The sequence below is a fragment of the Panthera leo genome, chromosome D1 (genome assembly GCF_018350215.1).
Source record: "Panthera leo isolate Ple1 chromosome D1, P.leo_Ple1_pat1.1, whole genome shotgun sequence".
NCBI lineage: Eukaryota > Metazoa > Chordata > Mammalia > Carnivora > Felidae > Panthera > Panthera leo.
In genome coordinates, this window is record NC_056688.1 from 62,635,037 (window position 1) to 62,707,125 (window position 72,089).

At 38.4% G+C, this 72,089-nt stretch overlaps 5 protein-coding genes across 5 annotated transcripts; 4 read left to right on the plus strand and 1 right to left on the minus strand.

The window, feature by feature from the left end:
* Positions 1-9,340: 9,340 nt before the first annotated feature.
* On the minus strand, positions 9,341-10,294 carry LOC122200126 (olfactory receptor 52E4-like). Its single transcript, XM_042905580.1, has one exon. It carries the CDS (start codon positions 10,292-10,294, stop codon positions 9,341-9,343), a length of 954 nt encoding a protein of 317 aa, XP_042761514.1.
* Positions 10,295-14,248: 3,954 nt separating this feature from the next.
* On the plus strand, positions 14,249-15,145 carry LOC122200372 (olfactory receptor 52E8-like). The gene has a single exon (XM_042905931.1). It carries the CDS (start codon positions 14,249-14,251, stop codon positions 15,143-15,145), a length of 897 nt encoding a protein of 298 aa, XP_042761865.1.
* An 11,172-nt stretch (positions 15,146-26,317) lies between these two features.
* On the plus strand, positions 26,318-27,271 carry LOC122200124 (olfactory receptor 52E4-like). The gene has a single exon (XM_042905579.1). The coding sequence runs from the start codon at positions 26,318-26,320 to the stop codon at positions 27,269-27,271; it is 954 nt and encodes a 317-aa protein (XP_042761513.1).
* Positions 27,272-42,892: 15,621 nt separating this feature from the next.
* Positions 42,893-43,834, plus strand: LOC122200359 (olfactory receptor 52E5). Its single transcript, XM_042905913.1, has one exon. It carries the CDS (start codon positions 42,893-42,895, stop codon positions 43,832-43,834), a length of 942 nt encoding a protein of 313 aa, XP_042761847.1.
* A 23,193-nt stretch (positions 43,835-67,027) lies between these two features.
* LOC122200342 (olfactory receptor 56A4-like) lies at positions 67,028-67,981 on the plus strand. The gene has a single exon (XM_042905896.1). It carries the CDS (start codon positions 67,040-67,042, stop codon positions 67,979-67,981), a length of 942 nt encoding a protein of 313 aa, XP_042761830.1. The 5' UTR covers positions 67,028-67,039.
* Positions 67,982-72,089: the final 4,108 nt, after the last annotated feature.

Consider the following 72,089-nt stretch of genomic DNA (forward strand, 5'->3'; position numbering starts at 1 on the left):
CTATGGTAATCTCCTCACAATGCACAGGTAGAAAAAATAGAACAGAATAAGGAGACCCAGTGTACATAAGAACTTGCTGTACATAAAAGGAGGTATCAGTAGTTAATGGGAAAAGAAATTAAAAACATTATTTTACAGGGTGCCTGGGTGCCTGAGTCAGTTAAGCGTCGACTTTGGCTCAGGTCATGATCTTACAGTTTGTGAGTTCGAGCCCCGTGTCAGGCTCTGTGCTAACAGCTCAGAGCCTGGAGCTTGCTTTGGATTCTGTCTCCTCTCTCTGCCCCTACCCACTTGTGCTCTCTCTGTCTCTCAAAAATAAATAAATGTAAAAAAAATTAATAAAAAAAATAAAACCATTGTTTTACTATTTGGAGAAAAATAAAACAATACAAATATATTCCTCCCACTATAGACTATATCTCTTCAAGATAAATGAGTTACATCTTTTGTAATGAACCAATAAAAAAAAGGAAAAAAAAGAAAAAAAGCAATGAGAATAGCAATCAAAATTCTGAATTAAAGATGATTTTCTAATTCATTCAAGGTATATTGCCTATTTTCCCTTGCTGATAAAATAACTTGAAAATGTTCTATAGCCATGCGAGATTTGAACTGAAATAAAGACCCCACAAATGGGGAGGTACTGTTACAAAAAGATATATGGTGAACAATGATTTTACTTAAGTACACATATCTAAATATTTAAATGTAACTATCTATGGCAATTATGGTAATTAAATCTAGTACATGTTAAAATTCATTTAAGGATATATATGGTATTACATATGTTTAAAATAATGCTCTTGGTCATTAAATTCTATTCCTAAAATCATTATTACACTATATGTTAAATAACTTGGATTTAAATTTTTTTAAAAAGTTACAAAAGGGGGAACTTTAGCAAAACTTCATTATTTTTCTCATTTAACATTTCTATGGTATCCATCAGTTTTGTCAGTTAAAATCTAAATGACTACATGGGAAAAATAATCCTATTTAATAAAAATATTGAGTAAAGTATTTAAAATTAAATAAATAAATAATAAATAATGTTCTTGGAAAAGTCCTACTAAACTCTGGAAGTGGCAGGAAATTATTGCTAACTTAATCATCTTATATATCTCAGTATTAAAAATGAATAAACTGAAAAATATAGGTTTTAATATGTTTTCAATTTAACTTTTGCAATTAAAAAGGGAAAGAAGGTTATACCTTGAAAGAACCGTTTTTATTAAGCTATCAACAATAGTTTAACAAAACATGCATAACAGCTAAATACCGAATACTAAGATTTTAGCTCCAGCTCATTTATCATTTAAAACTCTGACCTCAAATAAATCACTTTTTTTCTGTGAACCTCAATTTCCTCAAACTTGAAAAATACCTTTCAAATGTGTTTTTTTGAAAACATCTAAACCATATCCAAAAGAATACCATTATGATAATTCTTGTTTTGAATTCTTGTTCTTCCTTGAAAGACCTCCAAGAAGGGCTGTATCTATTTTGTCCTTAGTGTTTACCTCCTGAAAAATCAGAATATTCATGTTTACATCTGCTTTGTCCACATCTTCTTGCTCCATGTAAAAAAATACAACTGACACGAAGCCATGAACTAATTCCCCTCTGACTTTCTTTGCTTCTCCTGTAATCTTCCTTTCAGGAAGATTATGGCCATCTCAGTTGCTCTTTTCTGAACATTTTCCAGAAACAAGAGACATGGTATAATAGCACAATGAAAAATAATGAGTTAATCTTAGACCTTTAAATTAAATCCAAGACACCCATTTCAAGGACAACAGTAGCAGCGAAGAAGAGAAGAATGGGGCCAGCCTCATAGAGCTGCTGGAGTCTCTTAGGCAGTGCAGTGGCAGGAAACCTTGGAGCAGCTCCTTGAGAAACAAGAACTCAAAAGAAGGAGTGCCCAGGTTAAGCGAACGACTTCAGATCAAGTCATTATCTCACAGCTCATGAGTTTGAGCCCCACATCAAACTTTGTGCTGGAAGCTCAGAGCCTGGAGCCTGCTTCAGATTCTGTGTCTCCCTCTCTCACTGCACCTCCCCTGCTCATGCTCTGTCTCTCTCTGTCTCTCAAAAAATGATTAAACATTAAAAAATGGTTTTAGGAAACAGTTTGGAAGATAGCGGCACAGGAGGACGCTGGGCTCACCGCGCGTCCTGCTGATCACTTAGATTCCACCTACACAGCCTAAATAACCCAGAAAACCGCCAGAGGATTAGCAGAATGGAGTCTCCGGAGCCAAGCGCAGACGAGAGGCCCATGGAAGAGGGTAGGAAGGGTGGCGAGGTGGTGCGCGTTCCACGGACTGGCAGGAGGGAGCCGGGGCAGAGGGGCGGCCCGCCGGCCAAGCAGAGCCCCCGAGTCTGCCTTGCAAAAGCAGAGGGGCCGGATGGAGTGTGTTCCGACAGCAAGCGCGACTTAGCATCTGGGAGGTCATAAGTTAACAGCTCTGCTCGGAAAGCGGGAAGGCTGGAGGACAAAGGGAGGGAGAGTTGCTGAGCCCCGGGACGACAGAGCTCAGTTTGGTGGGGAACAAAGGCGCTCGCCAGCGCCATCTCCCTCGCCCATCCCCCAGCCAAAATCCCAAAGGGAACCAGTTCCTGCCAGGAATCTTGCTTGCACCCTGCAAACACCCAACGCTGTGCTTCTGCGGAGCCACCACTCAGGCAGGGGGGTCTGACTCCCTCCCACTGCCACAGGACCCCTCCTGAAGTGGATCACCTAAAGAGAAGCAAGCTAAGCCTGCCCATCCTGCCCCCGTGCACCTTGCCTACCCACCCCAGCTAATACGCCATATCCCCAGCACCACAAGCCTGGCAGTGTGCAAGTAGCCCAGATGGGCCACGCCACCCCACAGTGAATCCCGCCCCTAGGAGAGGGGAAGAGAAGGCACACACCAGTCTGACTGTGGCCCCAGCGGTGGGCTGGGGGCACACATCAGGTCTGACTGCGGCTCCGCCCACCAACTCCAGTTATACACCACAGCACAGGGGAAGTGCCCTGCAGGTCCCCACCACTCCAGGGACTATCCAAAATGACCAAACGGAAGAATTCCCCTCAGAAGAATATCCAGGAAATAACAACAGCGAATGAACTGATCAAAAAGGATTTAAATAATATAACAGAAAGTGAATTTAGAATAATAGTCATAAAATTAATTGCTGGGCTTGAAAACAGTATAAAGGACAGCAGAGAATCTCTTGCTACAGAGATCAAGGGACTAAGGAACAGTCACAAGGAGCTGAAAAACGCTTTAAACGACATGCAAAATAAAATGGAAACGACCACAGCTCGGATTGAAGAGGCAGAGGAGAGAATAGGTGAACTAGAAGATAAAATTATGGAAAAAGAGGAAGCTGAGAAAAAGAGAGATAAAAAAATCCAGGAGTATGAGGGGAAAATTAGAGAACTAAGTGATACACTAAAAAGAAATAATATACGCATAATTGGTATCCCAGAGGAGGAAGAGAGAGGGAAAGGTGCTGAAGGGGTACTTGAAAAAATAATAGCTGAGAACTTCCCTGAACTGGGGAAGGAAAAAGGCATTGAAATCCAAGAGGCACAGAGAACTCCCTTCAGACGTAACTTGAATCGATCTTCTGCACGACATATCATAGGGAAACTGGCAAAATACAAGGATAAAGAGAAAATTCTGAAAGCAACTAGAGATAAACGTGCTCTAACATATAAAGGGAAACCTATAAGACTTGTGACCGATCTCTCTACTGAAACTTGGCAGGCCAGAAAGGAATGGCAGGAGATCTTCAATGTGATGAACAAAAAAAAATATATGCACCCGAGAATCCTTTATCCAGCAAGTCTGTCATTTAGAATAGAAGGAGAGATAAAGGTCTTCCCAACAAACAAAAACTGAAGGAATTCGTCACCACTAAACCAGTCCTACAAGAGATCCTAAGGGGAATCCTGTGAGACAAAGTACCAGAGACATCGCTACAAGCATAAAACATACAGACATCACAATGACTCTAAACCCGTATCTTTCTATAATAACACTGAATGTCAATGGACTAAATGCGCCAACCAAAAGACATAGGGTATCAGAATGGATAAAAAAACAAGACCCATCTATTTGCTGTCTACAAGAGACACATTTTAGACCTGAGGACACCTTTAGATTGAGAGTGAGGGGATCGAGAACTATTTATCATGCTACTGGAAGCCAAAAGAAAGCTGGAGTAGCCATACTTGTATCAGACAAACTAGACTTTAAATTAAAGGCTGTAACAAGACATGAAGAAGGGCATTATATAATAATTACAGGGTCTATCCATCAGGAAGAGCTAACAGTTATAAATGTCTATGCGCCGAATATGGGAGCCCCCAAATATATAAAACAATTACTCACAAACATAAGCAACCTTATTGATAAGAATGTGGTCATTGCAGGGGACTTTAACACTCCACTGACAGAAATGGATAGATCATCTAGACACACGGTCAATAAAGAAACAAGGGCCCTGAATGATACATTGGGTCAGATGGACTTGACAGATATATTTAGAACTCTGCATCCCAAAGCAACAGAATATACTTTCTTCTCGAGTGCACATGGAACATTCTCCAAGATAGATCATATACTGGGTCACAAAACAGCCCTTCATAAGTTTACAAGAATTGAAATTATACCAGGCATACGTTCAGACCACAATGTTATGAAGCTTGAAATCAACCACAGGAAAAAGTCTGGAAAACCTCCAAAAGCATGGAGGTTAAAGAACACCCTACTAAAGAATGAATGGGTCAACCAGGTAATTAGAGAAGAAATTAAAAAATATATGGAAACAAACGAAAATAAAAATACAGAATCCAAATGCTTTGGAATACAGCGAAGGCAGTCCTGAGAGGAAAATACATCGCAATCCAGGCCTATCTCAAGAAACAAGAAAAATCCCAAATACAAAATCTAACAGCACACCTAAAGGAAATAGAAGCAGAACAGCAAAGGCAGCCAAAACCCAGCAGAAGAAGAGAAATAATAAAGATCAGAGCAGAAATAAACAATATAGAATCTAAAAAAACTGTAGAGCAGATCAACGAAACCAAGAGTTGGTTTTTTGAAAAAAATAAACAAAATTGACAAACCTCTAGCCAGGCTTCTCAAAAAGAAAAGGGAGATGACCCAAATAGATAAAATCATGAATGAAAATGGAATGATTACAACCAATCCCTCAGAGATACAAGCAATTATCAGGGAATACTATGAAAAATTGTATGCCAACAAATTGGACAACCTGGAAGAAATGGACAAATTCCTAAACACCCACACTCTTCCAAAACTCAATCAGGAGGAAATAGAAAGCTTGAACAGACCCATAACCAGTGAAGAAATTGAATCGGTTATCAAAAATCTCCCAACAAATAAGAGTCCAGGACCAGATGGCTTCCCAGGGGAGTTCTACCAGACGTTTAAAGCAGAGATAACACATATCCTTCTCAAGCTATTCCAAGAAATAGAAAGGAAAGGAAAACTTCCAGACTCATTCTATGAAGCCAGTATTACTTTGATTCCTAAACCAGACAGAGACCCAGTAAAAAAAAGAGAACTACAGGCCAATATCCCTGATGAATATGGATGCAAAAATTCTCAATAAGATACTAGCAAATCGAATTCAACAGCATATAAAAAGAATTATTCACCTTGATCAAGTGGGATTCATTCCTGGGATGCAGGGCTGGTTCAACATTCGCAAATCGATCAACATGATACATGACATTAATAAAAAAAAAAGAGAAGAACCATACGATCCTGTCAATCGATGCAGAAAAGGCCTTTGACAAAATCCAGCACCCTTTCTTAATAAAAACCCTTGAGAAAGTCGGGATAGAAGGAACATACTTAAAGATCATAAAATCCATTTATGAAAAAGCCCACAGCTAACATCATCCTCAATGGGGAAAAACTGAGAGCTTTTTCCCTGAGATCAGGAACACGACAGGGATGCCCACTGTCACCGCTGTTGTTTAACATAGTGCTGGAAGTTCTAGCATCAGCAATCAGACAACCAAAGGAAATCAAAGGCATCCAAATTGGCAAAGATGAAGTCAAGCTTTCGCTTTTTGCAGATGACATGATATTATACATGGAAAATCCGATAGACTCCACCAAAAGTCTGCTAGAACTGATACATGAATTCAGCAAAGTTGCAGGATACAAAATCAATGTACAGAAATCAGTTGCATTCTTATACACTAACAATGAAGCAACAGAAACACAAATAAAGAAACTGATCCCATTCACAATTGCACCAAGAAGCATAAAATACCTAGGAATAAATCTAACCAAAGATGTAAAAGATCTGTATGCTGAAAACTATAGAAAGCTTATGAAGGAAATTGAAGAAGATATAAAGAAATGGAAAGACATTCCCTGCTCATGGATTGGAAGAATAAATGTTGCCAAATGTCAATACTACCCAAAGCTATCTACACATTCAATGCAATCCCAATCAAAATTGCACCAGCATTCTTCTCAAAACTAGAACAAGCAATCCTAAAATTCATATGGAACCACAAAAGGCCCCGAATAGCCAAAGTAATTTTGAAGAAGAAGACCAAAGCAGGAGGCATCACAATCCCAGATTTTAGCCTCTACTACAAAGCTGTAATCATCAAGACAGCATGGTATTGGCACAAAAACAGACACATAGACCAATGGAATAGAATAGAAACCCCAGAACTAGAACCACAAACGTATGGCCAACTCATCTTTGACAAAGCAGGAAAGAACATCCAATGGAAAAAAGACAGTCTCTTTAACAAATGGTGCTGGGAGAACTGGACAGCAACATGCAGAAGGTTGAAACTAGACCACTTTCTCACACCATTCACAAAAATAAACTCAAAATGGATAAAGGACCTGAATGTGAGACAGGAAACCATCAAAACCCTAGAGGAGAAAGCAGGAAAAGACCTCTCTGACCTCAGCCATAGCAATCTCTTACTCGACACATCCCAAAGGCAAGGGAATTAAAAGCAAAAGTGAATTACTGGGACCTTATGAAGATAAAAAGCTTCTGCACAGCAAAGGAAACAACCAACAAAACTAAAAGGCAACCAATGGAATGGGAAAAGATATTTGCAAATGACATATCAGACAAAGGGCTAGTATCCAAAATCTATAAAGAGCTTACCAAACTCCACACCCGAAAAACAAATAACCCAGTGAAGAAATGGGCAGAAAACATGAATAGACACTTCTCTAAAGAAGACATCCGGATGGCCAACAGGCACATGAAAAGATGTTCAACGTCGCTCCTTATCAGGGAAATATAAATCAAAACCACACTCAGATATCACCTCACACCAGTCAGAGTGGCCAAAGTGAACAAATCAGGAGACTGTAAATGCTGGAGAGGATGTGGAGAAACGGGAACCCCCTTGCACTGTTGGTGGGAATGCAAATTGGTGCAGCCACTCTGGAAAACAGTGTGGAGGTTCCTCAGAAAATTAAAAATAGACCTACCCTATGACCCAGCAATAGCACTGCTAGGAATTTACGCAAGGGACACAGGAGTACTGATGCATAGGGGCACTTGTACCCCAATGTTTATAGCAGCACTCTCAACAATAGCCAAATTATGGAAAGAGCCTAAATGTCCATCAACTGATGAATGGATAAAGAAATTGTGGTTTATATACACAATGGAATACTACGTGGCAATGAGAAAGAATGAAATATGGCTTTTTGTAGCAACGTGGATGGAACTGGAGAGTGTGATGCTAAGTGAAATAAGCCATACAGAGAAAGACAGATACCATATGGTTTTACTGTTATGTGGATCCTGAGAAACTTAACAGAAACCCATGGGGGAGTGGAAGGGGAAAAAAAAAAGAGGTTAGAGTGGGAGAGAACCAAAGCATAAGAGACTGTTAAAAAACTGAGAACAAACTGAGGGTTGATGGGGGGTGGGAGGGAGGGGAGGGTGGGTGATGGGTATTGAGGAGGGCACCTTTTGGGATGAGCACTGGGTGTTGTATGGAAACCATTTGACAATAAATTTCATATATTAAAAAAAAAAAAGAAAAGGAGTAAACTATATATGTTTGTAAATGATATAATCTTATATAAAGAAAATTATAAAGAATATACAAAACATCCATTAGAACTAATAAATGAATTCAGCAAAGTCACACAATACAATGTCAACATACAGAAATTAGATATATTTAAATTCCACCAGTGAATAATCAAAAAGAGAGTTGAGAAAAATTCCATTTACAATAGCCTTGAAAAATAAGAACATACATATTTAGGAATAAATTTAACCAAGAAAGTGCAAGATTTATATATTAAAAGCTATAAAACCCTGATAAAGGAAAGTACAATATATTCTCTAGATATACCTGGAGTTTGAAAATGGGACTACATATTGGAAATCTACAGGATTAATAAATTATATTCAGATTATTCTGGACTTGATATCAAGATTGGCTTTGTGTTTAAACCATAGATTATTCTAATTTCCTTTTCAAAATTTTCTAAATTTTGAAGGGAAACAGTATATATAGCAAACAAGGGAAATTTTAGGTACAATTCAATTGGAACTAGAAACAGAACACATATAATTATTCACATCTAAAATGACTTTGCTGTAAGTGAGGAAATAATGTCATGTATACCTAATCCTAAACTGTAGTCTCTTACATTAATCAATTCTCAGAGACTGAATTTATTGGGTAAATAGTAAGAAGGAGAAAGAGAGAAACAGAGAGGTAGAGAAAGACAGAAAGAGAAAGAGAAAAATTGAAGGAATCGGGTTAAAAAGAAAAAAGGGAACAAAAATGACAGTAAGAACAAGACAGGGGAACCATTAAAATGAAAATGAGTAATGACTCTAGAGAAGGAAGGCAAAACATGAGGATTAATATACAGAATATATATCTGTGGAACAGATGCACTAATTTAGACACTGTCACCAAGCCATGGCTTATACCTTATTTTCCTCATCTACAAAGTGAGATTGTTGGATCAGTGTTCCTTCAGGGTCTGAACGTACCTAAAGAGAAGACACATGGAAAAATGGGGAGTGTTCTCATCTTTTCCCACCAGCCATTCTACTCCCAAACCACTGCTGCCTCCAGGACATCTTCCTTTTCCATCAGTGCTTTCCCTTCGTCCAGTTACATGGGGCGGGTGGGTAGAGCAGACAGCAAAGTTACCTGTCAACTCTAAATGAATTCCAATAAAAAATAAAAATCTGGCTACTGCTATCTACTCTAATAGGAAATTTGAAGCAGAGCTCAGATTATTAAAATGTAGGTGGTATGTGGATATATTTTCCAAATGTTGACACAGAACTATTATTTCTGTACAAATATCTTCACAACTCTCTCTCGGATGTGTTTGGTCCTGACTCCATAGATGACCGGATTAAGGGCCGGTGGGACAGCCACATAAAGATTAGCCAGAAGAATGTGGATATAGCGGGGAATGTTTCTGCCAAAACGGTGTGTCATAAAAGAAAAAAAAGCTGGTGTGTAAAAGCACAGCATGACACAGACATGAGAACCACAGGTATTGAGAGCCTTTAGCCGGGCATCGTGAGAAGGAAGGCGGAAAACAGCTCGAAGGATAAGCACATAGGAGGAGGCAATCAGGATCACATCCACAATGATATTAGAAATCACCATGAGCCCATAGATAATGTTGACCTTGATGGGTGCACAGGCCAACCGGGCAAGACCCATGTGCTCACAGTACGTATGAGGGATGATGTGATGCCCACAGAAGGGCAACCTCAGAATGAGAAACACGAATGGAGTCACAAGAATTAAATTTCTTCCAACAACAAGAGAAGCTAGGATGCTGATGGTTTTATTGGTGAGGATCATGGTGTACTGGAGAGGGTTGCAGATGGCAACAAAGCGGTCATAAGCCATGGCCACCAGGAGAACGGTCTCCATTCCTGTGAACATGTGGATAAAGAACATCTGGGCAAGGCAGCCCCCAAAGCTGATCTCTTGTTGGTTGAACCAGAAGATGCCCAGCATTTTGGGGATGGTGGACGTGGACAGACCCAGATCGATCATAGACAACATGGCCAGGAAGTAGAACATGGGCTGGTGGAGACTGTGTTCAGTCTTGATCACAAAGAGAATGGTGATGTTCCCCACAAGGGCAATCAGGTACACAATGCAGAATGGGAAAGCAATCCAGATATGTACAGTTTCCAGTCCTGGGATTCCTAGCAGGTGAAACAAGGGGGGATGGAAGTGGGTGTCATTGATGGAAGTCATTCTCCCAGCAAGTGTCATTGTATTCCTGTTGAGGTGTAGGTATCTCACTCTCGTATGACCTTTTCTTTATCAAGGTCCTGGAAAGATGTAAGAACTCTGTGTGTGTTAGAGTGCTATGGGTGGTGTGCTACAGGTCTTGGTATGAGTAGTTGGTTACAAACATTAGAGATTCTGCTCTTTGCAAAGGGTAATTGGGTAACTCTCTTTTTTTTAAAGAACTTTTATTTTTTAATATTTATTTATTTTGACAGAGAGAGATAGTGTGAGTGACTGGGGGGGGGGCGGGCAGAGAGAGAGTGATAGAGAGAATCCCATGCAAGCTCTGCACTGTCAGCACAGAGCTTGACACAGGGCTTGAACTCACAAACCATGAGATCATGACCTGAGCTGAAAGCAAGAGTCAGAGACTAAACCGACTGAGCCACCCAAGCACCCCCTTTTTAAAAAATGTTTATTTACATATTTTGAGAAAGAGAGAGAGCAAGAGAAAGAATGTGAGCCAGGGAGAGGCAGAGAGAGGAAGACAGAGGATCCCAAGTGGGCTCTGCGCTGACAGTGGAGAGCCCAATGAGGGACTCAAACTCAGAAACCCTGAGATCATGACCTGAGTTGAAGTCAGACACTTAACCCACTGAGCCACCCAGGCTCCATTCTGATTTCTTTTTAATCTCCCCTTTTTACTGATGCCCCAGGCCCTAGTAACCACCCTTCTACTTTATGTTACTGTCAGTTTGGCTTTTTTTTTTTCAAGATTCCATAATAACTGAGATTGTGTAATATTTGTCTTTATGTGACTGGCTTATTTCACTTTGGTATTTTGTCCACAGATTCATCCATGTTGTTGCAATACAGGATATCCTTCTTTTTAAAGAATGTATAATATTCCATTGCATATATAGACCACCTTTTAAAGTTTCTTTCCCCACGTAGAAATTTAAGATAAATTGGCAAAAGTGAATGTTAATCAGTGAAGTTTCTTTCCCATATGAAGTTTCTTTTTCAATAGCTGTTGACTTTTGTAACTGTTGAGAAAAATTTGAGATCAGATCTAATAATCTACTGCCTAGAGCTGGAAGAATGGGAAGTGATTGATTAATGGGCATAGGATTTCCTTTTGAATTGGTGAAATTTTATAGAACTAGATAGTGTTAACAGTTGTACAATGTTGTGAATGTACTAAGTGCCACTGAATTGTAAAGTTTAAAATGGTTAAAGTGGCACTTTCATTTATATTTTATAATTTAAAAAAATTTCTGGTTATATAGATACCCCAAAAAGCCCAAAGACTTAGTCCAAGTATTTCAAAGACTGAAAACAGAGAATAAGGAAAAAGAAGGAGAAAAATAAAGTAAAATACTACCTGTTGTATATTTTATGTGAAATAACAAGAACTGACAATCGACCAAATAGCAGACAGCAAGGTTCATGGGGATTTCCCTAGAGCTTCTCTTCAGCAAGTTTAATGACAAAAGGGAATTCCTATTCATTTTAATTTCAATGTCTGAGACTCTCTGGCACCTGGAGACTCCATTATAAATCCCCTCAACACACACACACACAAGGACAATTTATAAACATCTCTTAGGGCATATTGAGGGTGTATAAATACATAATTTCAGTAATTAAATTCACAGTTGCCAAATGACTTCCTAAGATGGAACATAGGGAATGTGGTAAGTGTTTGTGATCAATGCATCTGCAATGTGTGCTTAAGATTGGAATTTGGCTTCACAGAAATTGAGTTAAGACCTAGAGTATTGGGACTGGGAATGGTACAGAACACTGGTCTGGAGAAAGGTAGGAGGAAGACTAAGATTGGAGAGGAAATATCTACACCTGTAATATTTCAGGCATATATAACCTCATCTACTCAACCCAATAATAATCTGAGATAGATAGTACTATGTTTATTTCCGGATGAAACTGAAATACAGAATATGTGTGACTGACATAAGGTCAGAAGGCCAGCAAGAATAGAATCAGGACTCTATCCCATGCCACAATGCAAGTGATATTACACGGTGTCTACTTCTGCTTCTTTTCCCATACTGCTTTGATAGTGAGTGAGACACAAAGTTTAAAAAAATAGTCATAGTAGGCAAAAAAGGAGAGAGTAATGAGTTTGAACTCCTTTATAATTGAACTGATTCTACACATTCTATACCCTTGATATAAAAAAGGACACAATATGGTAATCAGTTGTTGGTCTCTCTCCATGCTTTATATTTCGAAAGGATTAAACTGAATTCAAACTTGATTATTGGGAGACCCAAATTCATGATTGATGCCGTGAGCCAAGATAAGCCAAGAGGTGAAACGCATAGCTTGTTACAATAACAAAAAATGTCTTTGGAACTAGATGAATAGATGTATAGTGAGGAATTTTGCCTTACCCAAAAAGAGGTCTGGCCTTTGTTTTTGGCTTCTAGGAAGTTATCTGTCATATCTGATAGGAGTTTAGGATGAGGGGTGGTCAAACTCTATCTCAGTGTAAGGGCTGACCACACTATAAATACCAACAATATAACTTCGGGTGAGAACTTTGGGTCATGTGGCACCAACCAATCTAGAGATTGAGTTCAACCATGTGTGCAATCAATCAATCACATATACATAAATTTGGACACCAAAGCTCAGGTGAGCCTCCGTGGTTGGCAATATAACTATGCATATTGTCACACATTAATTCCAGGAGGGTAACTCATTGTGACTCCATGAGGGAGGACAATGGATACTTCACATTTGCAAACCTCACATTCTACCATCAGCATCTCTTCCTTTGTCTGATTTATGATTTTAATCTTTCCCTATAGTAAACTGTAACCATGAGTATAATAGCTTTCAGTGAGTTCTGTGAGTCGTTCTAGTAGATTAGTGAACCTGGAGGTAGTATGGGAAACTTCCTGAACTTGCAGTTGATGTCAGAAGTGAGAACAGTGTCAAGAACTGTGCCCTCAAATTTGTGGTTTGGCCAGCTCCAGGAAGCAGATCAGATCTGATGTCACATTTCCCTCTCACCAGTTACAGAAGTCAACAGGTTCTTCAGAAAGATCTTTATATGGGGAAGAAACTTCACAGATTATCATTGCCCCTTGCCAACATATCTCAAAATTGCTACTTGGGCATACCCTAAGAATTATGTGGATCTCCTTCTAGATTCTCAGTTCTGTTCCATTGTCTCTTTTTCTTTCTTTTTTTTTTTTTAAATAGCAACACTGCCATAATCATCATAGTTTTATAGAAAATCTCAACATTTGGTAATGAAAATCTTTCAGATTTATTCTTCTTTGAGGTAGTCTGGTTATTCTAGGTCCTTTATTTCTCCACCCCTTATCTTTCTCTCTCTCTCCTTTCACTACTTTCACTAACAAGTTTACAAACACAGGTCCATATCAGTGTCACAAAGCTTAGTTTCTCTTAATTTCACATCTTGATTCTGCTGCTTATTAGCAATGGGAAGTTAATGAGCTTATCAAAACCTTTCTCTTCCATAAACGAGAACTTGTGTCACAGAATTGTGGGGGGAGAACTAAATGAGATAGTGTATGCAAATAATGACAACAACAATGTCTGAAAAATTGTAGGTACTCAATTAATGATAACCATGATTATTGTGCCGGCTATTATTATGATCAATTTTATTATCTCCTAATAGTATTTATTTCTTCAGGAAGAGGAAAATTAATGCATTTAATTCCTCTGAACCCATCATTTCAGGAAAGACACAATGTTAGCTTCTACATTCTTTACCACTTATGCTGCAGGTCAGGAGTGATACTGGGATTATTTATGGAGAGCTGAAAAGGGGTAAAGAATCAAAGGCCTTTAGAAAAATTTGTTCCCATTATGAATCCTTTGTTAAGGAATGTTTTTATCTTTAATTTTTGTAGATCTCAGTTAACTGTGGATGAATTGTCCAGTGGGAACCACCAACAACTTTTAAAAATCATACCATCGTCAGCCTGCTGGAGAATGTCTTCTCACAATGTCACTGAATCCCATCCTTCTTCATTCCTATTGCTGGGGATTCCAGGGTTGGAAGTTGCACAAATCTGGCTTGTATTTCCCTTCTGTGCTGTGTATCTGATTGCTCTTGTTGGAAATGTTATCATTCTGTTTGTTATCTGGGTTGATCATAGCCTTCACCAACCTATGTTCTACTTTCTGGCCATGCTGTCAGTGATTGGCCTAAGTCTCTCTACTACTACCATCTCCAAGATGCTGGGGATCTTCTGGTTCAGCCTTCAGGAGCTGTGCTTTGGGTGCTGTGTTGCTCAAGTGTTTTTTATCCACTTTTTTACAGTCATGGAGAGCATTGTACTTCTTGCCATGGGTTTTGATCATTATGTGGCTATTTGCAACCCCCTCAGGTACAGCATGATTCTTACCGACAGAGTGACTGGTGTGATTGCTGTGATAGTGGTACTAAGAAGCTTATGCATGATTGTTCCCATCATTTTTCTCCTCCTGAGGCTGCCTTACTGTGGACACAGAATCATCCCTCATACCTATTGTGAGCACATGGGAGTGGCACGTCTAGCTTGTGCCAGCATTAATGCCAATGTCTACTATGGTCTTGGAAATATTTCTATCTTGTTTCTGGATGTGCTTCTTATCATTGTCTCGTATATTAGGATCTTATATGCTGTCTTCCACCTCCCTTCCCAAGATGCCCGCCTGAAAGCTCTGAATACCTGTAGCTCCCCTATTTGTGTTATCTTGGTCTTCTTTGGTCCAGCTCTCTTCTCTTTTCTCACTCACCGCTTTGGTCATGACATCCCCGAGTATATCCATATCCTCCTGGCTAACCTCTATGTAGTCATACCCCCTGCCCTCAACCCAGTCATTTATGGCATCAGGACCAAGTAGATCCAGGAACGGGTAGAGAGTCTCTTTGTTAAAACAAGATTGATGAGAGGTAATTCATTCAAGTCATGAAATTATAGGGTCTGAAAGGACTAAAATTTATGATAAAATTAATAAATTTCTTTCACCAAAATTAATTTTCTCTGTATATAGATATCTATAGCTATAACTATAGATGATATATATAGATATAAGATGATATAGATATATAGATAGATATAGAGATAGAGATGATAGAGATAGAGATAGAGATAGAGATGATAGAGATAGAGATGATAGAGATATAGACATAGATATAGATATATGTGAGATATATATCAGAAAAAATACTGCCTGTAATTGTTGGAGGTATGTACACTTCTGTGTGTCTGAATGTGTACTTGCAATGACACTCTCTGTTGACCTCTGTCAGAGAATATTACACACAAGAATAAATTTAAAGGAGGAAAACTTTGATTCACTGAAATAACTTTGTGTTAAAACTGTTTGGTGTTCTAGATCTCTTTCAGGCAATAATAAGATTTCTTTGACAGAGGTGTTCAATTAGAGATCACATAACCAATTACAGGTATTAAGTAAACTGCAACAAGTTTCTATAATTAATAAAGTACTGCTCAAAAATAAATAGTACAGTTTTAACTAAAGCTTATGCAAGCAAAATATGGGAATTAGACTAGATTTTTTGGTGTTTTATTTTTTCCTTTTCTGTTCTCTCAAATTCCTGATCCTATGAAGTTCCTTATAAGCCTAACCTTCAATATAATACACCCTCATTCTTTTCTTTTAAGGTTGTTTTTTAATGTTTATTTTTTCAGAGAGAAACAGAGTGCAAGTGGGGGAGAGGCAGAGAGAGAGGGAGACACAGAATCTGAAGCAGGTTCCAGACTCTGAGCTGTCAGCACAGAGCCTGATGCAGGGCTCAAACTCATGAACTGTGAGGTCATGACCTGAGCAGAAGTGAGGCACTTAACTGACTGAGCCAGCCAGGTGCCCCGATACACCCTCATTGTTGAACTGACAAATTTAATACTATGTCATCTGGCTAGCCCATCCTGGAGTTAGTGTGGAACAAATGAAAATTGCAAGAGGGAATATTTTTCAACAGAGAAATTAGTTTAAAAAAAAGACAATAAGGGGCGCCTGGGTGGCGCAGTCGGTTAAGCGTCCGACTTCAGCCAGGTCACGATCTCGCGGTCCGTGAGTTCGAGCCCCGCGTCAGGCTCTGGGCTGATGGCTCGGAGCCTGGAGCCTGTTTCCGATTCTGTGTCTCCCTCTCTCTCTGCCCCTCCCCCGTTCATGCTCTGTCTCTCTCTGTCCCAAAAATAAATAAAAAATGTTGAGAAAAAAAAAAATTAAAAAAAAAAAAAAGACAATAAAAAGAAATAATGTTACTTAACAATTGAAGTAATAATTTAGAAAGATTAAAAGATGCGTTCAGTGGCCTGAAATTTATTGAATAGAAAATTGAGTAGTACTAAAGTATATGAAGTGGTGAGTAAAATGAGTGTGTGGATTTTTAGAAAGTATTATCTCACACTAGCATTTAGAAAGGATAGGAGATAGGGGTGTCCTGGTGGGTCAGTCAGTTAAGCACCCAACTTCGGCTCAGGTCATGATCTCATGGTTGGTGAGTTTGAATCCATTGGTAGCACAGAGCCTGCTTCAGATCCTCTGTCCCCCTCTCTGCCTTTCCCCTGCTTGCCCTCTCTCTCTCTCTCTCTGTCTCTCTATCAAAAAGAAATAAACACACAAAAAAATAGAAAGAATAGGAGGTAGAAGATTAGTGAAGCACAAAGTTAATCTTCAGGTATCTATGATTCGAGAAGAACTGGAATTTGGATAGAGGTAATGCAAATAAAGAGAGGGTATCTGCTCTGAAATAAAAAAGAGCCATAAGGTATGATTTAGCCACAAAGTGGCAAGAGACATCATGGATGACTACTTATTTATTTATCTGTTTTTAACTGGATGGCTTTGGGTAGGCATTCAAATATGTAAGAAGAAAAAAGAAAATTATTCATGAACATGAAAAATGCAAATATAAGAAAGGGGATGGGAAAAGAAATTGGACTGTAAAGAACCTTAGAAAATTTAGAATGTGAAAAAGTAAATGTAACAGGATTTTCTGAAGTGGATGAAGTCAGTACAAACAATGCACTATGGTTTTCAAAAACAACAACAGAAAAGAAAGAATGATAATTTAAAGGAAATTTTATGCGACACCTGTGTGGCTTAGTCCATTGAACATCCAACTTTGTCTCAGGTCATGATCTCCAGTTCGTGGATTCAAGCCCCGCATCAGGCTCTGTGCTGACAGTTCAGGGACTGGAGCCTGCTTCAGATTCTGTGTCTCCCTGTCTCTCTCTGCCCCTCCCATGCTTGTGTTCTCTCTAAGTCTCTCTCAAAAATAAATAAATAAATGTTAACAAAAAAGGAAAGTAAATTTTAAAGACATGACTGACCTAAGTAAAATATTTTTCAGCTTAAATAAAGTCAAATTTAACTTTGGATGTTACAATACTGATCACTTCATCTAATTCTATGATTTTCCTAGTCATTTGTATTCATTTATTATACAAAACAAATGTTTTTAAAGTATATTATTAATGATGATCATTCAATCTCAGTGAGAAGAGTTAATATTGAGGTAACGGTAGACAAGAAACAATAGAGCTAACATGTACACAAGTTTTTATAATCACCCATTTAATTTCACATATATTATTTACTTTCTATTATTTTTAAAATTTTTAAATTTATTTTGAGAGAAAGAGAGGGAGCAGGGGAGGAACAGAGAGAGAGGGAGAGAGAGAGAATCCCAAGCAGACTCTGTACCATCAGTGCAGAGCCCAAAGCAGGGCTCAAACTCATGAACTGTGAGATCATAACCTGAGCTGAAGTTGGACACTTAATGGGCTGAACCACCCAGGCTCCCCTAGCTTCATATTCTTTATCCCTTGAACTAATGAGGTACCAAATACTCCCTTGATTTAAACACTTTATTCTGGACTTGTGTTGTAAAAGTCTTCCTAAATTTCTATGTCAAGATATATTTTTTGAGTCCAAGTATTTACTTCTGATCTCCTTCAAAAGCACATTGAATTAATAATAAGCTAGAAATAATAAAAATGTAGAATTTTTGGTGATTACAATATAAGTCATCAACAGACTGGATATTTTTTTAAAACTTCAAGGAAAGAGAAGGAAAGTGAATGGATATATTGGATAATATAAACAACAACATAATAAAACAAATGAAATATAGTGCTTCCAAGATAATGAAGGTCACTTTTTTTTTTCCAAATAGCACAAATTGTTTCCAAATTCAGAGCCAAACAATACAGTAAGTAGAGCAGACCATGAAGCAATCACCAGGATACTAAACAGATGCCTATATTCATGGAATAAATGGGCCAATAATATTTCCTTATATTTTATACACAGAGATGTACAGTGAACTGATTGCTACTTCTATCCTCCAAAAAAAACATAATCTGATTGGTATCAAAATTCTCAAATGCAAAAGTCTACATGACTTGAGGAAAAAAAAGTCTACATGACTTGAGGAAAATTATTTTGTATTAGAATTCAGTGTTCATTCAGTCCATTATTCATGTCCAAGAGAAAAATGAAGACATTTTGAAAAATTGAAAGAATATTTAAAACATGTTTTAAAGCATTAGATCGATAACAAAGTAACAAAGATAAATGGGACAAGATGCCAGAAAATAATAGAAAGTAAACAAAAATGAATCCTGCCTTTGGTGGTGTTTTTCCTCAACATGTACTACGCATTTTCTGATTTAGAAGAGCTCTCAGAAAGTCTGGTAATATCAGGAGAGCTTTAACAGTATCACAGCATTGGGTAGGATTAAGCCTTGGAGTTCAGAGCTTGACAAGGATTAGGGGAAATAGATCACCAAAGGAGTGCCCAGAGAATGAGGGTAAATCAGAAATACAGCAGTCATCACAAAGTATGTAGCCTGTCAGCATTAGCTCAGTGCTACTTAGAATGGCATGATGTGCTTTTACCCTAACTGCTCATCAGAACTGAAGTGAAACCTTTTTTGGTGATGATAACAATACGGATGACATAAAAGTATTCTGACAAGTTGTCCTTCATAAACTCAGCATTTAATAATAAAAAAACATATAACAAACACAAAAATTAACAGAACCAAAAAGCAAACAAAAAAGGAGAAAAATATTCAAAAGGGAACCAGATACTTAGATTACCAAATAACTATGATTATTATACAAAGCAAATTGGATGGCAAGATGAAAAATTTCAGCCATGAACCAGAAACTAATAAAAATCAATTGAAGAGGAGTGACACAAGCAAGATGGTGGAATAATAGGTCTTCAGCTCATGTCTCCTTATAGAAACAAATATTTGACAGTCATCCATGAACCAAAATGCCTTTGTGGGAGCTTTGGGATCCAAGAAGAAGGTTGTAAGACCCAGGTAGAGCCCATGACTGAAAAAGGGTAGCTTTGAGAAGGCAAGCCCATACACTAATGGCACGCCTCCTGACCATAGTCCTGGCTGCATACTGGAGGCAGCCATGTCTTCTGTGAACTTGGCTCCAGTCCCACCTGTATGTAATCCTGATACTAGCCACTTTTGCCAAAGGACTCAGTAGAATCCATGCCCATCTCTGCCCTTTGTAACAGGTATGCCAACCTCAGACCTGATTGTGATCCCTGAAGCAGTCGCCATGGCTTGATTCCAGCCGCACTCTATCACAGACCAGGGGCAATTTTGCCTGAATAGAGACAAGCCTAGTGGCCCAATGGGAACCAGTGGGGGCTACACCCATCTGCAACCCTGCTAACAGATCTGCCAACCATGAAGCCGACTGTAGGCCAGATGATAACCACAGACCTGGTTCCAGCGCTACTCAACCATGATCTCAGAGGTAGTCCCATCAGTCCAGTGACCCAGCAGAAGGACTTTACCTGCCAAAATAAGTCTAATAAATGGAAGGGGTATCTGTTCTTTCAAACACACATACCAACTTAAGTTACATAGATCACAAAGAATCAAATAAACATGACACCAACAAACATAACTAATGAACTCCAATAGCTGGTCCTAAAGAAATGAAGATCTATAAACTACTTAACAAATAATTCAAAATAATCATCTTAAGGAAGCTCAGTGCACTACAGGAGAAGATAGACAACTAAATGCAATCAGGAAAACAATACATGAACAAAATGAGAAGTCTAACAAAGGAGTAGGTACTATAAAAATGAACCAAACAGAAATTATACAGTTTAAAATATAAATACTAAACTGAAAAAATTCAACAAAGATAAAATGCAGTCAATATATACATCAGAATATTATTTAACCTTTAAAAAGAAAAACATCCTGCCATTGAAGAAACATGGATGAAACTGAGGACATGACTCTAAAATGAAATAAGCCAGTCACATGAAGACAAATATTGCATTATCTCAGTTACATGGAAAAGAAAGAAAGGAGGAAAGAAAGAAAGGAGGGAGGGGGGAGGGAGAGAGGGAGGGAGGGAGGAAAGAAGGAAGGAAAGAAGGAAGAAAAAAGGGAAAGAAAGGAAGAAAAAGAAAGAAAGAAAGAAAGAAAGAAAGAAAGAAAGAAAAAAAGAAAAAAGAAAGAAAGAAGTCAAACCAACAGTGACAGAGAGTAGAATGGTGGTTACAAGAGGCTGGGGCATGGGGGAAAAGGGAAGATTAAAAAAAAAATTAGAAATAGAATGGTAGTTGCCAGAGGAAGGGGTGAAGAGTCTATGGGGAGTTATTGTTGAGTGGATAGAGTTTTCAGTTTTTGCAAAATGAAAAAGTTCTGGAGATAAATGGTGGTGATGGTTATAACAATAATATAAATGTATTTAACACTACTGAACTGTACATTTAAAAATGGTTGAGATAGGGGCGCCTGGGTGGCTCAGTTGGTTGAACGTCCATCTTCAACTCAGGTCATGATCTCGCGGTCTGTGAGTTCAAGTCCTGTGTCGGGCTCCGTGCTGACAGCTCAGAGCCTGGAGCCTACTTCGGGTTCTGTGTTTCCCTTTATCTCTGCCCCTCCCCCACTCATGCTCTGTCTCTCTCTGTCTCAGAAATAAACATTAAAAAATTTATTTAAATGGTTGAGATAGTAAATTTTATGTTATGTGTATGCTACTACAATAAAACTCAGGGGAAAAAATGGTAAAGGTAGGAAACACAAAACCCAAGGGGAAAAATGTGTATGTTATAATAGCAGTACACATTGATATAAAAATAAGAGACTTGGAGATTGTGTTTTTCATCTTGTCATCCAATTTACTTTGTATAATAATCATAGTTATTTAGGAGTCCATGTATCTGGTTCCTTTTTGAATGGTTTATACAGAAGACCATCATGGAGAACATGAGAATTGGTGGAAAGTTGAAGGAAAGTGAAAATGAGCAGTAGTTATTTTCTAAGTAGGACTCTTGATCACCTAAGACAGAGTAATGTTTTGGAGAGTCATGAAGTAGAATTAAAGTTTACAGTTTGGTTGGGCATTTGCTGAAGTACTTTGCCAACAGTGGTGTATATACTTTATCATATGAAGCCCAACGTATATAATGGAGAAGCAGAGGGAATAAAAAGAAATCTTAAGTAGAGATTAGATAGAGTCAGGCTTGATTTGTAAAGGTAAATGTTGAAACAATGGGGAAAATGGATACCATGAGGGAGTGACCAGAGAGAGGCAAGGTATGTAAGCTTTTCATTCATCAAAAAGAGAAGCAATAAAAAGGAGAACATATCAGATGTAACCAGAATCTCTTTTGGAACACAGATATTATCTTCTCTCTCTTAACCACTCAAAATTATCTGAACTTAGAAGCCAAAAAAAAAAAAAAAAAAAAAAAAAGATTTTCTAATGTATTCAACTGTCCTTCAGTCTTTTCCTGTCTGTACTCAGGAAAATCCTGACCTAAGGCATGCCCTGGTACTAGAAGGTCTACCTCATCATCATCAAGGGAGGGAGACAAAGAAAGCTAAACTTTGAGCTCTAGCTAGATTCTGTTTTCTCAGGAGAATGTGGAGTTTCCTTCACCTTCTGTCAAAAGAGTTAAAACACATGAAAGCCCCTCTCCAAAGACTTTATCTGTTTAAAATGAGTTATAGGTTGTAAGGAGAATCTTTCTGAGTTGGAAGAAAGTTGATACTATTATCTACAGGGATGAACACTGTCAAAAAATAGACTGTTGGTACAGGGTCTAATGTGTCTATTTTAGGGGTCTCATCTTTTGAAATCATGGTCATAACACCAGACTGCATCAGGATTCACACATTTCTATTAAACAAAGCAGAAGAGTCACTAATAGCTGTTTCCTAAGAAGTCACACTCCGAAGACTTAATGGCTTAAACTTAATTATTTTCATGACATCATCCCCCAGAAAGACTCCCCCCACCCCTTCAGGATATTTCGCTTCCTAACAGCTCATGAGACATAATCTCCCCTGACCTAGAAGTCACATCTGATATGGTGATTTGTTTCTGCAGATGGTAGGGAGGAACAAATAGTTAGATGGGCTTAATGACCCATCAGCCCAAGTTTATGTGCCCAGAGGACTCTGAAGGCTAAGCTCAGGGACCCTGGGACATGCTTAGACTTAGGGATGTTTTCACTCATTATAAAGATTTTCTCCATGTGACAGGATGGACTTGGGACCTGGAGGCTTGAAGGGGCTCCAATCACCATGTGTAAGCACCTAGGCTTATGCTGTGGTATTGCTCCAAGTGAGGGCTGACAGAGGAAATATTAGAAAGGTAAGGATACATAGACAGGGGAGATGAGACACCATAGTGAGGAGGAGAAGAGGTAAATGAGGATAGAAGGGGACAGTAGTCTCTTCTCTGCTCAGGAGTTATCCAAAGCCCCATTATCCATTCTCTTCACAAAAGAACACAACAGAGTACATGGGACTGGAACAGACATTCAGCAGGTGAGCACAGAGATATGCCAACAGGCAACATGAAGAAATTCTCTCTCCTCTCTGTCTCCCTCTCTCTCTCTTCCACACATACGCGCATGCGTGCACACACACACACACACACCTCACATAGTATACTCCTCACCGCTAGAAAGCCACAAATAGTTTTCAGTAGCATAACCACATGTATTGTCTCTAAAGAAGATTGCTTTGACTAGCAAATTGTTGGCAGGGAAACAGACCCAGCAACTAGGCTTGCTGTGATTCATCTGAGGCAGAAGAAGGCTACTGCAGGCCACTGTCATATGTTTGAGGCTAGATGTAGAAGTGTGACTGATGTCATATCCAAATAAAATGATGTAGGCATTATACATTTGGTCTGCCCTATAATCTTATTTGTTTTCTCCTGCATAATCCTGGTTTAGAGGTTCTCAATTCTACATTGCCCCCCTTCCCCCACCATGCACCTACTACTTTATGGAAATGTATCCAAGCCTTTTTAATGGAGCCCAGTACATCTGCTAGTTTAGTCATATCCAATGTCCCCCTCTAGTTTTCTGTGTCATAGCCTATTCATGACAGTGCCTGAAAGAAGTTACTCTCATAAATTTGTTAATCCCACCTAGCTTGAGAAATCTGTAGAATGAGAGAGAACACAGTTTACTTTCCAACTGAACTGTATTAGTTTATGTGTGAATCCATAGAATTCTAGAAATAAATCTAAATGTGAAGCTCTACACTTCTCATTCACTTTGCAATATTCTGGGTCGTCCCTCTTTCCCTGCCTCCTTCATCTTACCCTATAGTCACCATGAATTATTTGTAAGTAATAAACTCTTTATAATCAAGTAAGTTATTTGTGCTATTAGGTGACATTCTTAGCTATTTAGAATTAAAAGAAAAATAAAATTTGGGGAAGGACTAATAGTTTAAATAAGTACCACTTATTAAATATATCCTAAGAGCTAGTCCTTTACATGCATCGGTCATGTTTGTGCTTAAAACAAGTCACATGGATAGAACTTATTAACTCAATTTTACAGAAAAAAAACTGATGTAGAAAGTAAAGGAATTTGTTCAAGGATTCCCATTAGTATGGCATAGCAAGATTTCAAGGCATGTTTGAATGAATTCAAAGTCTGTATAAATCATCTATAATATTCTACTATAACAGTCAAAGGAAAAAGAGCCAGTGGGGTAAAAAAAAAAACACAACTTCAATAAATTGAGAGTTGGTGGGCACTAAAAGGGAAAGATCTCTAACTATTATCAATTAAGCTTTTATTTTTTTTTCAACGTTTTTAATTTATTTTTGGGACAGAGAGAGACAGAGCATGAATGGGGGAGGGGCAGAGAGAGAGGGAGACACAGAATCGGAAACAGGCTCCAGGCTCCGAGCCATCAGCCCAGAGCCTGACGCGGGGCTCGAACTCACGGACCGCGAGATCGTGACCTGGCTGAAGTCGGACGCTTAACCGACTGCGCCACCCAGGCGCCCCTCAATTAAGCTTTTAAAATGGACTCTGGGCTTTTTGTCCATGTGCACATCTAGAAAAAGATGAAATTACTACCTTGCCTTCCAGGAATAATCCTTGAGCTTATTGGCCCACACTATCTGCCACTATTTGTGGCACACAACTGCAGCAGAAATAAGGCAACTTTCTGACCAAAATTGTGAGAGGGTGGGTGTCCTACTGAATTTGAGGTATATTATCAAAAAGAGCTCCCTCTGCTTCTCCCCTGGAAAGCTCCCCCCCTCAGCCAGTAAAGTATCATTGAAAAACAGCAGCCCTGAAGATGGGGCTGACTCTGGACTGTGAATCTCATGATGTGTCATCCTACTTACTTCCTCAGACTCTCCTAAGTCCCACCAGCCATTGCCCTCTGATTTCTCAGCCTTGCATACTCCGATCAACAATGGCAAATATTGTTTTCTCCATATATATGAATAATTTTCTCTCTAGCTTCTTTGGGGACAAGAGACGTTCCTCTTTCTCAAGCAGAGCAGGTGACTACCAATTCCCTTGCCTGGGTATTACTACTCAGCAATAACTAGCTGGCAAAGTTACATGCAATCACATACATAATAAGAATCAGTTTAATAACTAACTCTCTTTTTCTCTATCTCTCACACATACACACACATAAGTGCACACTTACACAAATCCTGATTCTATTCAACAGCTAAATTCTGAAAAACTTGGAACCATACACTCCTGTGGCAGTGTTGGGAATATTAAAATGAATATCCCCCAGTTTTTGCCCCCAGGCAGCAGCATTTCTATTGGTAACAAATAGATAAATACATAAAAGAAGTCATGTTGTATTAGATGCAGCATAATTGTACAATATACTAGTGGCACAAAGTGTTAAAACAATTTCCTTTATTCATTTCAGGGATCAGGAAAGATTCATTAACAACACTTCAATTTTGATGTCACTGAAATTTGTTACTTGTTTTATCTATTCATACCTGAAGCCAGGAACAACTTAAGGACAAGGTGTAATTTTCTATGTTCATTATATGTTGTAAGAAAGATGAACGTAGTTTAATTGATAAGCAAAAGGTAATTTATTGTAAGAACATTAGGGAATGGCAGAATAAACAGTCTGGAGGTGTGGGATAGGAAACTAAGGCATTCCATAAGATCAGGAATCATCAAAAACAACAACGGTCTCATAGGAGAGATAGATTGAGGGAGATTTAAAGAAAGACCATCTGATTGACCACCCTTAAGTCATGTGCCTATATGAGATCCGTTAGGTAAATCCCTACATTTATATTATATCAAAAGACAGCCAATGGTATAATTCGGTCTTTCTCATTTGGACTTTGGATTCTCCAACACCATATCACACTTTGAGAAGTACCGGGTATAGCAGTTTCCCAAAAATAAAAAAGGAGCTATTTGAAAAAAAATGGAAAAAAATATCAAGCAGATAAGCATACACCACTAGGTGAAAGACTATAAGTTCCTTCAAAGAACTCACATTATTACAAAAGTTAAAGGCACACATATTACCCACAATTAATCTCAGAACAATAACATGTATTGAGAGTTACTCAATTACCCTCTGGAAAGAGCAGAATCTCTAAAGTTTGTAATCAACCACTCCTGCTACTACCTCCAGCACACCAGTTAAGGTTCTCTTCATTTTCTATGACCTTGATAAAGAAAAGATCATAACGAGAGTGAGATACCTACGCCTCAACAGGAATTCAATGACACTTGCTGGGAGAATGACTTCCATCAATGACACCCACTTCCATCCCCCCTTGTTTCACCTGCTAGGAATCCCAGGACTGGAAACTGTACATATCTGGATTGCTTTCCCATTCTGCATTGTGTACCTGATTGCCCTTGTGGGGAACATCACCATTCTCTTTGTGATCAAGACTGAACACAGTCTCCACCAGCCCATGTTCTACTTCCTGGCCATGTTGTCTATGATCGATCTGGGTCTGTCCACGTCCACCATCCCCAAAATGCTGGGCATCTTCTGGTTCAACCAACAAGAGATCAGCTTTGGGGGCTGCCTTGCCCAGATGTTCTTTATCCACATGTTCACAGGAATGGAGACCGTTCTCCTGGTGGCCATGGCTTATGACCGCTTTGTTGCCATCTGCAACCCTCTCCAGTACACCATGATCCTCACCAATAAAACCATCAGCATCCTAGCTTCTCTTGTTGTTGGAAGAAATTTAATTCTTGTGACTCCATTCGTGTTTCTCATTCTGAGGTTGCCCTTCTGTGGGCATCACATCATCCCTCATACGTACTGTGAGCACATGGGTCTTGCCCGGTTGGCCTGTGCACCCATCAAGGTCAACATTATCTATGGGCTCATGGTGATTTCTAATATCATTGTGGATGTGATCCTGATTGCCTCCTCCTATGTGCTTATCCTTCGAGCTGTTTTCCGCCTTCCTTCTCACGATGCCCGGCTAAAGGCTCTCAATACCTGTGGTTCTCATGTCTGTGTCATGCTGTGCTTTTACACACCAGCTTTTTTTTCTTTTATGACACACCGTTTTGGCAGAAACATTCCCCGCTATATCCACATTCTTCTGGCTAATCTTTATGTGGCTGTCCCACCGGCCCTTAATCCGGTCATCTATGGAGTCAGGACCAAACACATCCGAGAGAGAGTTGTGAAGATATTTGTACAGAAATAATAGTTCTGTGTCAACATTTGGAAAATATATCCACATACCACCTACATTTTAATAATCTGAGCTCTGCTTCAAATTTCCTATTAGAGTAGATAGCAGTAGCCAGATTTTTATTTTTTATTGGAATTCATTTAGAGTTGACAGGTAACTTTGCTGTCTGCTCTACCCACCCGCCCCATGTAACTGGACGAAGGGAAAGCACTGATGGAAAAGGAAGATGTCCTGGAGGCAGCAGTGGTTTGGGAGTAGAATGGCTGGTGGGAAAAGATGAGAACACTCCCCATTTTTCCATGTGTCTTCTCTTTAGGTACGTTCAGACCCTGAAGGAACACTGATCCAACAATCTCACTTTGTAGATGAGGAAAATAAGGTATAAGCCATGGCTTGGTGACAGTGTCTAAATTAGTGCATCTGTTCCACAGATTTATATTCTGTATATTAATCCTCAAGTTTTGCCTTCCTTCTCTAGAGTCATTACTCATTTTCATTTTAATGGTTCCCCTGTCTTTTTCTTACTGTCATTTTTGTTCCCTTTCTTCTTTCTAATCTAATTCTTCCCATTTCCCTCTCTTCCTCCTTCTCTCCCTCTTTTTCCTCCCCCCTCTCCCTCCTCCCTTCTCTTCTTCTCTTTTTATCTCTCTCTCTCTCTATCTCTTCTTCACTGTTCCTCCAATAAACCAAGTATCTGTGAATTGAAGAATATGGGAGAATACAGTTTAGATATTAAAGATATATGACATTATTTCCTCACTTACAGCAAAGTCATTTTAGATGTGAATAATTGTATGTGTTCTATGTCTAGTTCTAACTGAATTCTACCTAAAATTTTCCTTCTTTGTTACACCATTTACCTTCATATATACAAGATTCCAGAAGAAAATTTGGAAAAGGAAATCAGCATCCTCCTATGGTTTAAGCACAAAATCAGTCTTGATAGCGAATTCAGAATAATCTCAGCATAATTTATTAATAATGCAGATTTCCAGTACGTAGTACCATTTTCCAAACTCCAGTTATAGGTGGAGAATGTAGTTTGCTATAAACTAGATGAAAGGATCACTGAACTTTAATTTGTGACTGACTAGGGCTCTTTTTAAAAAAAATCAGAAATCTTCATCATATCTTCTGTTTCAGAACCACATTCTTGTTTTGCATGATGGTAAGCAAAATACTCAAAAGCACACCAGAGTGGAATATCAGAAAATGAGGATAGATATAGGTAAGAGTACAAGCAAAGCAACAATACCTGTTGCAATTTCTGTAAATCTGGGCAATTTAGGTGAATCTGAGCAGCTCTTGGTCTGAAGTTTGATGCTGGCAAAGCAAAATTCTTGGGTCCTATAGCACCTTGTGAAATACCCTTACTCCTGTGAGCATGAATAAGTTTGCTTGTTTGTTTTTTTCAGCCTCTGTCTCTTAGTCCTAAAATCTAATGGACAAAATATTTTGAAGTTGGGAAGACATTAAAATTCACCTGATCTTTCCCATTTATTTTATATTTCTCCTTTATTTACAAGTAAGAAAACCAAGGTCCAAATAAAGGCAGGAACTTGTGTGCATAAAATGTATGCATATTTAGCAGCATTTTGATTATAACAAGAGTAGATAACTCATATAAATCATATAGATCACTCATACAAATCATATAAATCCGCAAACTCTTAGCTCTTGTAAAACATTTAGGTTGAAATATTTTATGTATGTACATGAGGCTCAACCATTGGTCCCATATGGAGATATCTAGGAAAGTGGGAGAGAGAGCGAGTATCATAGGATTGGTGTTGGTGATGACAGAAAGGAGAGTACATAAAGCCTAAGTACAGGAACAAGCAGAAGAGTAACAGAGTGAAACTGGTACAGTCCTCACCAGTGTGGTCCATTAGTGGTGAGTGGTAAAGATTGGCCAACTCCCTGGTCATCCATATCTATACCACGTATAAACATACTAAAGACAGGGTTTATTCTGCAGTCAATGATATGAAGCAGTCTATGGCATGTATACAGACCGCTGGTTAAATCTATATATGATATTGGTAAAATTCAATGTAAAAGTAATAGTGTACATAATGTGGAATGGGATTCATTGTAATGCTGGTCCTGAGATGGACCATGAGCAAACTGCTTAGACCTGGTTCAGTCCCTGTCCTAGGCTCCCTTCCCAGGGTACCTCTGTGCTTTGGAATAGCTTCCTCAAAATTTTCTAAGTTTGTTTCTGTACATGGGACTGGTTGGGGATGGCACTGCTGTCTGACAGGGTGCCCTGAGCCTAGATCCGGCTGAGCACATCAGCCCAGTCCTCAATTCTCCTCTTTAGAGAACTCTGTGACTCTTTTTCCTGTACCCACCAGCTTGGAAAATCAGCCATTTGACTGAAGAAGCTTTGTGACTCGTATCTATGGGGTTGTCCTGAGATCTCATGGCTAGGACCTGGGTTCAGTAGAGCGGCTTGGTGAGCAGATAAGATTTTCTGGACAGCGAAGTTTCTCTTTCATGGAATTCCAGAAGATGGAGCCATCACAATAGTGCTGACATGCTGATTGGAGGTGACTCTCACTCATCACTTACTGCAGACACAGGAGGAGTTCAGGGCTCTGATTTAACCATTGGTCCTCTTCTGAACCTTGGGCTTGAGTTATGTGTTACAGCTGTTCACTGACTCCCACCCATCTATGTTCAAACTTAGTGCTGCCTCCTAGCTACAACACCCAAGGGTGGCAGTGGGAGCAGCATATATCCTCTATCTCACTGCCTCCTCTACCATAGCATTGGTACCCAGAATGATTATCCCAACCCTTCCATAGGCTCCACACTACCCACCAGGTGTTCCTCCAGAAATGGTTGCATTTACCACTCCAGAGTCTTTTGAGAACACTGTTCTGCAATGTCATTAGCTACTTTCAGTCTATGTCCTATTTTATCTCCAATTGATATGATAGCATGCTTTCTTGAGCCAATGTTAAGTAATGTCAGATGAGGTAGGGGCATTCCTTGTATGAATGGGAAGGTTCTCACTCTACCCACGTGCCTCACCTATACTCCAAGCTGGTGACACTGAGTAAAAGGGAGCAATGCAATCAGAACTGAAAAAGATCACTTTCTAGATATATAGTGATTAGGGACTAAATATTTCAGGTGGCTAAAAGATGTGTTTTTCTAAATTAATGTTATAAAATTCAAAAAAATAAATTTAACATGAACAGAAAAAAACCATCATGCACATTTTCCTGAATGATCTGGTTAAGCCTGACATTTATGGTCATCACCAATCAAGGACAAGACAAACCTTTGAGAGATCATTAGAAGCTGCTATTCATAAGTAGTACAGTGAGTGATGCAGCATCTTAAGTAATGGTGCAATTAGTATTAAATAATTAGAATTGGAAATGCCAGAAGCAAGACAATCTATATTGTTTTGAAGAGCCATGGCATTGTAAGTAATAACAGTGTTAGTACCTTACCTTTGTGGCAGGAGAAATTAAATGGTCAGAATTGGTCTGTTTGACAGTTTAAAAAACATGAATAGAAAGTTAATGTAATGGAATAGAAAGAAGAAATTATCTGGAAACTATAAAGGATCTCCATGTGCAGTGATTGAACAACCAAGAATATATATATTTTCTACCCATTATCCTAAATCTTCATCAATAAATTATTATATATCACATATGTACATGAATTTTATAATAAATTTATAGTCAAATTGTTAATATATTCAGGAGACTTACAAAAATATTTGTCCAGGCACTGCACACAGTGTAGGGCAAGTCCTGCACACATTTTTATATCTACTCTTGGTTTGCCCAATTTCTAACTTCCTTTTGCACTCTTGTGATGGGTGTCAAAATAATAATGCGCTGGACCTGGAGCATGATCCCAATGTCTTGGGAATAATCTGTATGCAGCTTGACTATTGGTTTGTGGATGAAACTATATGTATGTGTATGAATGTACACATGCTTATGTTTGTGTTAAATGTGGCATAAATTTACTAGTGTCTGTGATTATTAAATGCATTTCCACATAGGCTTAATATTAAATATGACATAAGAAGAGAAAAATATACAAAAAATAAAAATAATTGAGGAAATGATGAAAAAATACAATAACTTCCATGTTTAATGATATTTTATCAGATTAAATGTTTCAAGACAAAGCTGTTTTCTATAAACCTCCTCTGCCCTCCCAGTCACTCCTTCTTCTTGGGAATCCTTTATGCAACACCCAGTAGTTTACAGAATATAGAAGCCAGTCTAGCTCATTGAATATCAGTACTGTTTATCTTCAATACTGTTATCCACCAAGACCTTAGAAGCAGACATAACTCAATCTCACATAAAGAAGTAAACGTTCATGAAATTTAAACCAGATACAATATCTTCTCAAATCTGTTTCAAAATTGACCTACTAAGTGGTTTTTCGATCCATAGATCATGATAATTTAGTCAGAGCCTTGATATTATCCTGCTTCAAAACAAAACAAAACAAAACCAAAAACACAAAAAAACACAAAAAAGCTCAACCAATCAAACAAACAAAAAAACCTTGTAAAAATTCCAGATGCCTGCAGACCCTTCCATTTTCCACAAGCCAAGTTTTAAGAAAATTTCCAACAGTTTTCCCAAGTGGTTTCATGATTTTTACACCTGTACCAACAAATATGAGGGTTCCAAGCACTACATTCTCACCATTTGGTCTTTTTGGTCTTTTGAATTTTAGCTACTCCAGTGAGCGAAAATCAGTATATCATTATAGCTTCAATTTCCATTTTTCCCATGGCAAATAATGTTGTTCATATGTTAGCAGAAACCATTTTTTCAATCTTTTGTGAAATGTGTTAGTCTTTTCCAAGAACTACAAAATAAACTACTTTGAGAAATATTTCAGTGTAGTTCAAAAGTCTTTTAGAAATTGGTGTTCAAATGAAAAATTGCTTATGTTAAAAGTAAAATAAGACCAGTAAAATTATATTTAGCATATGTAATATGAAATATCATATATTACGTATGGTATATTATATAAAATAAAATTAAGTTTAAATAGAGAAATCTTCAGGAGAAGATAGGGCTGCCTGTTGGCTATATTAATCAGAGTTTTGGAAAAAGCGGTTGGCAAACACAAGCCGGGCCCCTTATATTACAACAAACTATTGGCACAAGGAATGATAAGGATAGTGCAGGTGAGGATATGTACAACTTCTTGGCCTGAAGACAAGAAGTTGTTCTTGGAACTCAGAGACTCAGAGAGCATTATGAAAAAGGCTGCCTGATAGGAGCTGAGATTTGTTTTGAAGGACTCACCCAACCCATGATGACCTTCATGTCACCTGCAAGGAGAGAGCAGGTTGAAACCAGAATATCCTGACTTTACTTCTGTCCTGTCCTCTGATGGCACTTTCTATTTTTTGAACCCAACCAGATGCCAAAGGACAAGGGAGGATATGGATGCGGTGCATACTTGTGAGTACTCTAGGATACAGAATATGGAGTGCTCCTGGAGCAGCAAAGAGAAGATATCCAGCACATTGGCCCACATAAATGAAAAGCTGGAGGAAAATTCTGAACAAAATCTTCAAAGCCTGCATTCATATATATTTCCCTTTCAATTACTACTCTATATTCGTTTTTCAGGATTATATGTGTGTTATCAGATATTGTCTCTTTCTACTTCTTTTCAAATTTTTATTTAAAATATAGTGCATATACAGTGCACTACTGGTTTCAGAAATAGAATTCAGTGATTCATCATTTACATACAACACCCGGTGTTCATCATAACAAGTGTCCTCCCAAATACCCGTCACATCACCCATCTAGACACCCCCACCCACCTCCCTCCATCAACCCTCAGTTTGTCCTCCATCATTAAGAGTCTCTCATGGTTTGTTTCCCCTCTCTTTTTCCCCCCTACCCTATGTTCATCTGTTTTGTTTCTTAAATTCCATATATGAGTGAAATCATAAGGTATTTTTCTTTTTCTGACTTATTTCACATAATACATCTAGCTCCATTCACATCGTTGCAAATAGCAAGATTTCATTCTTTTGATCACTGAGTAATATTCCATTGTGTGTGTATATACAGAATAGAATACTGTGATTGATGTGTGTGTGTGTATATACCACATCTTCTTTATCCATTTATCAGTTGATAGACATTTGGGCTCTTTCCATAATTTGGCTACTGTTGATAGTGGTGCTATAAACAACAGGGTGCATGTGCCCCTTCAAATCAGCACTTTTATATCTTTTGGATAAATACCTAATAGTGTAATTGCTGGGTCCTAGGGTAGTTCTATTTTTAACTTTCTGAGGAAACTTCATACTGTTTTACAGAGTGGCTGCCCCAGTTTGCATTCCCACCAACAGTGCAAAAGTGTTCCCCTTTCTCCATATCCTTGCCAACATCTTGTTTCCTGAGTTGTTACTGTTAGCCATTCTGACAGGTGTGAGGTGGTGTCTCATTGTGGTTTTGATTTGTATTTTCCTGATGATGAGTGATTTTGAGCATCTTTTCATATGTCTGTTAGCCATCTGAATGCCTTTTATTTCTTTTTGTTGTCTGATTGTTGAGGCTAAGACTTCTATGCTAAATAGGAATGGTGAGAGTGGACATCCCTGTCTTGTTCCTGGCCATATAGTAAAGGCTCTTAGTTTTTCCTCATTGAGGATGGCATTAGCTGTGAGTCTTTCATATATGGCCTTTACAATGTTGAGGTATGTTCCATCTACCCCTACTTTGTTGAGGGTTTTTATCAAGAATGGATGCTATATTTCATCAAATGCTTTTTTCGCATCTATTTACAAGACCATATGGTACTTATCCTTTCTTTTATTAATGTGGTGTATCACTTTGATTGGTTTGTGAATATTGACTCATCCCCGAAGCCCAGGAATAAATTCCACTTGATCATGGTGAATAATTCTTTTAATATACTGTTGAATTTGATTTGCTGATACTCTCTCTTATTGTTCTCAGGGTTCCCTTAGCAGAGATTTAAATTTCCTTTTATGCTTTTAACAAGACCAAGAGTTATGCAAAATAATGCTGATTTAAAAAAAAATCATGTGGCCTAATACACTTTGAAATCAAATATGGTATGTTTACCTTAAGGGTTAAAATTAAAAAAAAAAAAAAGAAGGAATGAAATAATCATGTAATTGCCACCCATGTTCTATGTTTGTGTTCCTAGGTATTCCCACATAATTTCAGTACCACAGTGAAATTTAAAATGTAGGTAGGAGGCATTAAGCCTCTGACTGGCTAGTGAGCCGGGACCTGTTTGAGAACAGTATTTGATGGAGGATGCAGATTGCTTATCATCTGTAACTAGAAGGTATTTCTGACCAGGAAACATAGAGCTCTACCTCAAGGATATGGAAATTTTCCATCCCATACTCCAGGCCCAGGGACATGGCCCATTGTGAGAGGCCCTTCTCAGGGGACTAGGCTCTTATATAACTCCTTGGCCCTGGCTATTGAGACTCAGTCACACGCAGCTTGCAGTCTGTGACATCCAGACTGCAATGACTTCTCAGATGCTGGGCAGAGGTAGGTGAGTCAGCTCCTGTATATGCTGGAAGAGGGTTCACAATGGCAGTAACAAAAGTGTTCGTGTGATGAGGGAGGTCTGCTGGCTCAGCCAGAGTCTTTGTAGCTGGGGCCATCTCCAAGTGGTGCAGCAAGAGAGAGAAGTTGTGGTGAGAACAACATGGATTCTTAGCTACACATCAGTCATTCCCACAGAATGACACTGCAAAACACTCACAGTGCTAAATAATAAACTGGTATCAACAAACCCAGGATCCCTATATGTATATACAAACATATAACAAAGAATGTCATATTCAAACATGAAGGAAAATATCAATGGTAACTCTCATTAGCTGTCCCAAATGAAATCTTTCCTTCCCTGCATCCTTCTATATTGTCATCTCGGAAGCGAATCTCTTACACTGGGCACAGCTATCCTAGTGAGAGAAGGCTACAGCATATCTAAGAAAGGGTAACAGATAGGTTGAAATATGGAAAGCCTGGGAACCTGCTACAGAGGTTATTCAATTCTGCTGCAAAGAATGGAAGCCAGTCTAGTAGAAGTCCAATAGTTTACCAGAAATTTGAATGTCTGAAAGGAAAGAGAGAGGTTCAGAAAAGGAGAAGAAGAGAGAGCCCCAGAGAGTTATGTGAATATAAACTTAGGAAATATACATGGAAGTGCTTATTACACAGAAAAAAATCAGTAAATGGGGAAGATGACTATGTAAGTAATCATAATGGTTACAATAGAGGCAATGATCTAAACAGACAATAATTTTTGCCAGTTATGAAAATCTTATTGACTGAGGACATTGCGAACCTATAGTATATTTAGAATACCAAAGCACCTTTTGGGAAGTTTCCCTATAAAGACTGGTAAATAATGGAAGGATAACTATGACAGTAGAAAGCAAAATACTGGAATTAGTCGAATTTAAGATCATTGAAATTGGAGACTTCAAATGCATCCCTGCTGCATGCCTACCTTTGGAATAATACTTGGCAAATAGTAAGCACTCTATAAATATTCATCAAATGAATTAAAAGATTCATAACTGAGAACTTCTATAATAGATTAAGGCAGAGGGTGGTAGTAGTGGTAAGTTTGCAGACGATAATAAGTACAGAAGGTGAAAAAGTTATTGGGAGAAATTATTAGAACATGTAACAATCTATAAGATTTTAGAGCCTTGATACATGAGCTTAATCTTTTATTGCAAGAATAATATAACAAACCCAACCAAGTGAAATAACCTCCACTCCCCTGCTCACCCTAAGTTCCACCATGAGAAGTGAGCAGAGGATATCTCAAACTGTTTATGAGCCCTCAATCCCTCTCCCCTGGTTCTGCACAGAGTCCCTTGCTCCTTTCTCTTAGGATGTGAATCACTGCTTCTCAATCACATTTTTTAACAGGATTATATCGATTAGATATATGTTTTTCAAAAGAAAAAAACATTGAGGGCCATTGGTGAAGAGGGATAAATTATAGAAAAAGTTAAGATAAAATATTATGGAAGTCTTAATTTACTCAATTATTGTAAACAGGAAGAAAAGTTAAATTTGACAGCTATTTCTGAAGACTAACCCTATTAAATTGTTATAAAGTTGGCCTACTGCAATCCTTCTCCATCACTAATAGCATGGTACAGGATAACATCATCTCCAACCTGGATGTTTGTGATAAGTTTCTAACTGATCTGATTACAAATGCACTTCTTGCCCTGAATACATTTTGACAGTGAACCAGAGTGATTTTTTTGAAATGTAAATTGCATCATGTTACACTGTACCTTATAATCTTACAGTGTCTTCTCATCGCTTCTAGTATGAAGAGAAAATTCCTTAAAATTAACCATAAGTACCTACACAATCCCATCCCTCAGTTTTTGCATTTCCTGTTCCCATTAACTAGAAGCATTCTTCTCCACTCATTCCTCTCTTCCACTTACTGTTACTGGACTCTTATCTTTCAGCTATCAATTTAGTTAACACTTCTTCAGGAAAGCATTCCCCATGAACTCTGGTCAGGTTAAATGAGCTTTAGTATACAGTGACTCTTCTTTGTAGCCCAGTTGTTACTTTACACTATTTAAATGTATTTGGTTAAGGTTGGTCTCTCTCACTAGACTAAATGATCCTGAGAAGAGGGCCTGGATTTGATTGAATTTGCCCACACAGTACTTTAAACACTAAGACCAGGCACCTAGTGGTTGCCAAATTACAGTTAACTGTGTTTAAATGGAGAATTTCCAGGATTTAATGCCTGTTTGGATGTGAAGCATGAAGGAATATAGAGAAGAGAAAAGTATAGATGATGTCTCCAAGGTTTCTTGCCTGGGATACTGTGTATATAACACCATCAACTAAAATTGAGGAAAATGGAGAAATGGTTTCAGAGTAAAGATGACCAACCTACTACAGAACTTGGTGGATAAGATGTGCCTTAGTTATAATCGAGGCAGACATTCTGTAAAAGTATTTGGAGATGTATAGTGAACTGTGAAAGAAATATTCTAGAAACGTATTTTGAGAAGCACCAGAGAAAAAATGTAGTGCTTACAGTTAGGAAAGTGAATGGAATCATTCTTAGGAGGCACCTGGGTGAGTAGAGACTGCAGACAAGGACAGAACACTACTTAAAAGAAAGATAAAGGAAGACAAGAGTAAGAACATTTCAAAAAGTATTCTGAGAGTTAGATGAAAAACACAAAGAAGTGTTTTAAAAGCCAAGAGAGATTTCTTGAAGAAGATTTCATGGAGATGAGGACATTAATAGATGACGAATTTACCGTTCCCTGGTTGTAGGCATGCCACAGCCAGTTATCTTTAGTTATTTCTAGTCTCCAGGTAACAGGAAAGCTGGAGTTATAATGACTGTGTGAGATTCAGTCTCAAGCCCAGAAAAAAAACAAAATCAGAGCATGTATTCTCAAGTGACAGTTACTTAGAGTGAACTGAGATCTATAAGCTTTTCTGTAGTACACTAAAGTGTGTGTGTGTGTGTGTGTGTGTGCGCGCACATGTGCCTGCATTGGAAGCGGGGATTATGTCTGATGCATCTCAGAAAGGTTGTTTTATTGAACTAGGAATAAACATGAATTTTATTCAAAGCCACAGAGCATAGCAAATTAATGTTTTGCCCCAACCATAGAGTTACAGAGAATATTTGCAAGTAGAGAAAGAAGACAGAGTGAGATGTGAGGTTTAAATGAAGAAAAATAAGTAAGGAAAGAATGTTTCCCAAGACTAAAGGATAAGATAAGGCCAAGGGAGAACAGAGACACAATGCCATATGTAGCATGTACTATGGTATCTCTCCCAAATCTGTTTTTTAGGACCTACCCATCTATCCCTCGGCTGCTGGGGATATCAGATTCTGAGAGCTCACATCTGCACTCCGCCCTGGAAGGAACTACCTCATCCAAAGTTGTGCCCCATCACACAGGGTGGCCCATGGTCAATGACTAGATACCACGGGAATACAAATAACTGGCTTCCTTGCCTCATTGTGGGATAATTTAGAAGGGCTATTCCAGCTCCAAAGCTTCCCATTTTATCATGGGAGGTGTCAGATGCAACCTCACAAAAGGTCGGTTTCTCCTTTGAACAGATCCTACCTTATTGACTTTTTCACCAGTATGTTTTCCCAGAAAACTCAAATTTCCTTCTGCACACCATTCTATATCCCAGTTCTGTTCCTATGGAATTTAATCTAAGACACTGTATATAACAGGAAAGATTGTTATTTCTACTCTCTTTTCATTTGTTAATTATTGCTTGCCACTAATTAATGACCACAGCCTGTCACTGTATAAAGTATCCTGATATCATGGAGATAAATCTGACACTGGCTTGGATGCCAAGGAAATTATACCCTAGTGTTAGATGTCTACCAGTTTCTCAAGCTGGAATGAGCATCAGAATCACCTGCTGGGTTTATTAGCAGATTATTGGACCTCACCCCCGAGTTACCGGTTTAGTGGATTTGGAATATTGTCTAAGAATTTTCATTTATAAAAAATTACCACATGATGCTGATACTCCTGGACTAGGGACACATTTTGAGGACCAGTGATAACTAACATAACAGAGAAATAGACTTCTGGAAAAAAAATAACAAAAAGCATAAGTAATCCTGAAATAAGTCAATTAGGGAAGGCACTGTGAATGGTATATCATTAAATCTGGGTCAAGAACTATTTTGTTGATTGGAGCTTGTAGAGAAGATTTCCTCATTGGAAGAAATAAGAAGACATGAAGAAGAAAGTATTCAGAAAGTATGAAGTTCAATTTAACCGAAGTGTAGAGGTAAGACTATATAGGTGGGTCATAATTAGTGTTTAAGAGTCTTTGGTGCCATTTTATAAAGTATTGACTTTTTTTCACATAAGGCACTATTGCTGGTTTTATTCCTGTATGCCAGAGTTGGCAAACTTTCTCCATAAAGGGAGAAAGAATACATATTTTTAGCTTTGCTGGCCAGTTCTTGAGCATAACTGCTCAACTCTGCCACTGTAAGGTGGAAACAGCCATAGAAAACATACAAATTAACAAGAATGTTTGTGTTCCAAAATATCTCTATTTACAAATGCAGATGGTGGGCCAGATTTGGCTCATAGCTCAGAGAATGGAGATTTCATTTGCTTATGATAATGAATCTGATAAAAATAAAATTTTTCTTTTATTGGCACATTCACTAAAAAGGAGAAGCTAACTTACACTTTGAGTCTGGAAATGATTTTTTTCACTCACAGGAGAATCTACACAATTTTTCAGTTGTTCAGCTTAATTATGACAAGAGCATTTAAGTCATTGTGAGACAATTGGTTAATTGTGACAATGTTAGTGAATACATACAAGAAGTTTAAAACTTCAAGTGAACAATATAACTCTTCAGAGCTAACATTTTAGAAAAAGTAATTCCTGTAACAAACACATGATCTTAAGGTTAGAAATAACAGCCATCAAGTTGGAAGCTGCATATCACAGAAGAACCTGTGTTTGTTTATAGTCACAGGAACTGGTGAATATATAAAATAAACTTGAACACAAACTTTGTTCCTTTTGCTAATTCTTTCCCATTGAATTCTTATTTCCACCAAATTTAGGTATTCCATATTCTGTCCTATTTCACTGACAGATTAAATCATTTAGCCCTGAAGTTTAAGTTTTGTGCCAATGAAATGTTGTCTATAGTTTCCTAGTTAATACTATTGTGATTTATTATAACCTCTATTTTTCTTTTATCTTTCAAAATGGCCATGGACGAATTAAGTATTTTAAATGTTTTTTTAATGTTTATTTATTTTTGAGAGACAGAGAGAGACAGAGCACAACTAGCGGAGTGGTAGAGAGATAGGGAGACACAGAATCCAAAGCAGGTTTCAGGCTCTGAACTGTCAGCACAGAGCCTGACGCAGTGCTCAAACTCTGAATGGCAAGATTATGACCTGAGCCGAAGTGAGACAGACGCCCAACCGACCAAGCCACCCAGGAGCCCCAGGAATTAAGTATTTTAAACTAGTAATAATTATATCCCACAAGTAGGGGTGTGATTATCATATCGGTATTTATCATCGGTCCCTCTAGAAGCAGTAGATGGGAGGAAACACAAAAGCTGAAAAACCAAGTAAGACAATTTGGTAATAGATCAGTTTCACAATGTTGGTCAGCCAAGGTATATTGGCGAAAATAAAAATAGAAAAATAGGAAAAAAATGAAGATAAAAACATAAATAGTATAAATTTCAAAAACAGAGCCAACAGTGCTTAATAATTAATTAGAAGAAATAATTAGGATGAATAAATTATTCATAGTTTTCAACTATTTGTTACTGAAAAGATACTACACATTAATAGAAATAAGTACATTGCATGAGAAATAATAGGGAATTCATGGCAGGAAGTGGCAAGTGGAATGGAAAGAGGTGGTCTCAGGAAATATTTCTCCTTCTTCTCCTCAGTGCTGACATTTACATAGAATCTCTATGCAGGGCAGAGTAGCAGCATCACGTGTCTACAACTTTGAATTCTCAGACCAGCCCACATGATCCGTGTTGTCACTCTCAATTTCCAATTTTTACAATTTGATGATTAATAGAAGCAATTATTAATTTGGATATACTTTTTAATCCTTTTGCCTGAGCTCCATTTACCCTCTTTTTAAATGGGGACAATAGTGGTACTGATCTCAGACCTGTTTTAACCTTTATGCATAATAATACTTGCAAAGTACTGAGCAAATACTTGGTGCATAATGTAGAGCTAGACTTTTTTCATCATAACGCAACCTGAGTTATTTTTCTTCTTATTAGAAAGGAAAATGAAAAGAATTCTCTGACATATTAAAGGGTGCATAGAAAGGTGAATCTAGTTAAATGTAATGGGGGGGTGGAAGGTGTGGATATTGATTTTCATGGGATCAGACCCAATTAGAAGGAAAAAACTGGGGGCACCTAGGTGGCTCAGTTGGTTAATCGTCCAACTTCGGCTCAGGTCATGATCTGGCAGTTCATGAGTTTGAGCCCTGTGTTGGGCTGTGTGCTGACAGCTGAGAGTCTGGAACCTACTTCAGATTCTGTCTCCCTCTCTCTCTGCCCCTCCCCGACTCATGTGTGTGTCTCTCTCTCTCCCTCTCTCAAAAATAAAATAAAAACATTTTTTAAAAAAGTAGGAAAAGACTGGACCAACACAATCCAGAGAGTGAACACCTCATAACGTATTTTCCCCCCTCCAGTAGGATTATAGCACATCTTTGAAAGCAACTCCACAGTACATTATTTTTAAAAATTAGACACAGTACGAACAAATCCCAATCTAAATGAGATATCATTGTACCTTCAAAGAAGTTTCTGAGGCCTCTGTTAAAGCCACGTCATGGGAATTTCTGTAAAATTGGTACCACCATATCAGAACTCATTGCACTCTCAAAGGAACATCAAGGCAAAACATATGGCACTGCCTTAGATGTAGCACTGCCCACACTCAACAAGCCCAGTCACTGTAGGTATTTCACCCATGCCCCAGAGCACCCCACAGAACACACCCTGTAACAGAACAGTTTCTAATGGTTGGGCACATCCAAGAATCCCACAGCTCCACCATGTTACAGGTTACATCCATGGCACAGGGCCAGTTACAACACAGACTCAACCACAAGGCACACCAGATAGAGTCCACTGTTAGAGTAAATAAGCCTGATGCCAGCTTCAATACATTAGCTTTGATCACTATATAAGGGAAACTAGCTAAAGCACTAATATAACTTAACCTGTTCCCAAATGCAGGCAAGTATCTGGCCTTGGTACTGCTCTAACTGTAAAAAAAGATAGACATATTGTCACTATCCAGGCAGCATGAAGGATTATCCATTAATACAATGCATCATGAAGAAGGCAGAAAAGAAGATCAAAAATCACAAAAGGCTCTTCAAAATATCTGGGAACAACCAGTGTTAAACTGTTTAGGAATGAGAATGTGATTTAACCTATTGAATGATAAGACTTTGTAGTTCTAGGAGGGGTACTACTTTGCTTGAATCACATAATAGTCTCCCAATGTGTCTAAATTTCTTAATCCATTCCTTAGCTCAGATCTAAGCACCAGCTATACAGTCCCTCTATTTTGCAAGTATCATTCCCCTGAACCATCCATCTCATTCCCAGTCCTGTGATACTACACATATACACACTCACACACACACACACACACACACACATACACACACACACACAACATCTTGTTTATGCTTTACATCCTTGTTTATGATTAACAGACAAAACTGATAATAAATATTTGCATATGCAGATTCTTCCTTACACATGGAAGGGAAGAAACATGCAGGACTGCTGTATTTGGAAATTTTTTACATGGTTTTCTATGTAGATGAGGCAAATACTTTGAAGTAAGAGTGCCTTTTTAACTGTGCCTCACATTGCCTCTTTAGGCCTCCTCTGCTGTATTATGGAATTAAAGAATGGATTTTCTGTTTCTCCAGAAAGTAGGCAACATGCTATGAAAGAGGTTAGGGTGTCTCCCTGGAAGCGAGAAAACTCCTGCAAGAAATGAGTCTATAACCAACTCCCACCAATATGCTGCATTCCAACAATACACATTTTCACCCCTCTTCCTTCCTTCTGGTGGGGATTCCAGGACTAGAAGATGTGCACATCTGGATTGGCTTCCCCTTCTTTGCAGTGTATCTGACAGCCCTCCTAGGGAACATTACTATCCTGTTTGTGATCCAGACTGAACACAGCCTCCACCAACCCATGTTTTACTTCCTGGCCATGTTGGCCTGCACTGATCTTGGCCTGTCTACAGCCACCATCCCCAAGATGCTAGGAATTTTCTGGTTCAATCTCAGGGAGATTGGGTTTGGTGCTTGCATCACACAGATGTATACTATCCATATATGTACTGGCCTGGAGTCTGTGGTGCTGACAGTCATGGCCATAGATAGATACATTGCCATCTGTAACCCCCTGAGATATAGTATGATCCTCACCAATAAGGTGATAGCTATCCTGAGCATAGTCATCATAGTCAGGACTTTGGTGTTTGTGACTCCATTCATATTTCTCATCCTAAGATTGCCTTTCCGTGGTGTCCGGGTTATTCTTCACACCTACTGTGAACACATGGGTTTGGCAAAGTTGGCTTGTGCCAATATTAGGATCAATGTTGTCTATGGCTTGATTGCTTTCTCAGTGGGATACATCGACCTTTCTGTGATTGGATTCTCCTACGTTCAAATCCTCCAAGCAGTCTTCCATCTACCTTCCTGGGATGCCAGGCTCAAGGCACTTGGCACATGTGGCTCCCATGTCTGTGTCATGGTAGCTTTCTACCTACCAGCCCTCTTCTCCTTCATGACACATCGCTTTGGCCACAACATCCCTCATTACATACACATTCTTCTGGCCAATCTGTACGTGGTTGTTCCCCCCGCTCTTAACCCTGTTATCTATGGGGTCAGGACAAAACAGATAAGAGAGCATGTACTAAGGATGCTTAACCCTAAAGGCTATTGACATTTAGCCCTATAAGGATTTTTTATGACGGGTTAGGGAAATAATAATAAGATCAAAGCAGAAGTAAACATTGGGAATATTTTTGTAAAACTCCAGCACTCCCACACAGGACAATCACAATATATTTCCCCCATTTCTCCCAATTTGCAAAGCCACTGGAAGGAATATCTCAGAGATTCTAAAACTATCTCTTTACTTTGCCACAAGAAAAATACAAACAAAACAAAACCACTCACATTTAAACCCCACAGATATTACAAAATTCCTAAAGAGAGAATAAGATTTGCAAAAGGGTATGGCCCCAGTAACTGCCTTGAGTAATTTCCTTCCACATTGAACTTCTCTTCATTCACATGTCAGAAGGTGAAGCTCATGTCTTAAAATGATGTGGGATTTCATCAATATCAAGTAGGATATAGTTGCAAAATAAATTAACTTAGAGTCATAAGAGCCAGGTTTAAATTCAGGCTCTGCCCTTGACTGAAAGATTTACCTGAGAATCTCACTTAAAGCTCTTTGAACTTCAGTATACATGCCAATAAAATGCTATAAAGCAATATTAATCTGGCACTGTGAACTCAAAAAAATGTTGAAAAAATCTTTGAAGTTTGTAAAACATGAAAAGATTTGGAAATAGTAAAAAAATGTATTTGTAGTGTGGTTGTTACTTCTAGCATATGTAGATTTAGCTTACTAAACCCAATTCTAGTATATAGTCACTGGTATGAGGTGAGGGGTCCATTCTGGGTTACCTCAGTGCTTGGGGCTCTTAATGACCCTCATCCCTTACCGTGGTCAGAGGGTCTGTCTGTCAGGAGACTAGAAAGCCCAAAGAATTATGAGGGCCCTATCTAGAACCCTCTTACCTTGTTGTTAAGAATGCAAACTGGTGCAGCCACTCTGGGAAACAGTATGGAGGTTCCTCAGAAAGTTAAAAATAACACTATCCTGCAACCCAGCCAATTGAACTACTAGGCATTTACTCGAAGGATACAAAAATACTGATTTAAAGGGGCACATGCACCCCGATGTTTATAGCAGCATTATCAACAATAACCAAATTATGGAAAGAGCCCAAATGTCCATCAACTGATGAGTGGATAAAGAAGAGATGGTATATATATACCATGGAATATTACTCAACCATCAAAATGAATGAAATTTTGCCATTTGCAACAACATGGATGGAGCTAGAGAGTATTATGCTAAGCAAAATAAGTCAGTCAGAGAAAGACAGATACCATATGATTTCACTCATATGTGATTTTAAGAAAAAAAAACAGATGAACATATGGGAAGGGAAGGAAAAATAAAATAAGATAAACACAGAGAGGGTGGCAAACCATAAGAGACTCTTAGCTATAGAGAACAAACTGAGGATTGATGGAGGAGAGGTGGATGGGGGATGGGTTAGATGAGTGATGGGCATTAAGCAGGGCATTTTGGTGTGATGAGCACTGGGTGTTATATGTAAGTGATGAATCACTAAATTCTACTCCTGAAACCAATGCTACACTATATGTTAACTACAGAATTTAAATAAAAATTTGAAAAAAATAAATAAAATAAAGCCATTTTGGTAAATTGGAAAAAAAAAGAAGAAGGCCCTATCTAGATTTGAGGCCTCAGGGAAACCCTGTTGCCCACAGTTCTTATTAGGGTAAGCTTTAGGACAAACTGTAATACAGTGGCTATTGACTTAATATAAAGTCATTCTTATTAGAGCATGTGAGCTAGGTAAGGCAATTGATTTCTTTGGGTATTCTGGGAGCTCCAAAAATATGAAGCTGGCTTCTGTTTGGAAATGAGACTCTGGCTGAAACTCAAGGTAGGGGAACAAGAAATATGCAGAGAACTGGGATAAGGTGATGATAATGTAACTTAGAGAGGAAAAGAATGGAAAAAATGATATTTTGTGTCAAATATACTCAAATACATAAATAAATGGAAAAAGCGATCAGGAGATCATTTTCTAAATAGAAAGCATGAAATTGACACAAATAAGATTTAGAAAATTGACAGATCAAAATGGTGGTGAAAATGACATAAAAGGCATCACAGATTTTCTCCCAAGTAAGATGCCAAAACACAATAGCTTTTCATATTTCTTATGTTATACTAACTGCTTTGCAATACTAAATAAATTTGCAAAGCTTTCAAGATCATTTTAGAAAGTTAACATTATCATGATGGTAAAGTCAGAAAATAGAGAAGAAAGAAAATATAGAAGAAAAAATTCAGAATAAAGAAAACTACAGATCAACCACACATACAAATGCAGGTAAAAAAAAGTGTAAATAAACTTGAAAAATAAACTTGGTTATATATTTTTAAAATGAAATAATGGATATTATTAGAAGAGTACATACATACTGAGTGTCAAGTGTTTTATTTTCATTACCTCATTCATTTTTAATAATCCTAAAAGACAGACACTAGTATTAATATCAGTTTGTGTAAGTGAAAATTAAGACTTCAAAATGATAAATTTTGTCAGTAATTTCATGTATCTACTAAGTGTAATCTCTCTAGGTTCTAAACCTGTATCATCAACTACCCATATGGGACAATTATAGACAAGAACAATTGTTCAATATTAGAAAATATACAAATTAAATCCACTATATCGATAAATTAATGCATAAATATTATATAGTAAACTCCATAAATTTTGAGGCTAGTCAAAAAGTTAAAAATATTAACTCTTTTTAAAAAGGGGAATAACAAAAGTAAAAAGGCAGTCTATTAATGTGGAAGAAAAATTCTTCCTCTTTAAGTATATAATTCCTATTAAAATCAGAAACTAGTATAGGTTTCTCTAATAAGCTTTTTGAAATTATTTACTAAAACATTGTTTATATATCAACTTGATACAATGAAACTCAACTAGGAAATTAAAGAAACATGTTTTGTGTTGTTTTAACAATTTATTAAGTTTATTTATTTATTTTGAGAGAGAGAGACAGAGAGACAGAGAGGGCAGGGGATGGGGCAGAGAGAGAGAGAGGGAGAGAAAGAATCCCAAGCAGATTCCACACTGTCAGCACAGAGCTGGATGCAAGGCTCCATCCCATGAACCATGAGATCATGACCTGAGCCAAAATCAAGAGTCAGACACTTGACCAACTGAGCCACCCAGGCTCCCCAAGAAACTTGTTTTTTGAGAAAATTAAAACTCATCATTTTTTGTAGGTAATACAGTTTCCATCAATTTTGACAGAATGATCTGAAAAAAAATTGTTAGTAACAAAGTCTTCAGTGTTACCAACTAAAAAGTATATAAAAACCCAGATATATCCAATGAAAAACAGTTACACATAATACCCAAGGTTCACATCAGGGTAACAACCACAAGCATAAATGTACATACTGTTGGAGGAAGTCATCAATAGGATGTGGCCACTAGTTGATCCATGAGCTAGACCTGGGCAATCAGAGGCTTCTCATCCCCTTCCTTGTCCATGGAATGTATCCTCCACTTATCTTCCCCACTCTCCTGCTCCAAGGACATAACCTTGAGATAGTAATGTATTGTTGAGACCATCTGGATGGAATATGTGACTGAGCCCAGTAAGGTCTCTGTATAAACTTTTAAGATTCTGGCAGGTGGGTACAGAGAGGTAATCTTACAGGCACTCAAGATAAGCCCTGAATGTAAGTTGCCTTGCTTATTAAATCTGCCACCTATTGATCTGGATTGGTCTGCCTCTTTATTCAGTCTCTCTTTGCTCTCTATGTGTGGGGACCAGTTTCAGATTTCACCTGGGGAACTCCCAAGGTTGCAAACCTAGACACACACACACATATACACACACACACGCACATACATACATATGTAGATATAGAAGTAGAGGTAGAGGTAGAGGTAGGTGTATATCTATGTTCTCATTGACCCTAGGAAAATGATGGCTGCTTTATTGTGACTCTTACCATACATACTCCCAAAAAAACATAACATCAGAAAGAGCATGAATAAAATCACAATGGCCCATTCCTTCAACATTAATAGAAGACATAGGATGGCATGATTTCAAATCAATTTAAGAAGAGAAAAAGAGTTATGGCTACAGATCCCACAGCTGCCACTGATGTTAGCTTCAGAGTACGGGTGGAGGGGAAATTAAAAGGCTATTTAGAAAGGAAGTGAGGGTGTGAAAGACATATACATGGCATAAATAAGAAATAAAGGGGAAAAAAAGCTCCACTAAATCCTAAAATATTAAACACAGGTCAGGGATGTTATTGAAAACAGCACTGGATACAGGAAAGTGGTTTAAAAGCAAGAAGGACCAGAAGTGGCAGCCTCAGAAATGTACTGTGAAGAAGGAGGATAACCGGAGGAAAGGGGGGTCCTCCTTAGAGATATGGTAATAAAAAAGAAAGGAGGAAATCAGAGGGGGAATCAAAATCCTAAACAAACCAAGGAAAACCACAAGACATGGCAACCTTTCCCTGCTCTCCTGGCAATGTTTTATTCCTCAAATAAACTGATCATGAAACTGACAACAGGGTGCTCTTTCAGCGAAATAATGAGAAATAGGAAAAATCAGTTCAAATCTATAAAATGCTACAGTAAGAAGTAAATAAAATTACACCACAAAAATTAAAGCTGTATCAAAAACCTAAATGTAGGAGCTAAAACTATAAAACTCCTAGGAGAAAACATAGGGATAAATCTTCATAACCTTGCATTATGCAATGTTTTCTTAGTTATAACACAAAAAGAACAAGTGATTAAAGAAAAAACAGATAAATGGGACTTCATTAAAATTTAAAACTTTATACCTCAAAGAAAAGCATCAAAAAAGTGAAAAGATAACCCACAGAATGAGACAAATATCTGCAAATCATATACATAATAAGGTTCTAAAACTAGAGCATACAAAGTCTCTTACAAGTCAACAATAAAAACCAATTAACACAATTAAAAATGGACAGACATATTGTGGTTTAACCTCACAAATGAAATATTATTCAGCCATAATGAAATACTGATACAGACACAAATAGGTGAACCTTGAAAACCACGTGAAAAGCATAATGGCCATATGTTGTATGATTCCAATTAATATTAGAAGTCCATAATATACAAATCTACAAAGATGGAATGTAAATTAGTGATTACCAGGGACTGGAGCAGAAGAATGAGGACCTTACACTTGGGTCATTAACTTAAAAGGTTGGTGGGAGGGGGGGTCTCAGATATTTGAGGACGGTGCTGCCTTGAACTGGTACTAGTGTCACAGTGATGTGGGAAACAAAGGCAGAAGGAAATGGCAGAAAAAATTAAATGTCCTTATAACCTGCAGCCCATTGACCAATACTTGAGGCAGGCAGAGTAAAACTTTTCTCCAGGAACTCCCTACTGTCTTAATTCTAATGATTTGCCAGAGGGAAAAACAACCTTCGCTTGAGGATAGCTAGGCCTCCCATATCCTATGAGTTTTCTTTAGCATATGAAAATCTCATTGGAAACTTCCCCTGGACTTGACCTCCCCCAACTCCATAGTATTTGACCAGTCTCTCCTCAAGGCCCAGTGGCAGCTATTCCTGCCCATGGGTCCTGTCCCTGTACTTTAATAAAATCACCTTTTTGCACCAAAGACATCTTCAAGAATTCTTTCATGGCTGTCGGCTCCAGACCCCACGAACTCAACTATCACCACAAAAATCTCAGCACAAACCAAACACAAACCCAAATCCCAATCAAACTCAAACCCAACACCCAACCAACACTGGAGCCTAGCATCAACTCCACTGCCAGGTGAAGAATCATTGCTCAGGGATACTGACAAGATAGAAACAGACAGGAAGAAGCAAGTATCCCTTGCCCTGCTTCAGCTTTCCAGTATTTTCCTGTTGTTCTCTGTGGGTGGAAACTAACAGGGAGCCAGCTGACAAAGAAGAGTGCCAGAGTCCAAGTCCCAGCATCCCAAAGCAGATCTGGGTGGATGGGTTTGGGGCTAAGAGACAAGAGTTAACAACAATGAGACTCCTATCAGTTCTGACGGCTTATGACCACACAGAATCAAGTCCTCCCATGCAGGTACATGCAGAGACATGACACTAATTACATAATGTTACAGGGGAAGCTTTCATAGCTGTGAAAGAATTTGGAGTTAGCTGTCACCAGGAATAGAGAGTGATTTCATCACATTGTGGGGATTCCACAGAGTAACTGCACCTCAGTGCTGCTGTGGGCTCCAGGGCAGACTCTTCTACACTCAGTAATGGCAGGAAAGGAAAATGACATCCATTTGCTTGCAAGAAGGGGCTTTTAATACCCTCAGGCTTGGCTCTCATTTCCTCAAGCCCCAGCCACAGGTGTGACTCAGCATTTGTCATTTTCCACAAGAGAATACTCTCCTAGGGCTCCCTCCATCTCATGGCTATTAGAAGAGTTTTGTCCACCACCACCTTCCTACTGTCCCTCAGAGGACAGAAGGGCCAACTTCAAACACAATGGCCTAAAATGATACTAATAATCTCAATGTTCTTATATACTGATAATAGTGATAGTCATGACAATAAAAATAAAAGCTGAAATGTTTTGAGCACTTGTAATTTGCCAGCATCTGTGCATAACATTAATTTTCAGAAAACACTTCTGTGGATGATTATAAAAACAAGCTTCTAAGAAAATCTAACAGAAAGGATACAATTCATAGGAACCTGATACATATTGTCAGGTGATATTGATGTGGAGAACAAGGGCAAAAGAAATGCAGATAAAATTAAATTTCCTTATAACCAGCAACCCACTGACAAATACTTGAGGCAGGCAGAGTGTGAAGTTTCCCTAGGAACTCCCAACTGTCTCAATGTTAATGCTTTGCTAGAGGAAAAACAACCTTAGCTTGACAATAGCAAGGTGTCCACGATCCTGTAAGTCTTCTTTAACATGTGAAAAAGCTCTCTCGGAAATTCCTTTGTCTTTACTTCTCCCAAATCCATAGTATATAATCAGTATATAATCAGTCACTCCTCACAATTCCAGTGCCCCCAAATCCTGTCCCCATGCTTTAACTTTAATAAAAACACTTTTTTGCACCAAAAATCTCTCAAGAATTCTTCCTTGGCTGTTGTCTGTGAACTCAAACAGTTCAAACCACATGAATATTGTCCAGCATTTGGTCCACTCTGTTGGTCTCTCTAGGAGTGCTTTCTCTACCTCTGCTATGCTTGTCCCAGGTGCAAACCCAGAAGGGACTCAAAGAGGAATCGCTGTTATTTGGTCATATTCAGATCTTAATTCCTGCATCAGGTTTCTCTAGATCAGTACAAATGGCCAACATAATTATAAGAAGTTTTACTCAAACTGGGTGTACACAGTTATAGAAACTACAACTTGTGTTAGGGGTTTGTGAGGGATGTAGGGGCCAGCACACCTGTTGTCATTTCTCACAATGATAAGCACAACCTAGGGCACATCAAGGGACTTAGTTTATGATATTGAAATGGCTAAGAGAAGAGTTAGCCAATAGTGTCTACAATTCATCTCTAGTTCCAAGTAGTAGATCCCTAAGTATAAGAACAGACAAGCCACATCCTCCATGTTGACTCTCCCTTCTAATCCTTGGGAGACAAGTTAAGAGGACCACAGTTTCTCACAGAATTCTCAAGCCCAGGGCAGGTGGCTTAAGCAAGTGGACACAATAGTCCTAAGACAGGTTTTGGGATGAGTCCTCGTACATATAAAGTAGATGAGAGAACAGCATTACCCAAAGAGCCAGATCTTAAGGGGCAGATACAACTTTGCCATGAAGTTCTTATAGCAAAAACAAACAAACAAAGAAAAACGTCCTCTTAGTACAGTCTTTGAACATGTCTTCTTGGTAGAATGAAGTAATATAAACTAAAGGCATTTTAAATTGGTAGAGTACAGATGTTTTGTCAGTTTAACTGAGGAAATCTGTGGAGCCGCTTGGCTAACACAGACTGACTATGGCCAAGTTGTACTGGAAGGGGGTGTATTAAAAACATGAGAAGAGGGAAGGGAGGGGCCAACCAATAGTCACTCACCTCACCTTCTAGTTTGAAGATTAGGCACTTTAGAATGAGGAATATACATAAGGAGCACAGCCTTTTGAGAGAGATCTGTATATTTTGAACAAAATTCTATAATTGAACACTGCCATTCAGGACCAGTGCAGACTTAAATCAAAACCCAGTAGCAAAAGGGAGCAAAAATTAAATGTCTCTAGGAAAAAGGGAGTATATGCTGGTGACCAGTGCCCAAAACAAAGACCTAAACATTGTTGAGAAAACTAAACTACATTTTCCACATATAGTAATTTTTTTATGTTTTATTTATCATTTTTGAGAAAGAGAGAGACAGAGTGCAAGCAAGAGAGGAGCAGAGAGAGAGGGAGATGCAGAATCCGAAGCAGGCTCCCAGCTATTAGCTGTCAGCACAGACAAAGCCCGATGCAGGGCTCGAACTCACCAACTGTGAGATCATGACCTGAGCCATAGTTGGACTCTTAACTGACTGAGCCAACCAGGAATCCCTCATTTTCCACATATAATAAAGCAGAGTTTGGGACCCTCTTAGTACATAGTCATCCTGATACACTATTGTTCTTCATTCTAAGCATTTGGGTGTTAATAATGAGATCTGTGACCTGAGAGCTCCAGTGTCAGACATCAACACTGCAACCATAAAGTCCACCCAGCCTGGAGTTACTGCCATGAGTAAATAAATGCTTCATAGCTGCAAGTCAACACTGCTCTCTTGTGGTTACAGACAGGAAAAGCAATACTAGGGTGAATTCAGTTCTCAGCCTCTGCTTGGTGTGTGAAAGGGGACTGACAATTCTGTTATGAAAATTCCTGGGATTTCGAACACATATAATGCAGTTAAACTGACAAAACATCTGTACTCTACCTATTTTATTTTATTTTTTTTAACGTTTATTTATTTTTGAGACAGAGAGAGATAGAGCATGAACGGGGGAGGGTCAGAGAGAGGGAGACACAGAATCTGAAACAGGCTCCAGGCTCTGAGCTGTCAGCACAGAGCCCGACGCGGGGCTCGAACTCACAGACTGAGAGATCATGACCTGAGCCGAAGTCGGACACTTAACCGACTGAGCCACCCAGGCGCCCCACCCTACCTATTTTAAGTGGCTTCAAGAAGAAGATACTGTACTTCTTGCTCATCAGGTATGTGGGGATTTGAATGATTAATTTAAAAATAAATTAATTGTCAATGATATCTAAGATCAATATCAAATCAATGATATGGGCCAGGTATTCATATTTACCTATATCTCTATATTTAATCAGATGTTACTTTAGCACTACTGGCTAAAGACTATTTGTAATAATAACATTTATTAATACCTTTATCTACTAAACCAAAATTAGTTATTGGGTCTTTATATGTGACCAGCACAGAACGGATTAGCGTAGATAATTACCAAAAGGTAACCTACTCTCAGAGTGATTATATTCAAAACAGCCCATGAATTATTATTATTCTCATTTTTGCAAATCAGACAACTGAGCAAAAGATAAATACTAATGGTCATTTAGCTACTAGGGACAAGAGACAGGAAAGAGAAATCAGGCATGTTTGCTAACTAAATCCATTTTGCCTATCACATTGTCTAGGGATTTAGCTATGTTTTTGGACTTCACCTGAACGGCTTTGTTGTTTTGTTTATTGTTTTATGAAGTTTTTTGTGCTCTAGATTATACATGGCAAAGCCAGTGCACATCAAAATCCATCATATATTGAATTAGTCAATGCAGGCAAGGTTGATTACTACAACAAAGATACCACAGTAACATAACACAATAAAACTTTACTACTCATTCATAACCCATTCCAGTGCATAGGGGTTTGACTTCATGTCAACATTTAGGGACCCAACCTTCTTCCATATACAGATCCTTCATGTATCAAGCCCCTAGGGATCTCCTAAGGTACTTATGAATCTGGCTGACATAGAAGCGAAGGGAGAAAATGTTCAGGATCTTGTAAGAGGTTTTAGGGGTTCAATCTGGGAAAGATTTACATCATTTTTTCTATCATCCCATTGGCCACATTCCTCACATACATCCAGCTGCCTACAGACAAGGCTGGGTCACTGAATATTCATTTCTTGAGAGAAATGATACAAGAGAGACTCTTGAATGTAAAATATACTTACCCTCAAGGAAGACCATCCAAGATCTCCTGCAGTCACTGTATGCAGCCCAAAGTCCAAGGTCTCCATCAATGAGTGCCTTCTGCATCAGGTCCTGATGTGATTCCTTGTGGACTCGTCATTTCCCTCCTCACACCACATATGTAATGGTGGAGCAGACACTGGTACCAGTCATTAAAATTCCCATTTGGAAGTGAGGTATGGGCTTCATTTAGCAGGAGCTTGTCCACAGTAATGCTGGAATACATTGGGGGCAGGCACTGTAACATTTTTATCCACTGAAGTGGTGGAAGTACTCTGACTAGACACTGGTTATGTTCTCTGAGATGAACTTGCCACTGTTTCTATGACCCCTTGCTCTGCCTTTGGAGGGCTGTGTCTTCTTCATTGCCCTTCATGGCATTATGTCATGCTGTCATGCAGGCATTGGAACACGTGACTTCTTTTGTGTTACTACATTTGGAGCCTGTTTCCAGCTCATAAAATATTAAGATCAATAAATGTTTTAATTCTTGATCAAAAACTTTCTTTAAAAGCCAGGATCAGATGTCTTTGGCAATAACCACCAGCTACACACATAATCTGTTCTCAAGGCTGGTTTCTATAAATCCTCATTTTTCAAAGACAATTTAAAACTTTCTCTTAACCTGTGCTCTCCCAAGGACAATTCTTCAAGACTCTATATTTGTGGGCTTTCTCTGTTATCATTAATTTCTGCCTGAAGACCAGCCAACTTTCTACTAAGTTCATTTGCTTATCATAATAACTTGTCAATGGAAACAATTGTAAACACACACAATTATTTTCAATTGTACCTACCATTTCCCTAAGACTTACTATTTAGCACACATGTCAGCTTTCCTAATTGTGTGATCTTTCTAGCATTGTCTGTCAATTTTCTCAGTGTCTGCAGCATTATCAGGATAGCTTGTTGGCTGTTGAAACAAACAATTCCAATATGTCAGTGGTTAAACACAACTTTCTTTCTTTCTTTCTTTCTTTCTTTCTTTCTTTCTTTCTTTCTTTCTTTCTTTCTCTTCTTCTTTCTTTCTTTCTTTCTTTTATTATTTTTTTATGACATCCACCTAATGCACATGGAAGCGGAAGCTCTCCTCCATGCTGTCTTTCAGGGACCTAGTTTCCTTTATCATTTCTAGGGCTTCATGTCTTCAGTGGATTAAGTGAAACTGGCCAGAGGTTGGGAGGAAAGAGTATAGGAGACATCAAGGAGGCTATAAAGGTTGTACCTGGAAGAAGTGCCTGCCACCTCCTTGGCCAGATTCAGTCTTACAGCCCCATCTAACTAAAGGGGGGTCCTGGAAAATGTAAGTTTATTTGTGTGTCTAGAAGGAGAAAGAACTTTGTTTGGTAAACTTAGCCTTGTCTCTGTCATTTATACACATTGATTGTCAGCTAAACTCCAAGCTGTGCAGTGGGAAGGGTGAGAAGTGGTAGGAGACCTCCAGAGATTTTGTGGTTCTCCTGGTCTCTCTGAGACACTGTCAGCCCTAGAGCCTGGTCTGCTGTTTGTTTGCCTCCTCCAGAAGCCTCATTAAGTGGATCATCAAGTTTTCTTTTAGATTCATAAGAGAGAAGCAAAGGGACCTTTCAGGCCCCTTCCATTTTTTCCAGTCACTCCCATATCAGTGGTTAGAATGAAGAGAGGGACGTTGATACGCTGCATCTCAGGACTAGAAGCTCAGTTGGACAGGTGCAGAAATTTGAACCCAGACCTGGTTCCTAGTCCAGGACTGTCCAAACATATTCCTGGAACCTCCTTGAGATTTCTTAGGATAATATCAGGGGCCTGACATGGGATTCAAATGAGCAGTACACTTTCTGCTCAGTCCTTAAGTTTATGCAGAGTTCTTGTGGTCTATTAAGAGAGACTGCTGTTAGGACACAGGGGGAAGCGGTTTGATGAGTTAATATTCCAGGAAAGGGCAGACCTTGGTGTATTTCCTCCATGAAGTCACTGAATTTATTGCATTTACTTGTACGTTTATAATAGAATTGAGAACTGTGTCCTGTTTGAAAAAGAGGCTGTGAGTTTCCTTAGACGTATGCTTTCTCCTAAAAAAAGTAAATATTGATTTGTCTGTAGATGGAGCCAAAGAAGTCTGTTTATGGGTCCATGTGCTGTGCTTCCACAGAGCTACGTGAGAGCAGTCTCCTTGACTTCCAGAGTATGCTGCTGCCTTTGGAGGAGTCTGAGGAAGTCTGTACACTATGTTTATCCTGCCAACTACTACCAGCTAGAACATATTTCTGAGACTGTAAGATTACACTTCTCTGTATGTTTTTTTTCCCTGTTGTGGAGCATATACTGCCTTGGTTAGTATCATCACCTTCACTTTCCTTTTGCTCCATGTTGAAATGACCACCGTGCTTCATTCTTCCTGGTCCGTGGTCCCCAGAGAGTGAGGAAATGATCCATGTCCCTAAATGCTCATGAAAAAAAAAAAAAAAAACAAACCTCTGACACTCACTTTTATCATACAGCATCCCAGAGTTCAAATGTGAAAGTCAGGTTTAGTGTCCTGGCTAGACTACTGCTAGCTGTTTGCACTGGTTGTATAATTTTCCATTTCATTCTCCACAAAGATAAGGCAATTATTTCACAGTAAGTTTTTACTCAATTATATACATAAAAACATTAACTATAGTCACTCAATACCTTTGTTCTTTTTTCTCTGTCCTATGTCCTCCTTTATTCTCTCCTTTCTTCTATTCTTTTTACAAGAAACTCAGGTAAGTTATTCTGCTCTAGACTGTGACACCAGGGCTTTTACCTGTCTTTTCATAATCTTTTCCTCCAAAGTGGGTCACCAGTATAACATAATTCAGGATCAGTGGTTGCTGTGGATAATCTCAGTACATGTTTTCAACACAGGTAGATAAAGTACAAGTAATTAGCTTAATTACCTGTCCAGCCAGATCCAGAAGGAGAGAAGATAATTACATAAACAGAACTAACAAGCATATAAACACTTGTTATTTATGAAATTTTCTCATGTTCCACACGAGGGTTTACTCCATATACAACATGTGTAAGTGAGTCGTGTTCTCCCTATAAAGAACATTTCTGACTTCCATTTCATGGCAGACCATGTAGCCTAGAAAATCCTCATGTTGCTATATAACATAGTAAAATATAATGAACCTTCTCTCAAATGCATATGTTTAAAAGAAAGTAAAGAAATTTGCAAGTGGACAAAAAGCAATGGGAGATGTAAAAAGACTGCTCAGTACATTTGAATCTATGGCTGTCATGGGAACATTTATCAGTTTTTACAACAAAGGGGTTCGAATTTTAAATGATCATACAAATAAAGAACACAAAATTTGGATATTCATAAGGGTATGAACAGAATTGAGACATACAGGTCCCCAGAGTACGAGGGATCTTGAGGGGCTATAACTTTAGTGAAGGAGCAGACAAGAAACACACACACACTTTGTCTTGAACTAGGCTTTAGGGAGAATAAAACAAGTTTCCCTCACATAGGTTTGATTTAGAATTTACAATATGTGCCAAGGGGAATCCCAAGTAGAGAAATTCACATATTGTTAGGATGCTCTTAAGTAATCCCATAAAAATAGCTTCATTGATCATGAGCTCACAATCCAAAATGATAAAACATGAGCAAGAATCACCATAATTACACTAAGTAGTTAAGGAGGAAAAGTCAAAATCTAAGAGAAGGTAAAAACTGAGAGATAAATCCAGGATTTAAAGCTACTTCTGCTCTGAGGACTTTGCCTATCCTGAAAAAAAAATCAGTATAAAATCAGTATAAAATAGAGCACAAACAAAATTTGGCACTTTCCTGGCATGAGGAGATAAAAATTAAAGCCTGAGGCTAACAGAAAATAAACTCTGATAATCTTCCTCCCATAGACACATTTTATTTTTTCTAATAATTTCTAATGTTTTTTTGTTTTGTTTTCTTTTTGTTTTTGTTTGGTTTCAGGAGTAGAATATAGTGATTCATCATTTACCCATAATACCCAGCGCTCACAAGAAGGGCCCTCCTCTATACCCATCCCCCATTTAGCCCATTCTTCCACCTACCTTATTCCATCAACCTTCAGTTTGTTCTCTATGGTTAAAAGTCTCTTATGGCTTGCTTCCTTCCCTCTCTTTTTTTTTTTTTCTTCCCTTGTGTTCATTTATTTTGTTTCTTAAATTCCACATATGAGTAAAATCACATGGTATTTGTCAGTCTCTGAATGACTTATTTCACATAGCACACTACATTCTGGTTCCACCCACATCTTTGCAAATGACAGGATTTCATTCTTTTTGATGGCTGAGTAATATTCCATTATATATACATATATATCCTCTTCTTTATCCATTCTTCATCCTATGGACCTTTGGGCTCTCTTCAGAATTTTGCTATGTTGATAATACTGCTACAAACATTGGGGTGCATGTGTCCCTTCAAATCAGTATTTTTGTATCCTTTGGGTAAATACCTAGTAGTACAATTGCTGGATTATAAGATAGTCTTATATTTAACTTTTTGAGGAACCTCCATACTGTTTTCCAGAGTGGCTGCATCAGTTTGCATTCCTACCAGCAGTGCCAGAGGGTTCCCCTTTCTCTGCATCCTCACCAACATCTGTTGTTTCTTGTGTTGTTAATATTAGACATTCTGACAGGTGTGAGATGGCATCTCATTGTGGGTTTGATTTGTATTTCCCTGCTGACGAGTGATGTTGAGCATCTTTTCATGTGCCTGTTAGCCGTCTGGACATCTTTTATGGAAAAATGTCTATTCATGTCTTCTGCCCATTTCCTAATTGGATTATTTGATTCTTAGGTGTTGAGTTTGATAAGTTATTTATAGATTTTGGATACTAACACTTTATCAGATATGTCATTTGCAAATATTTTTCTCCCATTCCATAGGCTGCTTTTTAGTTTTATTGATAGTTTCCTTCACTGCCATACACACATTTTGAAGTGAAACCTTGGGATACACTCTCAAGGCATGGTTGAAATGAAGTTTATCTGTTTTTGTTAACTGGTAACTTTTTTTTATTTTTTTTTAATGTTTATTTATTTTTGACAGAGAGAGAGACAGAGCATGAACTGGGGAGTTATTGACAGAGCAGAGAGAGAGGGAGACACAGAATCCGAAGCAGGCTCCAGGCTCTGAGCTGTCAGCACAGAGCCTGACGTGGGGCTCAAACTCACTGACCACGAGATCATGACCTGAGCCAAAGTCGGACGCTCAACTGACTGAGCCACCCAGGTGCCCCTGGTAACTCTTAATTATATCTGCAAAGACCATATTTCTAAATAAGGTCACATTCACAGGTACATGAAAGTGGAGTTAGAACTTCAACATATCTTTGTGGACACATTTCAACACATAATGTGTAATTTTTTTTAATCAGGAATTGTCAACTATGGTTGTTGCCTATAATAATTAGGCATCATTGGGGTATTATAAGAGTTGAAGGAAATGTCAGATAATCAGAATAATGTGACACATTTTGAGCTCTGGATATTTATTATTACTATTACTAGTGTTATTCTTGGTGTAACTTTATGTAAAGTTTGAGTCTCCCTGTCTATCGTGGCAGTAACCATTCTTTGATTATGTATTTTGAATATGTGGTGTTTTCTACAAAGTAGGGTCAAAATGTTTTTTCAATGAAAAAGTAAAAGTAATTTTATCCTTGCAAAACCCTCTGTCAGAAAGTTTATTATCCCCATATTACAAATGAGAAAATTGTGGACTTACGAAAACTATACAGGAAGAAGCGATCAGGCTGTCGTAGAACAAGAGTTCAAACTTAAGCTTCCAATTATCTCTTCCCAGCATCATTATGACCTGACAGTGAAAAGAGATTAATCATTTATAAGAAATTCTTGAGAACAAGGATATTTTGCTTAGAGTAAACTGCATGCTTTAGCAACATTCTTTCATGGAACAATAATTCACTCATGAACTCATTTTCTTCATTTGGTATGTCTATCAACCCTATTTTATGCTGAAAAGATCTTTAGTGCTTTACCTAGACCTGCTAGGTAGCAAGGCAGAGGTGGGGCAAGGAGAGTAGTTAGTGCATGTAGGGAACAAGATTATTTTCCAGGTACATTCCTGCCCTGATGTCTTCTTCAGCAGTTGTGGGTAAGAAGTGTGAGACCTAGAACCAGACTCCACTTGCTCTCCTCTCTCCAAGATTCTTGTGCCCCAAACCCCAAAGATCCTACATTTAGCTGGAAAGTCCCTATCCTAAGACGCATCTGGGAAGGTCCACAGGAAAGGCTATTTTCTAAGTCCTACTGTGCATCAATGCAAAGAGGTGGCTGCACTGGTGGAAGTTCCACTTGTTCCCCAAGGAAGCAATGCCAAGTGTTGCCCTGTGGAAGGTGAAGATTGTTAACAGTTGAACTTTCCCATACTTATGTGACAGAGTTTAAACCAAGCACAGCCATGAAGGTAAAATCTTGGCCATGAGACCACGTGTGTGTAAACAGGACCCCTCCCAGGGATGTGCTTGTGTCAAGACCACTGGTGCTCCCACTGCAGGAGAGGGGCTCACAGAGAAAGTGCTCCTTGGCCCCTGGTTGCCCATGGTCCATGCTCCTCTGAGGCCCATGCTCCTTTGATTTCTGGGGATGTTCCTCTGTCACCTCCTCCATGGAGTTATAAGGCTGAGGAGAGTTTACTCACTTCTTCCCCTCAGGTGCATCCGTATAAATTTTCCCTGAGAAGATTCTCATCATGCAGTTTCCTTACCCTTCTTTTCCCAGAGCTTCTTTATTTAGACTCCCCAAGAGCCCCCTGCCCTTACTTTATTGAAAATGCCGAATTAAGCCTTTTACAATACGTTCTCTTGGGAAATAGACCATAGGGCCTGAGGGCCCAAGTGTTTAACAAGGGCACCACCTCTGGTGAGCAATGGAAAGAGAGGGGGCACAGTGGAGCCAGAGTTCATAAAACCAGCCTCCAGAACTCATGGAGGGGTCAGTTTAGTGCTTTCTCTGGCAGCCAGAAACAGCAGCAGTGCAGCTTTCTGAAACTGGTGAGTCTCAAGCTGGACCAAGCAGGAAAACTGTGAGGAAGGAGATCATGAGAGGAGAGAGAAATCCAGGAACCTAGTACATAAAGGAAAAGGAACTCTTTCAATAGGGCCTGGTGTACATGCTGACCCTGCTAAGATGCTTAGATCTGGTGTAAGGCTGAGTGGCAGGGAGTGACCTCATGCTGTTATTTCATTCAGGGATGAGGCTGATTCATTTTGTGTTCATAAAGGTTTGCAAACTTCCATAGACTCCAAGGCCCCCTCCCATACCATGGCTGGGTGACCAAGGTCCTGTGCCTGGCTGGGTGAGAATCTTCCTTTCTGTCCTTGTCTAAATTCATCTATGAGTCAAGGTGGTCACTCCATTTTCCAGTCTTGGCTTGAGTCTTCTCTTGTAATTTTGTTTATTCAAGACTTGCCTGACCTTTGTAGACTGTCAGTGTATCATCATCACAGACCATGTTTGGTCAATAGTACTTAGCACAAGGATCACCCCTTTGTAAATGTCAGTCCATCAGTACTGGAACTGGATACTGAATATCAGAACAATGTCCCAGATGCCCAACAAGTCCTCATTGCTCACATTAGGAGGCCTCAGTTTCACTGAGGAGAATACAGAAAGAGAGGAAAAATGGTCCCAGCTCTTATGGAATTTACTAAAACAGAGCCAAAAGTATATTGCTACCTGGGAGAAAATACCAGTGTTATAGGAGGTCTGAAAAGGACATTTTTCCCTGTATCACTAAAAGGTGCTTGGCGACATTCTGGACTCCAGTCTCTCTGCCTGCTCATCCTTTCTTACACTAAATCCTGTAGTTCTCCCCACACCTCGAATACATCCTTCTTCTCCACCTACATGGCCTGCATTCAGATCTTCATCACTTTTCCTTTGTACTGTTCAGGACTCTCTGAAAGCCTCCCTCCCTGCTGTGTGATTCCCTGTGTCCCATCTACAGCACATCACTTCCCTGTTTCAAGTTCTCTGGGCCTCCTTACAGTGTATGTGATAATGCCTGCCCTCAGGTGGACCTCACAGAGCTGCCCCTGCACACCTTAACCATGTCTCCTGACCCTCTGCTCTCCTGCTTGCTTCCCCCAAAGAACTTAGGATCTATCACCCCCTAGCACCTCACCACCAATCATACTGATCATCCACATTGATGTTTCTTCTCTTACCATTCCCTACACAGAGAGTCCTTCTTCTCCCCCAGGTGGATTTGCCTCATTTTTGTATCCTTCTCTGATGCTCTCAACTCCTTGTGTCTCTGGGCCTAACATGACTTCAGGAGATCATAGCCCCATTTTCTCTCCACAACACCTGAAGTTAAATATCATTTTTCCATTTCATAAATGAAGAATGTATGTATCATAGAGTTTAAATAGCTCATACAATGAGCATAAGAGCCAGACTTGGAATTCACTTGTCAGAGGCCAACTTTTCAACCATATCACTTGGTTCATTCTTCTCTTCCCACTGTTTGTACGATCAACTTTTTTAAAAAGTTTACTTATTTATTTAGAGAGAGAGCAAAAAAGAGCACAAGCAGGGGAGGGACAGAGAGAGATGGAGAGAATCCCAAGCAGGCTCTGCACTGTCAGCACGGAGCCTAATATGGGGCTTGAACTGACAAACCACAAGATCATGACCTGAGCCAAAACCAAGAGTTGGACACTCAACCAACTGAGCCACCCAGGCACCCCAGATCAACTTTATTAGAGCCACAACTATACTGTTTTATAAGTGCTCTTAAGTCAATTTTCCTCTATTACTTAAGCTCTCAGAAAATACCTGTATTGCTTAATCTATGTGGTACATTTGTATGCCTAACATTATAATCAGGTACCAACAAAGCACTGACTGATTTCTTGCTTATTAAATAGATCAAGTCACTGAGGATCCAGAACTTGAGGTTATTGGAAACCAGAAGTCCTTCCAAAAAAGTGGGTATGTTTTCTGTCTTATTATTTCTCTAATTCATAATGAAGGTCATCTTCCTGGTTACATATGTAAGTATATGAAAGAGCTAACCCCACCCCAGTTAGAACTCCTGAATCCTTGATTCGTCTTGCAGATCTACAATGGGTAGAAAGGTGTGTGTGTGCATGCGTGCATGCGTGCGTGTGTGTGTGTGTGTGTGTTTGTGTGTGAGAATAATCTGTATTTGGAAAATCTGGGATATTCAAAGTGAAAGTCCTTAGATCAAATCAATACCTTCATTATCTTCTCTAGCAATAGAGAAGATACTTCACTCTCATAGAAATGGGATAGGTAAGCAGGATCAGTAATCCCAACTATGCTAATTATTTGCTTCCTGAGCTCCCTCTCTCATCCTGCCATGACTCCCCAACTCTTTCCTACTTGTTTGGCTATGACAGCCCTTACTGTCACCTTTCTTAGTACTTGGCCACTTAGCTCTTTGTTTAGTAGTGAGGGAAAAAAGACAGTTGCCAACAAAAACAACAAACAACAACAACAAACAACAAGAATCAAAGCAGATGAGTTTATAGAACATAGATCCCACATGCTAGGATAATTGGATCTGAGCCAATTATCACAGATAATTCTGCTTACCATGTAAAAAATTCCTACATAGGTTTATATGCCTAAAACTGACTTATTGGCTAGCTTCTATTTTCTACCTTTGGTGAACTTCAACTATTTTGAATACTTTTCCTAAAGACACGTAGCTCTGTTTCTCAAAGATGTCTTTTATATGACAGTTATGGTCTCATTAGCATCTTTTTTTAAAATTAATTTTTTATTTGAGTATAGTTGACATAGAATGTTACATTAACTTTAAGTGTACAACATAGTGATTCCACAAATTTAAAATCATGCAGTACTTACCACAAGTATAGTTACCATATCACTGGAAGCCTGTTATCTCCCACTCCCTTTCAGCCATTTTTGCCCATCTCCCACCCTTTTCCCCATGCAGCAACCATTAGTTGTACTCTGTGTTTACAAAAAATATATTATTATATGTATTGTATGCATGTATATTGCATTTTACTTACAATGTGCATATTACATATTATGTATTTACATATGTATGTACAATATATGTTGTTCATTTGGGGCCATTGTTAAAACGGAACAGAAAGAACTCATTTTCAGGATGCCAACCCAAGAATATTGGCTGCCATATTTTTAATAGCAAGACTGATGATGCCTGTTAAGACACAAAGCAAGTGAAGAAAATGTTTGGCTTTCTAAAGACTAGGATACCTGGAAAGTAACACCATTTTGTACAAAACAGAACAAAAAGAACTTTCCACTGACCTCCAAAAGTATCCATGAACACAGATAATTTCCTCCTACTTTAGTGGGAAAAGCATTTCTCCTCTAGGCAACAGGATACTTTCTCTCACCCTGTAATAGAAAACAATGATGGGTATGACTGTTTTTTTTGTTTTGTTTTGAGTATTCTGTAAGAGATCCAACATCATTTTTTTTATTCTGCTTTGTTTCATTACCAAACTACTTAACCCAAGGCATACAGATTTTTTTTTTAATTTTTTCAATGTTTATTAATTTTTAAAAGAGAGAGAGAGAGTGGGGGAAGGGCAAAGAGAGAGGGAGACACAGAATCTGAAGCAAGCACCAGGCTCTGAGCTATCAGCACAGAACCCTTTTCAGGGCTCAAACTCACAAGCTGTGAGATCATGACCTGAGCCAAAGTCACTGACTGAGCCAACTAGGCAGCCCAAGGCCTACAGTTTTGCCATGTGGATAATACTTATCCTTTTTATTTTCCAGTATAGACATTTTCTTCTGTGAATAGAGGAGTGGAAGAAGCTAGAATAAAAGTCCTTGTTTATGCTATTGAATTAACTCCCCCCATTCTCTCTAGAAACTTACTCTATCAAATATTTCCATTTTCTCTTAAATCTACAAAATCTACTTGAAAATTCTTATCAGTCTAAGTTTTAGATTTTAAGTAATTATTAGGTTTTCTTCAATTATTTTATATGCTAATACCTCTTTAACCTTATTTTTTAATGCAAATACATCTTCATTTGCATACTTGAATTTCCTACTGAATTCCAGGAATATTGTATTTTCAATGATAGCTTAAAATCTCTACCTGTATATTTTGCAAATATCTCCTGCATAACAATTCAAATATAAATTCATATTCTTATTCTGAAAACTCTATCCTTTTTTCCCATTCCTTTTTCTAATTTTGTAATAAAGATTTTATTTTTTCTGTCACTCAAGTTCAAAAACATAAAGTCATTGTGACTCAAGATTCAAGACCTTGTTTCATTCATCTTTCTTCAGTTTGTTACATATCAACTTGCCCAATAGTGATCAGTAAGTACACATTTGGGCAATTTTTGAATAATGAATACTCTAATGTCTTTCTTTACTCATCCCCTACATGTAATTCTTACTGATTCTGATTTTGAAATGTTTGTCCAATCCATTGTTTCTTGTCCATCCTGAAACAAGGAATGGCTCTTTGTATAAAGGAAAGATCACTATCCAAGGAGCAGGTAGGTGGTTAGTGCAATTTCAGCAATACAGGACAACTCAGAGGACTCTATTGACTCAAAGAATAGAGCAGAAAGTGGCCTCCAAAATGATCCATGATGCTCTTGGCCTAGTCTTTGTCAGAGTGAATCCTCCAAACCTGGACTCTCTCAGAGTGGGAAAAGAGTTAACAGTGCATCAGTCAAGGCCCCATGATTAGAGTATCTCATCTTTGGATAGAATTCCTATGACAGGTTAGTTTATAGCCTGACTATATATCGAGGGATCCCAGAGTCCTTCTAGAATAGTGCAAGTCAAGGAACCCTCATGAGTGAGCTGAAAATAACACCACACTATTCAATGCTCCAGGCATAAAATGGCAGCTACTCTTAGTCCCAAACTCTGGATGTTGCTGCAGTCTCCAGGCCTCTCTCAACTACCTGCCCAGGCTAACAAGATACTTCTCCTACTTTCTAAGTTTCAAAATGTGTTCCTCTTTTGGACTCCTTCAAAGACTTGTTTTCTCTTTTATTTAAAAAACTGTCATAGCACTTATAATTTTTTAAACTTTTTGTTCACATTCCAATACACTTAACATATAGTGTTATATTAGTTTCAGATGTACAATATGGTGATTCAATAATTTCATACATCACCTGGTGCTCATCACCACATGTGCACTCTTTAATCTCCATCACCTATTTAACCCAGAACTTACAATTTTTATATCCTCCTGGTGTACCCCTAATTACTGACTGTCTCTGTCACCAGAACATAAAATGCAGTCTCATCTAAAGGATCCAAACCAAAGAAAGCACTCAAAACTTCCAAAGACAAACAATAGCAAATAATCCAGTGAGACAGTGATATATACTATGCCTTAGAATAAAATCTCCTTTGGGGCAGTAAGAAATTATTGCTGTTGGGTGCAGTCAAGAATGCTTTACCTCTAATTCAATTATTTCCTGAATAAAAGTAAGGAACCCTGACAAGCCCTGTCCATGTCTATAGAGGCTTCTCTAGGACCTCCACATAGTCAGTGAAATATAGTTATTCCTTGTAAACTCTGAGGGAAGGTAGGACTTAGTTAATTGTGCTTGTTGAAGCTACATAATGTGTGGAGGCTGGAAGCAGAAACTCCAGTCAGACTCTTGTCACCGTCCTGATCTCACCACTTAAACTATTTGCCAGTTTTGATTAAACTACTCTGCTCCTCTTTGCCTGTATCCTTTCATTATCTGTGAAATTAAGATAACAGTATTAATTACTCTCAAGATTTTTTGTAAAGGATGAAATAAGATAATAATTATAAAGCATTTGGCTTAGAGTTGGCACATAGCAAGTGTTCAGTTAAATGTCAGCAATGATTGATGATGATGATGATGATTTGAAAAGTTCATTGAGACAGGTTAAGTGTCCCAATGGAAACCTGAGTTTTACAACATCTAGAACACATAATTTTTGTTAATATATTTTGTCCTACATTTGTAGGAACTCTGGATTTCCAGAGTGATCAGGACACTTTACATGGCCTCACCCAGCAACTACTCCACTGCTCCAGTCTCCGAATTCCTCCTCATCTGCTTCCCTAACTACCAGAGTTGGCAGCATTGGTTGTCTCTGCCCCTCAGCCTCCTTTTCCTCCTGGCCATGGGGGCCAATGCCACCCTCCTGCTCACTATCCAGCTGGAGGCCTCTCTGCACGAGCCCATGTACTACCTGCTCAGCCTCCTCTCCCTGCTGGACATCGTGCTCTGCCTGACTGTCATCCCCAAGGTCCTGGCCATCTTCTGGTTTGACCTCAGGTCCATCAGCTTCTCTGCCTGCTTCCTCCAGATGTTCATCATGAACAGTTTCTTGACCATGGAGTCTTGTACATTCATGGTCATGGCCTATGACCGCTATGTGGCCATTTGCCACCCACTACGATACCCATCCATGATCACCGACCATTTTGTGGTTAGAGCTACCATATTTGTTGTGGCCCGGAATGGCCTCTTTTCTCTTCCTGTTCCTGTCTTGTCTTCTCGACTCACATACTGTGCAGAGAACACCATCAAGAACTGCATCTGCACTAACCTGTCTGTGTCCAAACTCTCCTGTGATGACATCACCTTCAACCGGCTCTACCAGTTTGTGGCAGGCTGGACCCTCCTGGGCTCTGACCTCATCCTTATTGTTCTCTCCTACTCCTTCATCCTGAAAGCTGTGCTAAGGATCAAGGCTGAGGGTGCTGCGGCCAAGGCCCTGAGCACATGCGGTTCCCACTTCATCCTCATCCTCTTCTTCAGCACCGTCCTGCTGGTTCTGGTCATCACTAACCTGGCCAGGAAGAGAATTCCCCCAGATGTCCCCATCCTGCTCAACATCCTGCACCACCTCATCCCCCCAGCTCTGAACCCCATTGTTTATGGTGTGAGGACCAAAGAGATCAAGCAGGGAATCCAGAAGTTACTGAGGAGGTTGTAAGAGGTAAAAAGGATCAGATCCACCTTTGGAATTGCTAATAAAAGTCAGCAATTATTTTCATGTTGGAAGGGAAATTTCATTTTTCAATCCTGGAATGAGTTCTGATTCTCTTTTTTCTTGGTATATCAGACAGCAATGAAAACTTTCTTCTGTGAATCCTTTTTCCTGTTGCTTCAAAGGAAGTCTTCCTTGCCTGGATTCTGTGGTAACTTGGGAATTTTCCCTGACTACTCCTTATCTGAGGGTCTTGCCAAGCCTTAGCCAAGTGGAAATGGATTACAGTGGGAGTGTTTGGCAATTAAAGAAACAAACTTTATACTTAAAGAGATCTGCATATCCCCTAGATGCCTCTCCTGCCTTCTGTTTCAGACATGGCTTTTGTGTTGTGGGGGTTGATTGGGTGGAAGTACATGTTACCCCAGAACTTTGGCTCTTGAGGTTGAAAGCTTTACTCTGGACATTCTTTTTCTAAAAAGGTGTTTATTTGTTTGTTTACATTTATTTTATTTTTGAGAGGCAGAGAGAGACAGAGCACAAGTGGGGAAGGGGCAGAGAGAGAGGGAGACACAGAATCCGAAACAGGCTCCAGGCTCTGAGCTGTCATCACAGAGCCTGATGTAGGGCTCAAACTCACAAACCATGAGATCGTGACCTGAGCCGAAGTTGGACACTCAACCGACTGAACCACCCAGGCACCCCATTACTCTGGACATTCTTGACACTATTATTTGGCACCTATGGAAGATATGCCATCTTCTGGCTTCTCAGATCTTCCCAGAACCTGTTAAGATTTCCCATCTGTGCAGCCTCTCTGGGTGGCTTTCCTTTTTCATTCTCTCTCTCTCTCTCTCTCTCTCTCTCTTTCTTTTCTTTCTTTCTCTTCCTTCTTTCCTTCCTTCCTACTAAGATTCTTTTTTAAGTTTTTTGTTTGTTTGTTTCTTTGCTTACGATGGAGACTGAGAATTTTTAGGGCTTTTGCAGTGGACGGGGAGGGTTGTACTGTTTGAAGTGTTATGTGTTCTTTTCTTCATTATCTTCATCTTCGTGACACTGTAATCCTCACATTATCCCATATACCTCCTATAAGGAACCTAGAAATTTCCATCACATTTCTGGCACAATCCCTTCCCAACTCTGTTCTGCCTATTAGGCCTCTACTCTGAGCTGTGGCTGGCATAACTGTCAACAGTTTTCTAGGCATAGAAGCCTTAGGGTTTGACTTTCACAGATAAGTGCATTGAACTATTTTGGGATCCCCTCTTTAATGATGTCATGCATTAGTCCAATGTTTCCAAGGAATATTTTATAGTAGCAACCTGAGACTTCTCTTTTGAGACTTTGAAGTCCATAATTTTTCCAAACATCATTTGAATAACATTCTCAATTGGACTATCCTACTATCTTTTGTGTTGAAATGTATCTTTGGTAAATAATTTATATTGAAATTTAATATTTCTACAGTATTTTCTTTATGTATCATTTTGTCTTTTATTTTTCCAGTTTTGTTGAGATATAATTGACATATAACATTGTATTAGTTTAAGGTATACATCATGATGATTTTATATAGATGTATTGCAAACTGATTACCACAATATGCTTAGTTTATATCCATCAACTCAGATAGTTACAACTCTTGTGACAAGAACCTTTTTTTTTTAGGATGTCTTTTTTTGGGGGGGGTGGCACTGGACATCTGGTTCTTGTCTATATTTGGGAGGTGCATTTCTGCATGCACTTTTGAAATGTTAGGTTTTGAAAGAGCCTTTTTTGGGGTCTATTATATCACATTTCATAGCATTGGTCTCATCAAAATATCAAGATATTGAGTTAGCTGAGCTCTGTCTTTTGCTTTCATACTTTCCAATCTGTCATTTCCATGTGTCTACCTAATGTGCCAGACACTTTATATACATTCTTATTTTACCTATACATTTGCCCTGAGGAGTTTTCCTGTTGGTCCTAGATGAAGAAACTAAAGCTCACAGAGTCAAATGATTCCAAAGATTACAGCAATTGAGCCAAGATAAATCTATGTCACTTGGGTTCCTGAAACCTGACCTCTTCCCACACTACTGATCCCAACTTTGGCTGTGTAATAGCATAACCTAGTGAGTTACATAAAACTCCTGAGTTACATCCCAATTTTCTCATATCCCCAGCCCAAGCTTGGTATCTGACACTTAGTAGGCATATTGTAAATATTAATTTGATGCCCAGCATTTTGTGGCAGATAGAAAGCAATCTATAATACATTTGAGTCATAGAATGATCATACATTTATAAAGAAGCAGCAGTATAGCTGTTGAGAAGAGATGTGTCCTTATTTAGTGTATTACCACATTTAAAAATCATTTTACTAATTTTATATATTTGTTTTATTTAAAAATTTTTAACTTAAAATTTCACCACCTTTACCCATTTCCACGAGCCCTCCACCCTCCACCTCTGGCAACAATCAATCTGTTTTCTGTATTTATGAGTTGTTGTGTTTTTTTTTTCTATTCCACATATCAATGAGATCATACAGTATTTGTCTTTCTCTGATATAGATATGTAGAGAGATAGATACAGCCTCAGATGAGACTGGAGCCCTGGCCAACAATTGATTGCCTTCTGTGGAGACTTCTGAAGCAGAAAACCAAACTAAGCCATGCCTCAAGTTCTGACCTATAGAGCTAAGCTTACAATTAAAAAAACTAAAAAAACAGCAAATTAGAAAAATTAAGCCCTAAAAAGATAGAAGACAAGAAATAGTACAAATATAAGCAAAAAACGATAAAACAAAGAATATATATAACAGAAAATATCAACAAGGCTGAAGTTATATTTAGAAAAATGATGAGATAAACTTTTAGAAAAATAAAAAACACAAATTTAAATTATCTAGTATTTAAAAACAACATTGAAAGTTACAGATATTTTAAAATATAATAAGACTACACTATGAACCACTATGATAATTAATTTGACAAGGACACAGTATAAAAATTCCTTGATAAATACAACTTTCCCCCCAAAATCTGCATTATTCTATATCTGTTAAAGATGATGAAATCATAATTAAAAGAGAAAAGCCTGGGCCTAGTTACCTTCGTGGTAAAGTCTTCTAAAGAGTGAAAGAAGAAATAACATAAATGCTTTCAGAAAACAGAAAAAGAGGGAACACTTTCCAGTATATTTTTTTGAAGTTATCATAAACCTGGCATAAACACTGACAGAAATTACATACAAGAAAATTACAAGCCAACATCTCTCATTAACTTAGATATACAAATTCTAAACAAAATATTTGAAATTGAGCCCAAGAAAACCAAAAATATATTATGAATAAGTGAGGTCTATTATGGGAATCAGAAGTTGCTTTAAACATTGAAAATTGATCTATATCTAATTCACCTCATTAACCTTAATAATGGAGGGAAAATAAAAATTTCTCAACAGATCTAGGAAAATTATGCAAAAAAAATTCACCATGAGCTGGTAGTAAAAATAATCTCATAAATGTAAGAATATAAGGGAATTGCTTTATCTGTTAAAGGTTATCTTCCTCAAATCTACAGTGAATATCAATCATATGCAGTGGTGAATTAGTAAATGCTTGGAAAAAATGTATAAAGATTGTAAAGAAGTAAATAAGTCATTATTTGCAAATAACTTTCATTCTGTGGATAGAAAAATTGACAAGTATCAATAAATAGAATATTTGAATTTATAAGTAAATTTAGTAAGATCGCTACATAGACCTTCAATACACAAAAATCAATTGCATTTCCAAACTCTAGAAAAAAATGGAAAATGAAATTCGTAAGTCAATACCATTTACAATTGCATCAAAAAATCAAATACCTAGGAATAAAGATGTCCCAAGTTGTTTGCATTGAAACTAGAATACGTTGGTGAGAAAAAATAAAGAAAACTTAAATAAATTGAGATATATTATGTATGTGGATTAGAAGTTTCAGTGATGCAATGGTGTTAATTTTCTCCAAATTGATATATAGATTTAATGAAATTCCAATAAAAATTTCAACAGATATTTTTGCATAAACTGGCAAGCTGATTTTCAAATGCACAAGGTAACACAAAGAATCTCACAAATAAGACT

Bases quoted from the DNA above. Each gene is read 5' to 3' on its own strand.
- LOC122200126 (XM_042905580.1), bottom strand. From the start codon at position 10,294: ATGACACTTGCTGGGAGAATGACTTCCATCAATGACACCCACTTCCAT.
- LOC122200372 (XM_042905931.1), top strand. From the start codon at position 14,249: ATGTCTTCTCACAATGTCACTGAATCCCATCCTTCTTCATTCCTATTG.
- LOC122200124 (XM_042905579.1), top strand. From the start codon at position 26,318: ATGACACTTGCTGGGAGAATGACTTCCATCAATGACACCCACTTCCAT.
- LOC122200359 (XM_042905913.1), top strand. From the start codon at position 42,893: ATGCTGCATTCCAACAATACACATTTTCACCCCTCTTCCTTCCTTCTG.
- LOC122200342 (XM_042905896.1), top strand. From the start codon at position 67,040: ATGGCCTCACCCAGCAACTACTCCACTGCTCCAGTCTCCGAATTCCTC.